At 44.0% G+C, this 70841-nt stretch overlaps 4 protein-coding genes and 1 pseudogene across 5 annotated transcripts; 3 read left to right on the top strand and 2 right to left on the bottom strand.

Annotated features, from left to right (window-relative positions):
• Positions 1-245: 245 nt before the first annotated feature.
• On the top strand, positions 246-20357 carry LOC129813367 (nucleolar protein 10-like; annotated as a pseudogene).
• A 24177-nt stretch (positions 20358-44534) lies between these two features.
• LOC129813023 (ornithine decarboxylase 1-like) lies at positions 44535-49563 on the top strand. Its single transcript, XM_055865148.1, has 10 exons — positions 44535-44798; positions 46049-46200; positions 46536-46664; positions 46794-46967; positions 47057-47229; positions 47339-47555; positions 47702-47948; positions 48063-48178; positions 48295-48509; positions 48641-49563. Exons 3-10 carry the CDS (start codon positions 46572-46574, stop codon positions 48771-48773), a joined length of 1368 nt encoding a protein of 455 aa, XP_055721123.1. The 5' UTR covers positions 44535-44798; positions 46049-46200; positions 46536-46571; the 3' UTR covers positions 48774-49563.
• A 3033-nt stretch (positions 49564-52596) lies between these two features.
• utp25 (UTP25 small subunit processor component) lies at positions 52597-58103 on the bottom strand. Its single transcript, XM_055865147.1, has 12 exons — positions 57919-58103; positions 57719-57758; positions 57457-57622; positions 57056-57301; positions 56796-56884; positions 56241-56666; positions 55845-56061; positions 55430-55632; positions 54639-54821; positions 54392-54501; positions 53252-53497; positions 52597-53125 (listed from the first exon to the last, which is right to left on the bottom strand). The coding sequence occupies exons 1-12, from the start codon at positions 58017-58019 to the stop codon at positions 52873-52875; spliced, it is 2280 nt and encodes a 759-aa protein (XP_055721122.1). The 5' UTR covers positions 58020-58103; the 3' UTR covers positions 52597-52872.
• Positions 58104-59577: 1474 nt separating this feature from the next.
• LOC129813024 (protein YIPF7-like) lies at positions 59578-62780 on the bottom strand. 2 transcript variants are annotated; one of them, XM_055865150.1, is made up of 6 exons: positions 62690-62780; positions 61235-61358; positions 60852-60988; positions 60527-60672; positions 60195-60376; positions 59578-60049 (listed from the first exon to the last, which is right to left on the bottom strand). In XM_055865150.1, exons 2-6 carry the CDS (start codon positions 61354-61356, stop codon positions 59887-59889), a joined length of 750 nt encoding a protein of 249 aa, XP_055721125.1. In that variant the 5' UTR covers positions 61357-61358; positions 62690-62780; the 3' UTR covers positions 59578-59886. The 2 variants fall into 2 exon arrangements, with proteins under 2 accessions (XP_055721125.1, XP_055721124.1); XM_055865149.1 differs by lacking the exon at positions 62690-62780 and adding an exon at positions 61888-61973.
• Positions 62781-62783: 3 nt separating this feature from the next.
• lamtor3 (late endosomal/lysosomal adaptor, MAPK and MTOR activator 3) lies at positions 62784-67652 on the top strand. The gene is made up of 7 exons (XM_055865152.1): positions 62784-62874; positions 63162-63199; positions 63322-63356; positions 63934-63992; positions 64104-64237; positions 67134-67197; positions 67298-67652. The coding sequence occupies exons 2-7, from the start codon at positions 63191-63193 to the stop codon at positions 67369-67371; spliced, it is 375 nt and encodes a 124-aa protein (XP_055721127.1). The 5' UTR covers positions 62784-62874; positions 63162-63190; the 3' UTR covers positions 67372-67652.
• The last annotated feature ends 3189 nt before the right edge of the window (positions 67653-70841 follow it).

The following is a 70841-nucleotide window of genomic DNA, read 5'->3' as shown; positions in this document are numbered from 1 at the left end:
CCTTATTCAGGGTAGCCATAGGCTCTCATTGGTTGTGGGTAATTGTCTATGTGATACGTTTGTAGTCAGTGTGTGCACATCGTTGTTTTAGCTTCACGATCGTTTTCTTGTTTTGTTTAGTGTTTAAGTGTTTTTGTTTCGTGTGCCTTCTTCGTAAATAAAAAGGAGATGGCTTATTTTCCTAAAGCTGCGTTTTGGTCCGTCAATCCTCCACACGATCGTGACAACAGTGTTGATAATTGGATATGGAGAAGGGCGAGCCGGTCAAGGATCGATTCAGACAAGGTGATAAATTGTATGACAAGCGGCAGTTTAATTATGAGTAAAGATATCTGGTACAAGCGTATACGGTCTCGTTCCTTCGGCTCATAGACAACCTCCAGAAAAAGCCCAGATAACTGATTGCATAGACATTTTATACAACACAGAAAGTAGGTTGAGTCTGGAAGTTCTGGTCCTTTGGTTGGTTCTGGACAGGTTGTTGTCTTCTCAGATTGGTCCTGATGAGCTGGGCGTCATCCTTCTGAGTCTTATAGCAAAAGTTCTTTGTTATCAAATGTTCAGCTAAACAGGAGATTTTGTGTGTGCGTAGTCAGCCCTCCGTCCTTGGGTATGTGTGTGTGTGTGTCATTATCTCGTGAAATGCGGGCCCAAGCACCCTTTTCTTATCAGTGTTTATGAAAGGTCTGTGCCAGCCATCTGTCTTTGGGTGTGTGAGAAACCCTGCTTAGAAAGAAGTTAGTTATAACAATGTAATAGCAATATGCTTGTGTTATTTTAAATGGTATTTATTACAACAGCTTTATGTAGTCCCTAACAGTTTGTGGGCACCGTTTGTCACCGTTATGTTACAATTCATGTATTGTATGGTACAGTACAGTAGAGTTTGATTATTTAGCTGGTTCGAATCCCCGAGGCGACTAGATGAAAAATCTGTTCTTGTGCCCTTGAGCAAGGAAGTTAACACGAATTGTTCCTGTAAGTTCGTCTGCTAAATGACTAGAATGTAAAATGATTATCAGGAGGATTGTATTACCATGCTTAAGTGTGTTCGTTTGCGCTATCAATATTATTAATTTGATATAACATCCAAAAACAAAACCTACAGGCTTTCTTTACAGAAATCAATGCGAACACCATCTGTTGTTTTGTGGTGTGGCGTCCACGTTTCCACACGGACCTAAAAGTACAGACCAACGCGTCCTGTTGTTTGTAGCAACGTGGGGCATGAATATTTACTAATATTCAGAATTTACAAATATTGTACATTGGTGTTATGAGTGGAAAGTGTCTTTGACAGCCTCGACAATGCAGATATCCAGTGTGAATGATGTGAAGATGTATAACTTTATAACACGGTTGCATGAATAGCTAATGTTAGCTAGCTAGTTTTCTTGTTAGTTTAGCAAGCTAACTTACAATAAAAAGCAAGCAAGTTAGCTACTGCTAATATTATTTGATCACCAATTGATAACCAATTACATTTTGTAGTTAGGTCATTTTTTCATTAGTTATTGCGCACTTGAAGCAAAGGCATGCTAAGCAACTAGCCAGTCAGGCAGCTGGTTAACGCTGCATCCAGGTCATCAAGCAGGTTTATATATTGCTGTAAAATTGTGTTTGAGGTCACAAAGTATGCAGTAGCTTCTAATAACCACAGTATGTGATAGCACACGTCTCAATATTTGTTTCCCAGTGGCTCTCAAGAAACGGGCCTTTCAAAATAAAGATGTTGGTGAGTATTCCTTTACTAACTAATGGCTTACAGGTGTTTGTGTGCTGGCAAAGTGGCCAGGCTATTATTTCACGCCTCACCTCCCTAACTGCTTTTTCTCAGACATCCAACGCAGGATTGAGCTCATCCAGGACTTTGAAATGCCCACAGTGTGCACCTCTATCAAAGTGTCAAGGGATGGGCAGTTCATTCTAGCAGCAGGTGAGCATTTGGCTTGCTGTCACGTTCAGATTAAATTTGGCATATATCACTAGAGTAGACAGTATTATAAGTAATTACTGTTATGTATGGATTTGTCAACTTCTTTTAAAATCCTTTCAGGCACATACAAAACCCAGAATCCGATGCTATGACATGTATCAGTTGTCCTTGAAGTTTGAGCGCTGTCTGGATTCAGACGGTAAGTGATAGACCCACTAGCTGCATTTAAAAAAATATATTTTTTTCTTTTATGGTCCTCTGGAACTTCGATGTGCTATGGGAATCCCTGCAAGTATCCGTCCCTCCTTTTGTTGTGAAGTGAGTGGCTGGTCCATAAGAAGAGGATCCAGCTATCTCAGTGATGGTGTCTGTTAGGATTTATGTTTATGCACTATAGGCTGTTAGCATATTTGTTGAAGATGAATATTGTTTTGTTACACACACACACAAACAATACAGAGGGGGGTGTGTGTGTAGGTGTAAGGACTGACCAACACAGGCCATAAAAGCTGTGGACAGTCTGGAGAGGGGAGGGGTGCATCTCTAGACCAACCAGGAGGTTAGAATACTGAACAATACCATATTAGGAACTGTTTCAGTGTAGAATCGACAGACACAAGACGGATCTAATCTACTCAGCAACCAGATGTGGACAAAAGGAACGCGCCAAGGGGCTTGGACAAATCCGAGGCCCAGCAAAGGCGGGGCAAAGTCTAAACCACGCCCTGCCTCTACTGTGATAGGCCAACAGACGCGTTGAAACTACGTCATCACGGTATAAGAACAGCTGTTTACGTACTTCCTGCTAGTTCCCTGTTAACCCTGCGCGGTGATACAGCGAACCCGTATATACGAAAATTGCATTTGCCATTCATTGTTTGCGGTAATTAAACATAATTAAAGAAAGTTAGCAGACCTTGCTTTTTATTTATCCTGACACCGGATGTGTTACACGCAGCGTTCACATGTCTCACATTTAATATTTAACTAGGGTACAGTCAGGCACATATTCTCAGTAAACACACACCCAACAATTGCCATGCCATGATGGACACCAATAAATACAGCTTTTGCATTGTGCAGCAGTCTTTGCCGATGTTGTAGATGTTATTTTTTTCTTGTAGCTAGTTCTCAGTGTTTTTTTCCCCTTCAAAGTTGTGGCCTTTGATATTTTGTCTGACAACTACTCGAAGGTAAGACAGATTTCCTTGGTTGTTTCCTGCAGTGTGGGTTACCTTAACTTTTATTTTTTCAATAAATAAATGTGACCTGATATTGTGTGTGTGTGTAGCTGGTGTTTCTCCACTGTAACCGGTACGTGGAGTTCCACTTGCAGCATGGACACTGCTACAAGACTCGCATTCCCAAGTTTGGTAGGGACTTTGCTTACCACTACCCCTCCTGCGACCTGTACTTTGTTGGGGGCAAGGTAAGGGTTAAAAGGCAAAAGAAGCTGGATCATTCACTGTCTTGATTTCCTATGTATCATTAGACTTGGCTTCAACTTGACAAGTTGGAGTTGTGTTACTGTTGACACTACAGTAAGACGGACCTTTTTCGTGTCTCAGCTCAGAGATATTCAGACTCAATCTGGAGCAAGGCAGGTTCCTCAACTCCCTTTAGACAGATGCTGTGTAAGTATACATGTACAATACTTTATTTGTGAATGCAGCTGTACATTAAAATACAATACTGTAAACACAGTCATTACAAGACTCGGCAGTATGCATGTAGTGTGATCATGTCTTGTTTTGCCCTTTCTATGACTGACAGGGAGCACAATGTGTGTGACATCAACCCTGTCCATCAAGTGTTGGCCTCAGGAACCGCGGAGGTGGGTGGAGCCTATGTGCCGCAAAGAGTTAATGGATTGAACATTTTGAGTGTGTGTGCCTGTGTGTGTCTAATTGTGTTCCCTGTGTTGTCGGTGGTTAAGGAAAGTGGAATGCTGGGACCCTCGTGTACGAAGTCGGGTGGGATGCTAGACTGTGCCCTGAGCAGTGTCACAGAGGGAACAAAGGAAGTACACCACTAGAACATGAACAGTTAGATGCATCTAGAAAAACACCATTGTTCTAATCCATGATGTGAATGTGTTTGTCTTTAGAGTGGAGGGCTTGCCCTCGGTCAGCGCACTCACGTTTAACGGCTCTCACCATGGCTGTGGGAACCAGCACTGGTCAGGTATGAACTTTTACAATGATGGTGTCGTAATAGCTGGGATATTGCGGAAAACTCTGGAATAGATGTTGAATTTGACTTATTGCCTAACTGTAGTCCTCCCCACAAGTTTCCCTATTGAAGATCGGTCTGCCGGGTACTGTAGGTCCTCCTCTACGACCTGCGCGCCAGTCACCCCCTGCTGGTTAAATACCATTACTACGGCCTTCCTATCAAGTCTGTCAACTTTCAGGACCACCTAGACCTGCTTCTGACCACAGACTCCAAGATCATCAAGATCTGGAACAAAGACATAGTAAATGTTTATGAATGTTGCAAAAAATATGTGATTGTTTTTTAAAAACTAGACATTTTGACATATTGGACATTTGAAAACCTAAGTGTTTTTATTGTTTGGATGTTCCAAAAACAGCAAAGATGATTTATGCTGGTTTAGAAAGTATTGCCAACTGCGCTATTCCAAACTCACTTTGAATTAAATGTGCAATATGCAGAAATCCCACCTGCATTTCCTGGTATGCTAAAATTCTAATGGTCGCCTAATTTCAGTTTGTGACAAACAAGAAATGTATAGTGTAGAGAATCATTGTACAGTCTAAACCGCTGTGATATATATATTTTCCATAACCAAACATGATTTATTTTCCGAGGTTTGAAACTGGTGTACAAAACCGAAAATAAAAGGCACAAAAATAAACGTAAAAATGGCGCACATAAAACAGATCTACTGCTTCTTAGACTTTCTTAGAAGGATCTATAACTCAAATTTCTATGTGAATTTGGTCAGGTTGCCCAAAAAGTGTTACATTCCAGCTTTAAGTATTTACAATAAATGTTGTGGTAATATTGGGGAAATAGCTTTGCATTTTTGATAGTAAAAATGTGTTTGTCATTGGACAGTTAATTAGTGGTCTGTCCTTCATGAACTATCACAGTGCTAGAATTGATATTCTAACCATACCTCTGGTCTGTTTCACCCTAGGGGAAAGTGTTCTCCTCCATTGAGCCCCAGACAAACATCAATGATGTGTGCATCTACCCTGATTCTGGTGAGATCACCAGATACATTCTATTAGCAATGAGCTAGATACATTAAACATTGCTTCTGTACCAAGTTTATCTCTGAGGGTTGGCCAACAGACACTCTTGTTATTTTCTTGGGTAGTCATTTACCAGTATGCTCAACTACCACTAGATGGTGCCCATTGACCTCATCAACAAGTCCTTAACACTCCTGCAGGGTCGGCAACAGAAACGGCCCACAAGTGATTTAGTTTTATGTTACAAAAAACTGTAAAATCACCATGAATTCGGGAAAAATTTGGAAATCTGTTTCCAGGTGTGTGTGTCCCAAGCCCCCCTCAAAAAAAAAATACAAGTGATTGTATCTCAATGTGATCAAGTTTTGAAATGATTGTATTTGAAAAGAACAATCCCTTTTTGGGCTTAGTTATGGTCAATTTGCAGTGTACTAATTTTTTTTAGTACCCCCAACCATTCACTCCAACAAAAATCGTCATACGGCGGAATTTAGTTGCTTTCCCCTGTGCTACTGTAAAGAGGGCTTGGACTGTGCTTTTTAAGTAAGACTGCCACACTGTCCACTGACAGCTTCTCTACCAGCAATTATGTCTAATTACATCAATCTTTACTGAGCACTTGAGTTAAACTGTTTAAGACGCTCATTCAAGTTCATGTTTTATTGTCACAAGTATAGTGAAATGCTTAACTTGCATGCTCTACCCAGCAGTGAATAATCAATATCAAAATAGTATCACTAATAAAAGATGTATGTGTATATATAATAAAGAAAACACGAAAAATTAGATGGGAAACTATATACAGGGTCAGTGACAATAACAAATGTGCAAGGATACTGGAGTATTTGAGGTAGAGATGTACATATAGGCGGGTATTAGGAGAAAGTGACTGGTAGCAGGATAAATAGTCAACAGTATGGCAGCAGCATAAGTGGTGGGTGTGTGTGAGAGTGTAGGTGTGATATACATGTAAACAGGGCTGGAAAGTGACTGGTAGCAGGAATATATCAATATTTATTGTATATATTACCACTAGTGTGTACAAAACATTAGGAACATCTGCTCTTTCCATGACATAGACTGACTAGGTGAATCCAGGTAAAGTTTATGATCCCTTATTCAGCCCCAATTTATTACAATCCTGCTTCAGTTATTTTTGGCATGTACATTCTCTCTATGCGTGACTTCATCACAGAGATCACACACACACCTCATCTCTTTGGTATTTTCGTTGCAGACACACATGCCATTTAAGTTTTGTCTACGCCCGTGCCTCTTTCCCAACCATCCCATGATGGGCACGCATTGTCTCCAATTCAGGTGCTCCTGGCATGAGATGTTTGTGTGAAATTACCAAATATTTACCCCACCCTCTTGCTCTAAACAGTCTCTGAAGTTCCAGTGTTATTCATTTGGGGAGGAGTGTGTCAATGGGGTGTTACAACTATTCATTCATTGGGAAAGGGAACGAATAGGAATGGAGGATGTTCCACTAATTAGTCACACAAAACGTGAAACGTGTTGTTGGGGGTTGGCGCGGCTACCAAAAGGAAACTTGAAGCGTCCGGAGTACTCTGCCAGTTACTACTCAACTTGAGGCACCTAGCGCTTCCCATGTGTTTTCTCACTCATAACTGGCCATGAAGGAGAGGAAAGGAGGCCATTTTAGGCTATTGGCGTCTAGGCCATCTCTTCCCACTATACTGTCCTACCTACCTCCCTCTTCTTTCCAGTAACCCTCCCTCCCCCAGGGCTATGCACATGTACAGACATCTGTTTGATTCAGTGTGTGACCTACACTGAGTGTACAAAACATTAGGAACACCTGCTCTTTTCATGACTGACCAGGTGAAAGCTATGATCCTTTTTGTTGTCACTTGTTAAATCCACTTCAATCAGGTAGATGAAGGGGAGGAGACAGGTTAAATAAGGATTTTTAAGCCTTGTGACAATTGAGACATGGATTGTGTATGTGTGCCATTGAGGGTGAATGAGCAAGACAAAAGATTGAAGTGCCTTTGAATTTGGTATGGTCGTAGGTGCCAGGCGCACCGGTTTGTGTCAAGAACTGCAACGCCGCTGAGTTTTTCACGCTCAACAGTTTCATGTGTATATCAAGAATGGTCCACAACCCAAAGGACATCCAGCCGACTTGGCACAATTGGGGGAAGCATTGGAGTCAACATGGGCCAGCATCCCTGTGGAATGCTTTCGTCACCTTGTAGAGTCAATGCCCCAAAGAATTGAGGCTGTTCTGATGGCAAAAGGGGGTGCAACTCAATATTAGGAAGCTGTTCCTAATATCTTGTACACTCAGTAATAGTAACCAGTAGCAGGATAAATAGATACTAATGGTAATCAGTAAACAGCAGCGTAGTGGGAGTAATCAATAATAGTTTTAGCAGAAGTGTTGGTGTGAGACGGTGTAGTAGTTGTTAGCGATTTTTATGGCCAGGGGATAGAAGCTGTTTAGGAGTCTGTTGGTCTAAGCCTTGATTCACCGGTACTGTCTGTCGGACTGGAGCATGGAGAACCCTCCATGTATCGGGTGACTGGAGTCTTTGGCAATTTTTCAGGCCTTTCTCAGACACCACCTGGCATGTATGTCCTGGATGGCTGGGAGCTCACCCACAGTGATGCGCTGCGTCGTCCTCACCACCCTCTGTAGGGACTTCGGGTCGAGGGTGGTGCAGTTGCCATACCAGACGGTGATATGACCAATCAGGATGCTCTCGATGCAGCAGCTGTAAAAGTTCCTAAGGATCTGAGGTGCCATGCCAAATCGTTTCAGCCTCCTGAGGGACTGTGCTGGTGTGAGAGGACCATGATAAGTCCTCAGTGATGTGGATACAGAAGATCTTGAAGCTCTTGACTGGCTTCACTGCGGCCTTGCTGATGTTGAGAAGGTTGAAGGATGAAGTTGATGTGTGCCATGGCCAGCCTTTCAAAGCACATAATGATTACAGATGTGAGTGCTACATAGCGGTAGTCATTGTGGCAGGATGTCTTAGAGTTCTTGAGGACAGGAATGATGGAAGTCATCTTGAAACATGTTGGGATTACAGACTGGGACAATGAGAGGTTGAAAATGTCCTTGAAGACACCTGCCAGATGGTCTGCGCATGCCCTGAGTACACACCCTGGAATACCATCTGGCCCTGCGGCCTTGCAAGTGTTGGCCCGTTTAAAAACATGACTCATGTCAGCCTCAGAGAGAGAGTTCAGTCAGTCCTCTGGGTTGGCGGGGGCCCTCACGCAGGGCTCTCTTGATTTTGTTAAAGCATGCTTACATTATTTTTCACATACTAGAGTTAGCAAAGTAATAAACAAAGAATGGAGCTGCTCAAAAAGGCCCATTGTCTGCTTTATTAATTCAGGATATAATCACTGTAATTTCACATTTTTAGCAAATTCCCAGAACCATTTATGAATGATTTGTGGTCAGGTGAAGATATGGTGCAAGCCAGGCTTTTGTCAGTAATGGTAACATACATTTTAAAACCCAGCAAGACTTTTTGGTTCTTTTGCTGTTGTCTACTTGTCCCTGTCTAGTCTGCCTGCAAACGTACTACTGTCATCCTATGCTTAAGTGGGCTTTGCTTTCTGCATGTACATGCAGTTAGGGTTTTTAACTGGAGTCGAACAAAACCAGCAGACGCCTTTGTACAGTTCCACTTTCTTAGTTTATTACTTTGCTAACTTCAGTATCTGAAAATGATCTGTCTATATCGTTAGCTTATCTCACGCTTTTTTTCTTCTCTTTTAACGTCACAGGTATGCTCTTTACTGGCAATGAAGACCCCAAGATGAATACGTTCTACATCACTGTGAGTTCTACAATCCTCACACTCCCTCAGTCTAGTTTTGCATATCTCAGTGTGCCGCAGGTTTGGCTTGAAAGTCAAATCTTTCCATGAGATGGATTTACTCCAGGGTGGGAATTGAAACCAAACAGACCAAGGCAGTATAGAGAAGGCATAAAAGGACGATCTCTATTTGAGGGCTTTAGTGTTTGAGACATTCATTTGTTTGGTTTGGCTGGTTTTCTATGGTCTGCAAAAAAGCTAAACCAAGGGCACTATTCGTAGAAAGCTGCCCACCTGGTTTCACCTAGAAAGTGCCCTTGTTGGGTTGTGCATGTTCTTCAGCAACAGGTCGTCTTGTGCCTACCCCTATACCAGCTTTTCAGTTCTTCTAGGAAAAGCGTGTGTACACTTTAAAGTTGTCTCTGTTTAGGAAGATGTGTGTACTGTAAAGTAGTCTCTGTTTAGGAAGATTGTGTGTGTACTGTAAAGTAGTCTGCTTTGAAAGATGTGTCGACCCTGACACATGATTAGTTTCTAAGTACTGTCCCATTCATCAACCACTGATTAGATCACTGTGGTGTTGAGCTACAGAACAGCAAGGTCTTAACTAGCGTGTGTTTGGGCCTAAAGAGAGCTAATACTGAACTTAGGAAATATTGTGTTTATCTGTTAACAGCAAAGGCGTTATATTTTTTGCTATTGGGAGTTTTAGAATACTTCAGCGGCTGATATTAAACATTGATATAGCAGTGCTCAAACTGCCCTGAATAAATAGCTACATTTTTCACTCGGGTATGCACTCGGGTAACCCCAAATATCACACAAAGTTGTGTGCTATGAACATCAATGGTAACCAACACAAAGTTGTCAACTTGTTTGGTTTATGATTCCAGTTCCTGAGAGTTAATTTTTCCCTAGATTTTTAATTTGAGTGGTGTGCAAAGGCCTTCAACGCATGCCTCCCTAGCTGCCTATAGAACAGAAGGGAATTGTTTGGAAGTTAACATTAGCTCGTCAATGATTACACTGAGGGAACGGGGGGATACCTAGTCAGTTATTCAACTGAAATGTGTCTCGCATTTAACCCAACCCCTCTGAATCAGAGAGGTGCGGGGGGCTGCCATAATCGGCATCCATGTCTTCAGCGCCCGGGGAACAGTGTGTTAAAACTTCTTGTCAACAGGGTGGCGCTGTTTTCACTTTGGAAAAAATCGTACCCAAATTAAACGGCTTCGTACTCTATTCTAGATCGTACAATATGCATATTATTATTACTATTGGATAGAAAACACTCAAGTTTCTAAAACAGTTTGAATTATATCTGTGAGTAAAACAGAACTCATTTTGCAGCGGACTTCCAGACAGGAAGTGAAAAATCTGAAAACGAGGCTCTGTTTCAGGGCCTGCCTATTCAATTGCCTAATATTTATCGATATGCATGCACTTCATACGCCTTCCACTACATGTCAACAGGCAGTGGAAGGTGGAATGGGGTGTCTAGCTTGATCTGAGGCCGAACAAGAGCTTTTGGAGTGACAGGTCTGGAAATGTCTTTGTCTTCTCTGGTGCGCGAAGTACGTCGACATTGGCTTCTGAAAAGCGTTCGGTATACACGGCGGATAACTCCGGCTCTGATTTTATTTGATACATGTGATAATAACATCATAAAGTAGTTTTTTTCAACCGAGTTGTATCAGTTTATTCAACATTTATTGGGACTTTTGGAATTGTCTGTTCTTTGCATCAAGAGAAGATGGGCATGTTCACGCCACATGGCTAGCTAAGGTTGCTAATTCGACAGGAGAAAAGGACATTCTAAAACCAAACAACGATTTATTCTGGACCTAGGACTCCTTGTACAAGATTCTGATGGAAGCTCAGCAAAAGTAAGAACAATTTATGATGTTATTTCGTATTTCTGTGGAAAATGTTGATTCCTATTCTCTGCCATTTTGGCGGGCGCTGTCTCTCAAATAATGCAAGCTGTTTGTTATGGTAAAGTTATTTTAAAAACTCTAACACGGCGGTTGCATTAAGAACCAGTGTATCTTTCATTTGCCATACAACAAGTATTTTTATGTAAAGTTTATGATGAGTTCTTTGGTCAGATTAGGTGAATGTCCAAAATAGTTCCGGACATTCTGGTGAATCGATGCTACATATTCACAATGTATAACCACGGTTTGCAGCTCTAAATATGCACATTTTCGAACAAAACATAAGTGTATTGTATAACCTGATGTTATAAGACTGTCATCTGATGAAGTTGGTCAAGGTTAGTGATTTAATTTTATATCTTTTGCTGGTTTTTGCAAATGCTATCTATGCGGTGAATAAATGCGGTTGTGTGTTTGGCTATTGTGGTAAGCTAATATAATGCTATATTGTGTTTTCGCTGTAAAACACTTTAAAAAATTGGAAATATTGGCTGGATTCACAAGATGTTTATCTTTCATTTAATGTACACCATGTATTTTTCATAAATGTTTTATGATGAGTATTTAGGTATTTCACGTTGCTCTCTGTAATTATTCTGGCTGCTTTGGTGATATTTTTGATGGTAGCTGCAATGTAAAACTATGATTTATACCTCAAATATGCACATTTTCGAACAAAACATACATTTATTGTATAACATGTTATAAGACTCATCTGATGAAGTTGTTTTTTGGTTAGTGACTAATTATATCTCTATTTGGTCGGTTTTGTGATAGCTACCTATGCGGTAGAAACATGGTGAAAAATATGCGGTTGAGTCTTTGGCTATTGTGGTTAGCTAATATAAATACATATTGTGTTTTCGCTGTAAAACATTTTAAAAATCGTAAATGATGGCTGGATTCACAAGATGTTTATCTTTCATTTGCTGTATTGGACTTGTGATTTCATGATATTTATATGCTATTATTTACTTGTGGTGCTATGCTAGGCTATGCTAGTCAGCTTTTACTGATGAGGATGCTCCCGGATCCGGGATGGGTGTTAAGTAAAGGTTAACTGTCTTGCTCAGGGGCAGAACAACATATGTTTACCTTGTCAGCTCAGGGATTCAATCCAGCAAAGTGGACATTCCGTAGACTTTGAGCTCTGATTTTATAGACAAACAGAAGTCAGTTCGGATTGAACCCAGTAGCATTCAATTATCTTAAGTAAAGGGGTGATTCCAATCTGGTAACGCAGGCAATCCTTGTCGATTCATCCTCAGAGCCCTTAGAGGATTGGATAGGTGCAAGAAACTACACCTAGCCATAGGAACGTTGCCAACACCTACCTCCCTTACCAGCCCTCAAGAGCAGTAGAAATGTTATTGAATTAGAATTGTTCAAATGTTCCATGAATCTTGCTTGTTCTTCATTCCTTGTCCCTCCTTCACTTCATCACTTGTTCTTGTCTCTCCTTCCTCCTCTACATGTTGTCCCTGTGTAGGCACTGGGGCCTGCTCCTCGCTGAAGCTCTTTCCTGGACAACCTGACAGAGGAGCTGGAGGAGAGCCCTGAGAGTACCACCTACGATGATTACAAGTTTGTCACCCGCAAGGACCTGGAGAACCTGGGTGAGAGGGGGGTGGAGGTAGAGCTATTGGCATATTACGTATCAGCTATTATCTATTTGTTCCTCTCAAATCTACAGAAATACAAGTACCTATTACATAGAGGTTTGGGGCCTTGAATTAGAATAGAGCATTCAAGTTATTTTTGGCCTAAAGTTCCTAAGGAACCTTCCAGGGCTGTGTACACTACACTTTTCATTCAGTGGAGGCCATTTTGTATTTGTATTTAGGCAGGTTGGGGCAACACTGCTAGGTTAGGGGTATACACATTTTTGCAACTAAAACAAAAGTTTATTTAGGTCCACCCCACCATTCCATTTGCTTCCGTTTAAGAAACGTTTTGCAACAGAATCGGCATAATGAATACACTCCAGGCTTTCCCGTCCCGCCTAAAAGGGAAACACTGGCGGAATGGAGAGAGAAATTAAGAGATGGGAGGAGGGATAGGGAAAGATGAAGGGGCGGAGAACAGAGTGGGTTGAAAGAACAGAGGAATGCTTGGGTCAGCACTAAAGAGATCAAATGACATGGAGGAGAAAGGCGGTTATTGGGGAGGGAAGGAGAGATAAGGGTGGAGTAGATGGGAGGGGGGAGAGGGACCTAGAGGGGAGGGGAGTTCAGTTCACTGCAACTGTGAAATGGGTCCTTGTTATGTAACAGACCGGCAGCGGGGCATATAGAGTAAGATTTCTGGGGAAAGAGGGTTTCTATCTGGTTACCACACACACACAGTCCTTCTGTGCCACAACTACCACACATTCCTGAACTAAAGTGATCTTACAGGGACCAAAAAGCCTCATGGCAGTCACTAACAAGTTTATTCAGTGCTGAAGGAATGGTGTCTGGAGACTGATGTTACACAACTTTATCTAAACTCTCAAAAGGTTTCTTACCAAATAGCTATGTTAGCAGAAAGGCCTATTTTAACAGAAAAATTTAACAAGCTATCACTACGGTCCTGTTGAAAGACGTGAGCTTGGACAAAGCAGTTAAAATTAAAATCTGTTATATGAAGTTAAAGCTTAAGATTTTAATTGCCACTTATAGGCCTACCCTCTGTTCCCCACTGTCCTGAATGTGTCAGTTTAAATGGGAGCAACCAGCCTTGATGTCACACAGCCTCAGGGCAAAAAATAGTTGTCTACAGTCATGTCATTTTCTTCCAGCACATTCAAACAGGCTGTTTCACAAAGTTAATTACTCAGCCTTACTGTCCTTGGCATGTCAGCCAATTTGAAAGAGTACAAATATTTTTATGAATTTCATTCAGGAAATATGTATGATTAATGTCACTACAATCTATAATGCTACCTGCCCTTTGTTCAACTATAGGTCTGTCTGACCTGGTGGGATCTTCTCTACTGCGGGCCTACATGCATGGCTTCTTCATGGACATCAGACTGTACCATAAGGTAGGGTGTGTGTTTGTCTTCTTATTTGTGTGTGTATAACTGCATATTCTTAGTTGATTGTCGATGTTAGAGTTGTGTGTCTAAATACGTTTTGTGTGGCTTGTCCAGGTGAAGACCATGGCCAATCCATTTGCCTACGATGAGTACCGCAAGGACAAGATTCGCCAAAAGATAGGAGTCCAGGGCGCAGAGAATACAAATCAAGGTGGGATATCATACTCTGTCACTGTTAAAAATATAATACATTCAGACAGACAAGGATGTAAAAAGGCCTTTCTAAAATACATGACATCACCAAAAGTATGTGGACACCCCTTCAAATGAGTGCATTTGTCTATTTCAGCCACACCCGTTGCTGATAGTTGTGTAAAATTGAGCTCACAGCAATGCAATCTCCATAGACAAACATTGGCCGTACTGAAGAGCTCAGTGACTTTCAACGTAGCACCGTCATAGGATGCCCCTTTTCCAACAAATCAGTTTGTCAAATTTCTGCCCTGCTAGAGCTACCACGCTCAACTGTAAGTGCTGTTATTGTGAAGTGGAAACGTCTAGGAACAACAACGGCTCAGCCGCGAAGTGGTAGGCCACACAAGCTCACAGAACGAGACCGTCTGTCCTCGGTTGCAACACTCACTACAGAGTTCCAAACTGCCTCTGGAAGCAACGTCAGCACAATAACTGTTCATTGGGAGCTCCATGAAATGGGTTTCCATGACCGAGCAGCTGCACACAAGCCTAAGATCACCAATGCGCAATGCCAAGTGTCGGTTGGAGTGGTGTAAAGCTCGCCGCCATTGGACTATGGAGTAGTGCAAACACGTTCTTTGGAGTGATGAATCACGCTTTGGTGCAACAATTTGGGGAGGGCCCTTTCCTGTTTCAGCATAAGAATTCCCCTGTGCACAAAGTGAGGCCCATACAGAAATGGTTTGTCGAGATCAGTGTGGAAGAACTTGACTGGTCTGCACAGAGCCCTGACCTCAACCCCATCAAACACCTTTGGGATGAATTGGAATGCCGACTGCGAGCCAGGCCTAATCGCTCAACCTCACTAATGCTCTTGTGGCTGAATGGAACCATGTACCCGCAGCAATGTTCCAACATCTAGTGGAATCCTTTCCAGAAGAGTGGAGGCTGTTACAGTACATTCGGAAAGTATTCATACGCTACAAGCTTGGCACACCTATATTTGGGGCCTTTTTCCCATTCTCCTCTGCAGATCCTCTCAAGCGCTATCAGGTTTGATGGCGAGTGTCGCTGAACAGCTTTTTTCAGGTCTCCAAAGATGTTAGATCGGGTTCAAGTCCGGGCTCTGGCTGGGACACTCAAGGACATTCAGAGACTTGTCCTGAAGCTACTCCTGAGTTTTCTTGGTTGTGTGCTTAGGGTCGTTGTCCTGTTGGAAGGTGAACCTTCACCCCAGTCTGAGCACTCCTGAGCACTTTTCATCAAGGATCTCTCTGTACCTTACTCCGTTCATCTTTCCCTCTATCCTGACTAGTCTCCCAGTCCCTGCCGCTGAAGAAATCCCCACAGCAGGATGTTGCCACCACCATGCTTCACGTAGGGACAGTGCCAGGTTTTCTCTCGATGTGACGCTTGGCATTCAGGTCAAAGAGTTCAATCTTGGTTTCATCAGAACAGAGAATCTTGTTTCTCATGGTCTGAGACTCCAAGCAGGCAGTCATGTGCCTTTTACTGAGGAGTGGCTTCCATTTGGCCACTCTACCGTAAAGGCCTGATTGGTGGAGTGCTGCAGAGATGAATGTCCTTCTGGAAGGTTCTCATCTCCACAGAAGAAATCTAGATCTCTGTCAGAGTGACCATCATGTTCATTATGAAGTGTTGTGTTTAGATTGATGAGGGGGAAAAAACAATTGAATCAATTTTAGAATAATAGCAGCAAAGGGGGGACCAACTCCATAATAATGGCCATGATTTTGGAATGAGATGTTCACATAGTAATTTTCATGTAGTGCACATTTTATTGATTAATTGAAGGACATGGTGATACAGACGATGTTATCTAGTGTATATAGCTAATATATTGTGTGTTGTGTTGTATGAATGCTCTGTGTTGCTGAGACAGAAGCTGCCCAAGGTGAACAAAGAGCTGGCTCTCAAACTGATGGAGGAGGGAGACAACGAGGAGGAACTGTCTGCCAGGAAGAAGGTAGGAGCAAATACACCTGCACACACACTCGGGTTTCACATGCTACTGGTCTAGGGCTGACCCCATTTAGTCGACTGGTCGATTGTTTGGTCGATAGGTTGTTGGTCGACCAATATTTTTCTTTGTCGAGCAGTTACAAATATGTGGATATTCTTTTATGGCACACAAGATGCCTGTCTGATTCACTCCTGTTTCAGTGGACTAATTCATTGTGGAGGCTACGGGGACGGCACACCAGTAGTATCACCATTTACTGTTAATTCCCATAATTTCTAATCTACAATGTTTGCTAGGTTATGGTAATTTCTGTTGTTTCATTCAATATATTTATTACAGTCTTTTACTGTTCTTATTGTCGGAGTAGACACGTTGTTTGCGGGCTACACTTGTGAGGAACAAGTTATTTTTTTCTCGTTTAAAAAAAATATAAATCTCCTGTCAATGTTGAGTAAGGACGCACACCTGATTATACATAGAAGTAGGCCTAGGCTACCTTGCCTGCATGCAAATGTAGGCATTTAAATATGCCCATTTGGGGATCTGATAGTATTTCTGATTGTCTTAACTCACGAGAACTGTGGCGCTTCTCAAAAGTAATATTTTCTACACTTCAAACAGCAAGTTAATAACTAAATCCATTGAGAATGACAATAGTTCCTCAACATAGCCTATTTAAAAAAAAAAAACTTTACAGCTCTCTTTCAATAACCACTTGACGTGAAAGGTGAAAAAAATGTCATGCTCTGATACGGTGGAAACGTAATAAAATAAGCCTACCTGATTACTACTTATCCCTTGCACATTTGTGGCCTGCTGGAGGTCATTTTGCAGGTCTCTGGCAGTGCACCTCCTTGCACAAAGGCGGAGGTAGCGGTCCTGCTGCTGGGTTGTTGCCCTCCTACGGCCTCCTCCACGTCTCCTGATGTACTGGCCTGTCTCCTGGTAGCGCCTCCATGCTCTGGACACTACGCTGACAGACACAACAAACCTTTTTGCCACAGCTCGCATTGATGTGCCATCCTGGATGAACTGCACTACCTGAGCCACTTGTGTGGCTTGTAGACTCCGTCTCATGCTACCACTAGAGTGAGAGCACCGCCAGCATTCAAAAGTGACCAAAACATCAGCCAGGAAGCATAGGAACTGAGAAGTTGTGTGTGGTCACCACCTGCAGAACCATTCCTTTTTTGGGGGTGTCTTACTAATTGCCTATAATTTCCACCTTTTGTCTATTCCATTTGCACAACAGCATGTGAAATGTATTGTCAATCAGTGTTACTTCCTAAGTGGACAGTTTGATTTCACAGAAGTGTGATTGACTTGGAGTTACATTGTGTTGTTTAAGTGTTCCCTTTATTTTTTTGAGCAGTGTATTTTAGGTTCTAAGGTAATGTAGAGGGAACTGTCATGTTCATGTAACTGCCAAAATAAAGGAAACACCAACATAAAGTGTCTTAATAGGGTGTTAAGCACCAGAACAGCCTCAATGTATCTTGGCATAGATTCTACAGGTGTCTGGAACTCTATTGGAGGGATGTGACACCATTCTTTCACAAGAAATTCCATGATTTGGTCTTTTGTTGATGGTGCTGGAAAACTCAGTCTCAAGTGCCGCTTTAGAATCTCCTGTAAGTGTTCAATTTGGTTGAGATCTGGTGACTGAGATGGCCATGGCGTAAGGTTTACATCGTTTTCATGCTCCTCAAACTGAGTGACCACTCGGGCCTGGGACCATTGTCATCTTATGGGGGCATAGCCATGGTATCCAAAATAATGGCCTGCCCAGCATTTTTATACATGACTCTAAACATGATGGGATGTTAATTGCTTAATTTTCTCAGGAACCATTCCTGTGTGAAAGCACCTGCTTTCAATATACTTTGTATCCCATATTTACTTGTGTTTCCATTATTTTGTCAGTTACATATCTCAAATATGATCATCTAGCGAATGTCAGCTGCCTAAGCTGTAAATCAAATCCTCTCTCTGCCAGGCTCTACCCAGCATCCTTAGCAACGAGCGTTTCCAGGTGATGTTTGAGAACCCAGAATCCAGTGAGCTTCTGGCAATGCTCTAGTCTCTAGGAACTTTCTCTGAACCATAACATTTTGAATAGATGCCACGGAACGTCACAGCACACAATCCAAAGCAAGCATGGAGTAGTACTACAGTGATTGCATCAAATGCCAAGCATTTTCACATTGTTACTGTCAATCAGCACAAATAATCAACCCTCACATGGACATGGTATATAGAGTCAGTTATTTTTTGCCATTTCAATGATTAGCAGGGAAACACGTGACTGTGTCTTAAGGTGTCTGACTGTGCTGTGTTCTCTGCAGCAGACAGAAACGTATGGCCTGCCTTGGTCACAGCCTGAGAGAGGCTGTCACATCCATCACTGTATTGACAGGTGGACACATGCAGCAGGACAAATGAGGACACGTGTCAAATATAGGAAGGGAAGGGTGTCCCAAGGGTTACCTCCCATTATGTAAAACACCCTCTACTTGGTTCTCGTGCTTCAAACTCATTAAAAAGCAAATATTTTAGAGTGAAGTAAGACTAAATGGTAAATAGTAGAACAGTAGTTGTAGTGTACCCCACTCTCAACACTTACAATTTGCAAAGATTTCAGGGCAATTACAAAAATTGTTGGCATAAATTGTTGTTGGCATTATTGTTGGCATAAATGCCTTTTATTTATTTTTACTTTATCCACTCTACCCCTCTTTGACCTTTGATCCTCTAATGAACAAAAATACGAATGCAACATCCAACAATTTCAAAGATTTTTACTGAGTTAGTTCATATAAGGAAATCAGTCAATTGAAAGAAATTCATTAGGCCCTAATCTATGGGTTTCACATGACTGGGCAGGGGCGCAGCCATGGGTTGGCCTGGGAGAGCATAGGCCCACCCACTGGGGAGCCAGGGACACCCACTGGGGAGCCAGGGACACCCACAATTCAGGCAATGGTCTGTGTAGCCATGGGCTGCACTGACCAGTAACATAATTCAACTCAAAATATGCTATTAAATTCTTTAAAAAAATGTATTGTATTAGTCTTATGTTTCTTAGGACCTGCATTAACTAATTAATAATGTATTTCTTTGTCTAGCCAGCTCATATACTTAGCCTACCAGAACATATCTGACAAAGTTTTGAGTATCCAAATACAAGTAGGCAAACTGCTAACTTATGGCCTAAACTCACCAAAGGCAAGCATGCGAGGCATGTGCGTGATTTATTTTAGAATGCATCGTTTTTAATTATAATGACCCAACTGAAGCCGGGCTGGCGGGTTAACCTCTTTGACGCATTTTGGCTCTTTTGAATTGGAAGAGGTAGCTAAGGGTTGAAGCTTTACCATACATCCTAAATTAGACCAATTCCTCCACTTATGGAAACCCATCGCTATCAGCAAAGATGATTGGAGATATGGACTGTCATGCAAGCATACAGTCACTGCTCTGCCTGTTCCGTCCTTTCCACCCACCTTGCTCTGCTTTCTCCGGCCGCCCGCTCTACTGTTGTGAGTGTGAAGAAATTAAAGCAGTGGAGGGTCTGAATTTAAACTGACTACAACAACCAGGTCAAAGTTTAATGTCTCTTGCTCCTTCCCGGCAATGGCTATATAAAAAGGGAATACCGACAAGAAAGAAGTAAAATAGGGCTGTTTGAAAAAAACATTGCCCAATTTATTTACAGGCAGAATACCGGGAATCCTATGTGAAAGCAGTATAGGAAACAGGCTTTCTAGGTACTGCATTTCAACACAATGTGTGATTTGCATGCCTCAAATGCTGCATTCACAGTCCTGTCTTGTCAAATGGAGCAGTCTCTTTTATCCAGAGTCCTTTTCATTTTCTTCTCACTTGTAGTCCATTCAGTCAGAATGATTCATGAAGAACGTGAGTGTGTGGGTGACTGTGGGTTGGTGAGGTTAACTTTCCATTTGACTACTGACTACTAATCTGGATTTCTGCTGATCCTGGGTTCAGTAACAGTAACAAATAGAGCTTGTCATTGACATTTTACCTCCATCAGTCTGTTCTCCCAAACGTAGATGTTTACACAAAATACGAAAGTACCGGTTAAAGTTGACACTGCAGTGTAGTCACTGTGTATAATCTGTAATGGTGCATGCAGAATAGGACCAATGTCACAGGAAATGCTGTGTTTTGATCATGATCATTTTTGACTGTTTAGGCTTTGTGTTATAACCCCAGATAAAGGTTGAGCTCCCAAATCAGTCAGTGACTCACTCTTGTGTCTTGTATTTCTATCTTGTATCAGCACCCTTTGAAACATGCTTCAATTATCAATAAATTGCATGGATATTGCAGTTTTAAAAAACAATACCATTGGTTTTGCACGGGACACTGATGGTGCAAGGCCAAGCTAGGTTTGGGTAAGGCTCCCGCACGTGCAGAAAGACTGATGAGGGTCTGTTGGGTAAATCCCCTGGACTACAGCGTGAGCTGGAGGAAGCAGTGCCAAGGTCAATGTTGATTACAGATTTGACAATAGAAAAGCTATAATTTTTTTGCACAAGGTCGCCTAATCATGCTCCAATGAAAAGTATCTCTTTCTCTGCCTTCCTCTCTTCCTGTCCTTTCTCAATGATCTCCTTCAGTCGGAGCAGCAACAGCGGCAGCAGCAGGCAGAGCGTGATCACCACGAGGAGAGGAAGAAGCTGAGGAGGTCCGCAGGACACCTGTAGAGGGGGATTTAGAGGCAGAGGTGGGAGTAGAGGTGGATTTAGAGGGGGGGGGGAGTAGAGGCAGGGGCACTACTGAGGTAGAGGCAAAGGTAGTGGAACTACTCTGTGACACTACTGAGATTAAGAATCCCAAAGTCAAATGATTCAGTCTGTTTGAATCATGTCTTTTGTGCAGCTGCTCACAGCCATTTCTCAACTTAATTTGTGGCAGAATGACACTTTGTTACCGTCTGGGAGTCGAGAGGGTGTGATGCAAAAGTGAGCTGATCGATTGTGACCTGTCCTGTAACACAGTTATGAAGATATATTGGTGGAGCTGCTATGAAAGGATACAATGTGTATTATCTATTGATTGCAAAATGTTTTGATTGTGTGGTGTATGCAGTTTGTGCATCCACGTATGTGCACTTTTGTGTGTGCCTTCAGAAAGTATTCATACCCCTTGACTTATTCCACAATTTGTTACAGCCTGAATTCAACATTTATTCAATTGTGTTTTCTTCTCACCCATCTATACACACACTACCCCATAATGACAAAGTAAAAACATGTTTTTTGACGTGTGTGTCCGTGAGAAGCTCCTGACATTCACTGTGTTCTTTTTTACTTCACAATCCTAATTTTCCTGTAGTGCAGACTGAACATGTCTGTATTATGCTCCGTGCTTGACACAAAGATTTGTACTAAACGTATAGCTCCCTGGTCTGTGCTATGTTCTTATAGTGGCCTTATGATATCTGGGGTTGCAGTTCTATGTTGGAAAAAGCTATTCACAAATAAGTCCAACAGTTGGACACAAGGTCTCAGTTGTATGGGAAAAGTTGTATATTATTAACTGACGTACCATTTATAATGATTAGCATCCGAAAATACATGTCCATCCACTGGCATGTCCAACAACTCTAAATGGCTTCACAAATATATTTTACTTCCTTGGTATGACATAACACTTTTTGTGGATATTAAACCACCACTATTTCATTCTAGTCCCGACAGATTAAAAAAGAAAGGAGGGAAGAGGAAAAAAAGGTGAAGACAAGTCCTGAGAACATGGAGCCCCAATTCTTGGAAGCAGCTTTCTCCGTTTGACCTCTCATCCCCCTGGTTCACACATGGCTGGCCCTGCTGTCTCCTTCCCTGGCCCTTTTGAAATGGGAGGAGGTGCTGTGAAATTCACCCCCACCCCCCCTTAAATAACTGCTGCCTGGGGCCTCAAACCATGAGGCTTTAGGCACTGTCTGCCTCCCTTGCTCTTCCTTCCCGCCTGTTTGGTGCTTGACCCTCTACCCTCACTAGTCCCACCTAGAATTGTTAAACTCATTTTACTTTGCCCAGCTCATCGTGAGTGGAGTATGACATACAAATGTAATCCAAATATTAGATGTCTAAAGAAAGTTTAAGCTATGCCTTCTAGTCTCCATTGTTGGTTGCTGTAGAGTGAGATGTATAACAGGCGAAACAAAGGATAACCGTTCAACTCATGTAATGCAAAATACAATGAATTATCTACTATGACAAATCAACTCCCTAACTCTTAAATGGCTGCAAATCTCATTGACGTCAATGCATTTACTCAAACGTCCAAGTTATGCAAGCATATCTCAAGATTCAATGGTATCATTCAAAAGGAAGGCCTTGACCATATAGTCATGTGTATAGTAAAGCTGAAAAAATTGAGTGCAGTCAGATACAGAAATAATGAGGGATATTGAGTGTCTTTGAGGAGTTGAGGCTTGTGGTCTTCATACAATAATGACATACATTTCAGTTGGTGAAGAACAGGGGACTCTTTCTTCATGGCACAGTTGTGTGGGGTGGTGGTTAGGGGTGCATGGGCAGTGGGTAGATGATGTAGATCTGAACAATGGAGATGCAGTAGCTTCCCTAGCCTTTTGTATCTTAACCACTGTTGTGTGCTGTCAGGGGGTCACATAGCTGATCGCCCCGGCCTACTTTTTCTTATTGTTTGGCAAGAAAAGAGGGAAAGAAAGTGAGAGGGTGACTGCGTGTCACCACCAATCATACTTGCGTAAGAGGCGCATTCAAGCTGTCAACTGAGATATTAAAAAGTGAACTTTGGAGAAATTGATTTCATTCAGGCCTGAGGCCATGTTTGTCGTTTGATAACTTATCATCAGACAGCTAACTGATTGATGTGGGAATGGTTAGTTTATCTTTCTCAGGTCTGGACAGCGGGTCACGCTTGTTGTTTTCTTTGGCAGGATCCTCTTTTTCGCTCAACAAAACCATCACCATGGATATGCCAAATCTAGGCCACCGGAAGTGGGTCAAGCTCAGGAAGTGGGTCAAGCACTTCCTGTAGCACATCACTCTTTTTCCAAGATATTACAAAGAAAGGAAAATACATAAATAACCAATAGGATGCGTTTCTGTTTAGGCTGTCTAAAATCAGCTCAGAGCAGTGTATTAATCTGTTACATCTGACCTTTTTTGGCAGTGGTAGGCCTACTGCTTACTTGAATTGTATTTTGTGTTATTTTGAATACTCCATCTGCCAATTAACTGAGCTGCTTAACTAACTCATGCTTTATTTAACCTAAGATGACAGTTTGAAAACTTGGGATGTGTCTCCTTTGAAAACATTCAAAAGAGCTTCCAAAAAATGTGTGAAATATTGTTTCACCACAATCACATCATTAATTTATTGGAATAGTATTTGATCGAATCACCAAATCATGGTATTTATTGGGGCGGCAGGTAGCCTAGTGGTTAGAGCGTTGGGCCAGTAACCGAAAGGTTGCTGCATCGAATTCCTGAGCTGACAAGGTAAAAATCTGTTGTTCTGCCCCTGAACCCACATAGTTAACCCATGTCATTTTAAATAAGAATTTGTTCTTAACTGACTTGCCTAGTTAAATAAAGGTTAAATAATATATATATATCTACTGCCACACTGACTCATTCACAGCAAGACGAGCAGTAACTTCCTCAGACCCTTCAGCTTTCCCATTTTGCATTGAGGCAACCAAAATGGGCATTTTTACCAGTGTGCACTGCTTCAGCGGGCCAAAGCCGTCCAGACAAAAGAAGCCGAGGTGGGGCTGCTTTCACAGAGTAATCCCCTCACTGTGTGCTTGAATGGGCCTCCCTGAGAAGCGACCTCACACACGTCACCATCTGAGCTCTGATGTTGGCTTACATGGTGTGTAAAGGGAAGAGCGGGGGCCAGGGGAGAGAGGGTGATTTTTAGGAAAAACATAACATTTTTACATCTGACTGCTTTTTGACCCTGGGTAGTTTTTTCATCATCACTTGACCATTCTTTGTCAGCGCTTTCAAAGATTGGTCCTCTGAGCATATGGAGAATTTTATTGGTTTAATGAGCAATCCAGGGTTCAAATGACAAGGGTGCTCTGGTGTTCCTTTCTTGGCACTACGTAAACTTCAGCCCGTGCCCTAGTAATTAGCAGTGACATTGTGTGGGAATGTTAGAAATGCTGAAGAATGAACTGTGTAGCCTACTTATGCTTTACGGTGTGTGGACAAATCCCCATGCAGCCGATTCAAACGTAGGACATTTTACACCTTTCCTAGGGCATGGTTCCCTTGCGCACACTAAATAAATTGAATTTAACCCCAGAAAACACACATAATGGGTGGCCTTTATTAGCAGGGAGTTTTTATTAAATTCGTTTTTTCTGTTCATTTCTCTAAAGCAATCCCTTTAAATATGGTGTACCTTTTTCATTTGAATGTGACAAGACTTGAATGTAGACTAGAGAATCCTTTCAGAATATAGAGGGAGAGCCATGAAACATGCATATTTGTCTCCATTTCAGATCTCATGGTTGATTGAAAAAGAGGCCGATTTTACGTTTAGGGAATAATCATGAATCCCACTTCATGGAAAAATAGAGCCTTTACGCACAAACGAAAGAAAGGTGGTTTGATTAATTTAGAAAATTGCCACATGTAGTTTGTTGGAAGTAGTATAGCCTACAATATAATTATAATATGAAGAATAGTATACAATAGTATGACAAATATACCTTAATAACCCTCACTGATGTGCCAAGTCTTGCACCGTGGGCCAAGTTTAAAGTAATGGTTTGAGCTCCATAATGATTTACCAAACCTGCATTTTTACTTCAATTTGTATTTGGCCTTCATTAAACAGTATACACTATTACTTGACCCTGAGCCACAACCACAAGGACGTGACAGCATTTACAGAGAGAACAAAAGTTAGGCTAAATAAAACAATGGAATGATACCAATGTAGAGAAGGGAACAAAAACTAAATTGGCAGTAAAATATACATAGTTATTACTTATGGTCGCTACCGATAGTGGCTAATAATATTTAACATAAGCTATAGCCTAGACATTTAAGGAAACAGGAACAGTCGAGGTATATTATTCAAACATTCTAGAGAGCTCAAATTTTACTCTTTGCCTTGTCATCCAATTTGGCTAATGTATCTAAAATGTATCGCTGCAAGTTGTAAAGCCATACAATTCAAATGCTGCATAATGGTCTGAATTTTCCCCAATGTCAATAAGGTCTTCCAAGACTATAAAACATGTAGTAATTCATAAAGCGAGGGAGAGAGCTTTTTTGGAGGGAAACACTTTTGTCTCTTCATCTCTCTCTCTCTCTCTGATCCCTCTTTTGTCTCAACTCCTCCTCTTCCAGAAGGATGTGTGGAGCGAAATGTGCTGATGGGGGGCATTTTTCCCAACTTTCCAGCATGGCATTTGGCTGGAGAGAATGATCTTACTGCCGTCTGGGCATCTCTCCTACCTCCGCCGCTGCCCTCCATCGCCACTAGAGAACCCAAACTGCTCGACCCCTACGCACCGATAAGTAGTCATAAAATATATCCCATGAAAAAAGTAGCTTTTCCGCTCTGTCTGCCATACCGCAAATCTAACTTTGGATGACTCTGACTTGAAAGGCCCAGGGAGGGACGGCTCAGAGATGAAAGCATTGTGACTGTCAACCAGGGCAGGGAGACATGCTGAGTTGGCAGAAAAGGCCTGCACAAGGATTCCTTATGCAACTCATGGCCCACTACAGTGGACTGAGTGGCATGGATTGGTAGTAAAGGTTGAATATGTCCAGTCAAGTGTCACAAAATCCAACCTGACTGTTTTCACTGTGACCTGGTTTTAACCATTGACTGAATAGCCTCCTTGCAGCAAAGCAAATTCATAAATTACCCTCAAAATAAAACTTGAGTTCAACAAGGATGAACCACAAGCGTGTCAAGAAGTGAAATTAGATTGAGCTCCCCTCCACTCTTTTAAACAGTCGTTTTCTACCTTCGACTGAGTTACTGGTGCAGCTCTGTAAATTTGAGTATGCGTACATGCTATTGAGCATTGAGCAAATGTGCATTACTGCGCTTTCAAAATGAATGTTGGTGTGTGAGGCTGCTTTCTAGGAGTTGTTGGTTGGTGAATAGTCTTCATCGATCCCCGAAGGTGAAATCTATCACTTGGTATTCGTGACAGTCTGTCTAGATACATATACTTTAGCTGGTATCCTTGGTAGCACAGATGGCATTCTGAACTATAGTCAGTGCAGTGTCGTGAGCATCTTTGACTGTCACCCCATTGGTTCTCATGTCCTGGCATGACCCCAATGGGATGTGGGACAAGCGTTCAGGCAATGATCATGGGGATAAACATTCCGCTTTACACACACAGCTGGACTTGAGAAACATTAAGGTTTTTCAGCCCAACACACGCTTAGTTAGTGTGTATATACACTGAGTATACAAAACATTAGGAACATCTTCCTAATATTGAGTTGCACCCCCATTTGCCCTCAGAACATCCTCAGTTTGTTGGTGCATGGAATCTACAAGGTGTCGAAAGAGTTCCACAGGGATGCTGGCCCATGTTGATTCCAATGCTTCCCACAGTTGTGCCAAGTTGGCTGGCTGTCCTTTGGGTGGTGGACCGTTCTTGATACACATGGAAAACTGTTGAGCATGAAAAACCCAGCAGCGTTGCAGTTCTTGAAACACTCAAACTGGTGTATCTGACACTTACTACCATACTCCGTTTAAAGTCACTTCAAACTTTTGTCTTGCCCGTTCGCCCTCTGAATGGCACATATACACTGAGTATACCAAACGTTAGGAACATCTTCCTAATATTGAGTTGCACCCCACCCTTTTGCCCTTAGAACTCCCTCAATTTGTTGGGGGATGGACTCCATAAAGTGTCAAGTGATCCACAGGGATGCTGGCCCATGTTGACTCCAATGCTTCCCACAGTTGTAAAGTTGATGTCTTTTGGGTGGTGGACCATTCTTGTTTCACACGGGAAACTGTTGAGCGTGAAAAACCCAGCAGCATTGCAGTTCTTGACACAAACCGGTGTGCCTGGCACCTACTACCATACCCCGTTCAGTTAAATATTGTGTGTTGCCCATTAACCCTCTGAATGGCACACGTACACAATCCGTGTCTCAAGGCTTAAAAATCCTTCTTTACCCTGTCTCCTCCCCTTCATCGACACTTATTGAAGTGGATTTAACAAGTGACATCAATAAGGGATCATAGACTGAAAGTTATGTCATGGAAAGAGCAGGCGTTCCTAATGTTTTGTACACTGTAGGTCACACACTGAATAGTGAATCAAACATAGCCCTGGGGGAGGAAGGATTACTGGAAGAGGAGGAGGGAGGTTGTACGGTATAGTGGGAGAAGATGGCCTAGATGCCAATAGCCTAAAATGGCCTCCTTTCCTCCTTCATGGCCAGTTATGAGTAAAAACACATGGGAAGCGCTAGGTGCCTCAAGTTGAGTAGTAACTGGCAGAGCACTCCGGACCCTTCAAGTTTACTTTTGGTAGCCGCGCCAACCCCCAACAACACGTCTCACATTTTGTGTGGCTGGGGGGCTAGTTAGTGGAACATCCTCCATTCCTATTTGTTCCATTTCCCAATTAATGAATAGTTGTAACATCCCATTGACACACTTCCACACCCCGCTACACACTCGTCCCAAAATGAATAACACTGGAACTTCAGAGATTGTTTAGACCAAGAGAGTGGGGTTAACAACATTAATATTTGGTAATTTCACACTAACATCTCATGCCAGGAGCACCTGAATTGGAGACAATGCGTGCTCATCATGGGATGGTTGGGAAATAGGGGTTCGGGCGTAGTATGATCTCTGTGATGAAGTCACGCATGGAGAGAATATACATGCCAAAAAGAACTGAAGCAGGATTGTAATAAATTTAATTCGGGCTGAATTCCTACAGCAGATGTGTTTGTCCAGAGGCATACTCATTGTTGAGGGGTAATAAAGGGTTGTGTTGTCTTTAGAGGGGATCAAATTCTAAACCCTACAGTATGAATATAATGTATATAAAACTCTGGCCAGTTTATTAGGTACACCACCCCATTCACAAATGTCGTGCTCCTTCAAACAGTGAGTCAGGTGGCCATGGCTTGCTATATAAAGCGTGCTCATCATGGGATGGTTGGGAAATAGGGGCTTGTTGCTGTATAAAGCAAGCAGACAGGCATCAAGGAATTAAATTACTGTTTGATTGAACATCAAATTGGCAAAACAATTGACCTAAACGACTTTGAGTGTGGTATGATCGTCGGTGCCAGGCGTGCCGGTTCCAGTATCTGAGAAACGTCTGGCTGTCACAATACAGAGGCGGATGCAAGATGCAAGCAACGATGGTTTAATGAAAATAGTTTACAGTATCCACAGGACAGACAGAATATACTCAGACAGAATCCAACCCAGGGCCTAGGGCACATCCTCTGATGATAGCGTGCTGAGAAATCCAAGGGAGTGAGTCCGGCTGGGTAGGAAGGAGCACAGCAGATAATCCCCACAAGGGCTGAGAGAGAATGAGCACTGACACACGACACAACCTCAGGGAAGAAACAACGATCTGACAACAAGAAACACAGGTTACAGAACATATAAAGGGGAAGATAATTAATTCCAGCTGGCGCAGACAATCAGGCCAAGATTGGGAACCACGCCCACACAAACACAGGAGAGAGAGAGAGAGAGAGAGAGAGAGAGAGAGAGAGAGAGAGAGAGAGAGAGAGAGAGAGAGAGAGAGAGAGAGAGAGAGAGAGAGAGAGAGAGAGAGAGAGAGAGAGAGAGAGAGAGAGAGGAGAGAGAGAGAGAGAGAGAGAGAGAGAGAGAGAGAGAGAGAGAGAGAGAGAGAGAGAGAGAGAGAGAGAGAGAGAGAGAGAGAGAGAGAGAGAGAGAGAGAGAGAGAGAGAATGAGGCAGTGGATTCATGAACCGTGACATTACCCCCCCCCCCTAGGAACGCCTCTTGGCGTTCCCAGACAAATTTACCTGTCGATTGAAATCATCGATAAGGGAGTGATCCAGAATGTCCCTAGCGGGTACCCAACTTCTCTCCTCCGGACCGTAACCCTCCCAGTCTACCAGGTACTGGAATCCGCGTCCCCTCCTTCTCGAGTTCAAAATCCGATTGACAGAAAAGGTGGTCTCCCCATCAACAAGTCGTGGCGGCGGGGGAACCGGGACCGGCGGGTTAATGCGTGCCTGAAACACCGGTTTTATCTTGGACACATGGAAGGTAGGATGAATTCTCCTATACGCCGGAGGAAGCTTGAGCCGGACCGCCACCGGACTAATGATCCTGGTGACCCTGAACATTTACATACATTTACATTTAAGTCATTTAGTCATTTAGCAGACGCTCTTATCCAGAGCGACTTACAAATTGGTGCATTCACCTTATGACATCCATTGGAACAGCCACTTTACAATAGTGCATCTAGATCTTTTAAGGGGGGGGGGGGGGGGGGGGGCAGAAGGATTGCTTTATCCTAGGTATTCCTTGAAGAGGTGGGGTTTCAGGTGTCTCCGGAAGGTGGTGATTGACTCCGCTGTCCTGGCGTCGTGAGGGAGTTTGTTCCACCATTGGGGTGCCAGAGCAGCGAACAGTTTTGACTGGGCTGAGCGGGAACTGTACTTCCTCAGTGGTAGGGAGGCGAGCAGGCCAGAGGTGGAGGTGTTTGGGTGTAGGGCCTGATCAGAGCCTGAAGGTACTGAGGTGCCGTTCCCCTCACAGCTCCGTAGGCAAGCACCATGGTCTTGTAGCGGATGCGAGCTTCAACTGGAAGCCAGTGGAGAGAGCGGAGGAGCGGGGTGACGTGAGAGAACTTGGGAAGGTTGAACACCAGACGGGCTGCGGCGTTCTGGATGAGTTGTAGGGGTTTAATGGCACAGGCAGGGAGCCCAGCCAACAGCGAGTTGCAGTAATCCAGACGGGAGATGACAAGTGCCTGGATTAGGACCTGCGCCGCTTCCTGTGTGAGGCAGGGTCGTACTCTGCGGATGTTGTAGAGCATGAACCTACAGGAACGGGCCACCGCCTTGATGTTGGTGGAGAACGACAGGGTGTTGTCCAGGATCACGCCAAGGTTCTTAGCGCTCTGGGAGGAGGACACAATGGAGTTGTCAACCGTGATGGCGAGATCATGGAACGGACAGTCCTTCCCCGGGAGGAAGAGCAGCTCCGTCTTGCCGAGGTTCAGCTTGAGGTGGTGATCCGTCATCCACACTGATATGTCTGCCAGACATGCAGAGATGCGATTCGCCACCTGGTCATCAGAAGGGGGAAAGGAGAAGATTAATTGTGTGTCGTCTGCATAGCAATGATAGGAGAGACCATGTGAGGTTATGACAGAGCCAAGTGACTTGGTGTATAGCGAGAATAGGAGAGGGCCTAGAACAGAGCCCTGGGGGACACCAGTGGTGAGAGCGCGTGGTGAGGAGACAGATTCTCGCCACGCCACCTGGTAGGAGCGACCTGTCAGGTAGGACGCAATCCAAGCGTGGGCCGCGCCGGAGATGCCCAACTCGGAGAGGGTGGAGAGGAGGATCTGATGGTTCACAGTATCGAAGGCAGCCGATAGGTCTAGAAGGATGAGAGCAGAGGAGAGAGAGTTAGCTTTAGCAGTGCGGAGCGCCTCCGTGATACAGAGAAGAGCAGTCTCAGTTGAGTGACTAGTCTTGAAACCTGACTGATTTGGATCAAGAAGGTCATTCTGAGAGAGATAGCAGGAGAGCTGGCCAAGGACGGCACGTTCAAGAGTTTTGGAGAGAAAAGAAAGAAGGGATACTGGTCTGTAGTTGTTGACATCGGAGGGATCGAGTGTAGGTTTTTTCAGAAGGGGTGCAACTCTCGCTCTCTTGAAGACGGAAGGGACGTAGCCAGCGGTCAAGGATGAGTTGATGAGCGAGGTGAGGTAAGGTAGAAGGTCTCCGGAAATGGTCTGGAGAAGAGAGGAGGGGATAGGGTCAAGCGGGCAGGTTGTTGGGCGGCCGGCCGTCACAAGACGCGAGATTTCATCTGGAGAGAGAGGGGAGAAAGAGGTCAAAGCACAGGGTTGGGCAGTGTGAGCAGAACCAGCGGTGTCGTTTGACTTAGCAAACGAGGATCGGATGTCGTCGACCTTCTTTTCAAAATGGTTGACGAAGTCGTCTGCAGAGAGGGAGGAGGGGGGGGGAGGGGGAGGAGGATTCAGGAGGGAGGAGAAGGTGGCAAAGAGCTTCCTAGGGTTAGAGGCAGATGCTTGGAATTTAGAGTGGTAGAAAGTGGCTTTAGCAGCAGAGACAGAAGAGGAAAATGTAGAGAGGAGGGAGTGAAAGGATGCCAGGTCCGCAGGGAGGCGAGTTTTCCTCCATTTCCGCTCGGCTGCCCGGAGCCCTGTTCTGTGAGCTCGCAATGAGTCGTCGAGCCACGGAGCGGGAGGGGAGGACCGAGCCGGCCTGGAGGATAGGGGACATAGAGAGTCAAAGGATGCAGAAAGGGAGGAGAGGAGGGTTGAGGAGGCAGAATCAGGAGATAGGTTGGAGAAGGTTTGGGCAGAGGGAAGAGATGATAGGATGGAAGAGGAGAGAGTAGCGGGGGAGAGAGAGCGGAGGTTGGGACGGCGCGATACCATCCGAGTAGGGGCAGTGTGGGAAGTGTTGGATGAGAGCGAGAGGGAAAAGGATACAAGGTAGTGGTCGGAGACTTGGAGGGGAGTTGCAATGAGGTTAGTGGAAGAACAGCATCTAGTAAAGATGAGGTCAAGCGTATTGCCTGCCTTGTGAGTAGGGGGGGAAGGTGAGAGGGTGAGGTCAAAAGAGGAGAGGAGTGGAAAGAAGGAGGCAGAGAGGAATGAGTCAAAGGTAGACATGGGGAGGTTAAAGTCACCCAGAACTGTGAGAGGTGAGCCGTCCTCAGGAAAGGAGCTTATCAAGGCATCAAGCTCATTGATGAACTCTCCAAGGGAACCTGGAGGGCGATAAATGATAAGGATGTTAAGCTTGAAAGGGCTGGTAACTGTGACAGCATGGAATTCAAAGGAGGCGATAGACAGATGGGTAAGGGGAGAAAGAGAGAATGACCACTGAACGGACCGATAAATTTGGGGGCAAGCTTGTTAGAAACGGATCGGAGTGGAATGTTCTTCGTGGAAAGCCACACTCTTTGTCCAACAACGTATACCGGAGGCTTCGACTGTTGGCGATCGGCCTTAGCCTTGGTGCGCGCCCCCACCCGGAGGAGAGTCTCACGGGCTCTGCTCCATACGTGACGGCACCTCTGGATGAAAGCGTGAGCGGAGGGAACAGTGACCTCGGACTCTGTACTGGGAAAGATAGGTGGCTGGTAACCTAAACTACACTCAAACGGAGAGAGACCCGTGGCTGCCACTGGCAACGAATTGTGAGCGTACTCAACCATAGAGAGTTGTTGACTCCAGGAAGAGGGGTTCTTAGAAACCAAACATCGCAACACTCTCTCCAAATCTTGGTTGGCCCTCTCCGTTTGACCGTTGCTCTGGGGATGAAACCCTGAAGAAAGACTGACACTTGCTCCCAGTAACCTACAAAACTCCTGCCAAAACTTGGACACAAATTGGGGCCCACGGTCAGAAACTACGTCCATCGGCAGGCCATGTAAGCGAAAGACATGATCCACGACCGTTACCGCTGTTTCCTTGGCAGATGGTAATTTAGGCAAGGGAATAAAATGAGCCGCCTTCGAGAACCGGTCCACCACAGTCAAAACAACCGTCTTGCCCTGGGAGGGCGGGAGACCGGTAACAAAATCTAGCGCGATGTGGGACCAGGGTCTCGAAGGGACCGACAGCGGTTGGAGTAACCCATCTGGGGGTCGATTAGAACTCTTCCCAGTGGCACAAACCGAGCAAGCCAAGACAAAACTGTGAATGTCACGAGCCATCAGCGGCCACCAAAAGCGTTGCTTCACTAAAAAGCTAGTACGGCTGACTCCTGGATGACACGCTACGTTGGAGCAATGCCCCCATCGAATAACATCGGACCGACACCCCTCCGGCACAAACAACCGATTAGGCGGACAACCGGGCGGAGGCGTTACCCCTTCTAAGGCCGTTCTGACCCTCGATTCAACCTCCCATATAAGTGTGGAGACCACTAGGGTCCTGGGTAGGATGCACTCGGGAGTGGATGGGCGTTCGGAATGGTCAAAAATACGAGAAAGGGAATCGGGTTTGACATTCTTGGAACCCGGGCGATACGAGAGAGAGAAGTCAAAACGTCCGAAAAAGAGTGCCCACCGCGCCTGCCTGGAGTTGAGTCTCTTGGCTGTTCTGATATATTCCAAATTCTTGTGATCGGTCCAAACTATAAAAGGTACCCCCGAACCCTCTAACCAATGGCGCCACTCCTCCAATGCTAACTTTACTGCCAACAACTCTCTGATGCCAATGTCGTAGTTGCGTTCCGCAGGTGATAACCGATGGGAAAGGAACGCGCAAGGGTGCATCTTGTTGTCAGATGCGGCACGTTGGGAAAGTACCGCACCTACCCCCACCTCTGAAGCGTCCACCTCCACCACGAGCTGACGCGAGGGATCGGGAGCTATGAGGATGGGGGCCGAAACAAAGCGGCTCTTGAGTTTGACGAATGCAGCCTCGGCTGTATCGGTCCACCTGAACGTCACTCTGGGGGAGGTTAAGGCGGTAAGGGAAGCGACTATCTGGCTAAAGTTGCGAACAAAACGCCGGTAGAAATTGGCGAATCCCAGAAACCTCTGTAGGGCCTTACGGGAATCTGGGCTTGGCCACTCCACCACAGCCTTAATCTTGTCAGGATCCATACCTTCAGTCGAGACGATGTAACCTAGGAATGGAACGGATTGTGCATGAAAAATGCATTTCTCCGCCTTGACAAAAAGTCCATTCTCCAACAACCTCTGGAGCACTCTTCTGACGTGCTGAACGTGTTCCTGGAGAGAAGAAGAAAAAATCAGTATGTCATCCAGGTAAACATATATGAACTGATCAATCATATCTCTCAGCACGTCATTGACGAGTGCCTGGAAAACCGCTGGGGAGTTGGATAGCCCAAAAGGCATGACCAAATATTCAAAGTGCCCTCTGGGGGTGTTAAACGCGGTCTTCCATTCGTCCCCCCTCCTTATGCGAACCAAATGATATGCATTACGTAAATCCAACTTAGTGAACACGGATGCTCCCTGTAACCTTTCAAAGGCTGAGGACATCAACGGTAAGGGATAGGTATTCTTCACTGTGATGTTATTCAACCCACGGTAATCAATGCAAGGACGCAGAGATCCGTCCTTCTTCCCCACAAAGAAGAACCCCGCCCCCGCTGGAGAAGAGGAAGGACGAATGAATCCAGATGCCAGAGAATCAGAGATGTATCTCTCCATAGCCTCCCTCTCAGGAACAGAGAGTGAATATAACTTGCCTTTAGGCGGAGACTCACCTGGCAATAATTCTATTGCACAGTCATAGGGACGATGCGGAGGAAGAGAAGCAGCACGGGACTTACTGAACACCTCCTTCAGGTCGAGGTATTCAACGGGCACGTTAGACAAATCCACTGCCTCCTCTAGAAACACAGAATCAGACACAGATGAACAAGCAGACACTAAACAGGACTCAAGACACTTGTTACTCCACATGGATATAGAGTTATGACCCCAGTCAACTCTGGGGTTGTGTTGGGTGAGCCAAGGGTGGCCGAGAACTAATGGTGCAAGGGGTGAGTCCATGAGTAGAAATGATAGTGTCTCAGTGTGATTGCCAGAAGTGATGAGTGTGATAGGTTCAGTGGTGTGAGATATGTTGGGGAGTTCTTGACCATTGAGAGCGTTGACGGATATCTTGTGCGTGAGTGAGGTGATAGGAATCTGGAGCTTGTGAGCGAGCTTGAAGTCCATGAAATTACCCTCTGCTCCTGAGTCCAGTAAAGCTTGGGTGTCGTGCGTGTGGGTGGCCCATCTTAGTCTTACCGGGAGGAGAGTAGATGAGGTCTTCTCTGTGGTGACACCACCCGATAGTAGCCTCATACTTACTACCGGGCCTGATCTTTTACCGGGCAGGAGTGGATAAAGTGGCCCGCTCTACCACAGTAGAGACAGAGTCCTTGTGATCTCCGCCTCTCCCTCTCCTCCCGGGAGAGGCGAGCTCTCCCCAGCTGCATGGGTTCGTGAGCGGAGGCTGAACTGACCGTGTTCCCGCCGCTGGTATGCCAGCCCTCCGTGTCGTTATACGATCTGTTAGGGCATGCTCGGCGGCCAATACGACTCAGACGAGCATCGACCCTCAAGGCTAGTTCCACTAGTCCATTTAAACTCCTGGGAAGGTCCAGAACATAGATCTCCTTCTGGATCCGGTCCCCCAGCCCATGCAGGAACATGTCCCACTGCGCCTCCTCGTTCCACTGACACTCTGCGGCCAGAGTGCGGAATTGGATGGAGTATTCCGATACTGAACGGTCTCCTTGGCGAAGGTCAGCGAGTAGTCTGGCCGCCTCCCTACCCGCCACGGCCCGATCGAAGACCGTTCTCATCTCCTCGGATAGTGTCTGGAAAGAGGTGCAGCATGGGTCCTGGTTCGCCCACACCGCCGTTCCCCAAAGAGCTGCTTTGCCTGATAGCAGTGTGAGTACGAATGCTACCTTAGACTGTTCACGGTTGAAGGTCCGTGGCTGCAACGAAAAATGCATTGAACATCTCGTAAGAAAAGCTCTACAATAGTCCGGATCACCTGAATAACCCTCTGGTGTCGGTAGTCGTGGCTCTAGCTGAGAATCCAGCTCTGGCGGGGCGTGTGGAACTGCTGGTGTAGGTGTCGCAGCGAGACCCTTCAGATGTTGTAATTGTTGGGTCAGCTGGGATACCTGCGTCGCCATGGCTTGTACTGCCCGACCTGTGCTGGAGATGTTCTCCTCTTGTTGGTCCATTCTCGTGATACTGCGGGAAATTAATTCGATCAGACTCGTTGAACTCGCTGCATCCATGATATGGTCAGATCGTTCTGTCACAATACAGAGGCGGATGCAAGATGCAAGCAACGATGGTTTAATGAAAATAGTTTACAGTATCCACAGGACAGACAGAATATACTCAGACAGAATCCAACCCAGGGCCTAGGGCACATCCTCTGATGATAGCGTGCTGAGAAATCCAAGGGAGTGAGTCCGGCTGGGTAGGAAGGAGCACAGCAGATAATCCCCACAAGGGCTGAGAGAGAATGAGCACTGACACACGACACAACCTCAGGGAAGAAACAACGATCTGACAACAAGAAACACAGGTTACAGAACATATAAAGGGGAAGATAATTAATTCCAGCTGGCGCAGACAATCAGGCCAAGATTGGGAACCACGCCCACACAAACACAGGAGAGAGAGAGAGAGAGAGAGAGAGAGAGCGAGAGAGAGAGAGAGAGAGAGAGAGAGAGAGAGAGAGAGAGAGAGAGAGAGAGAGAGAGAGAATGAGGCAGTGGATTCATGAACCGTGACACTGGCCTCCTGGGCTTTTCATGCACCACAGTGTCTAGGGTTTACTGAGAAGGTTGCGACAAACAAAAAACCTCCAGTCAGCGGCAGTCCTCTGGGCAAAAACAGCTCATTCATGAGAGGTCAAAGGAGAATGGCAAGAATCGTGCAAGCTAACAGGCGTGCCACAAACAGAAAAATAACAGCGCAGTATAACAGTGGTGTGCAGAACAGCATCTCGGAACGCACAACTCGTCAGTCCTTGTCATTGATGGGCTATTGCAGTAGACAGCACCGGGTTGCGCTTTTGTGCGTATGAAAAATTGCTGGATTATTTTATTTCAGTTCATGAAACATGGGACCTACATGTTTATATTTTTGTTCGGTATAGATGGGTGTATGTGCGGTCTGGGTCAGTGTACCCTTGTGGATGTTTGTGTCTATGTGCGTGTCCCTGTGTTTATGCATGGATGTGTGTGTTTTGTACAATCATTTCACGGAATCTCTTTCAAGGAATCTCAAATAAATTTTAATTAAACTTTATTCTTTACCAATTAACATTGTAGACAACAACAAACAACATGATAAAAGCACTTTCACCGGGTGAAATCCTGGTGACCAGGCAGAAAAAGTGACTCACCACTGTTGGATAAGTACCGCCGCCCTGCGTCATCCATTGACTTATGCGGTACATGTGATTGTGTGTACACACAATGATTCCTGCTCGGGTTTCATAAGCAATCGCAACTTGGAGCAGAGGAAAATTGCCGGGTGGAAAATCCAACCCTAACAGTTTTAGGTCAAAGCTTTTGTGTTGCGTGAAATCATCTGTCTCTCTCTCTTTAAATGGGCTGTGTTTATTTTCATGCCTTATTTTATTATATAGTCACCAGAGCAATAGGAACGACCTACATCCGCTACCCACCCAGATCTGTGTGTGTGTGTATGAGAGAGAGAGAGCGAGAGAGAATGATAAAAGCAAGTAGTATCTAACCAAACTGCAACTGAGGGTATTCCATTAGCAAAGGGGAAAGGTTAAATGATTGTCTAACACTTTGTACAACTAATGCAGGGCTGATAATAGTTGGTCATTCAAACAACTAATTCTACTTCGGCTCAAGATAATCACGTTGGGTAGAAGTTTCTGCCAAATTATCATATTCTAAGACGTTTATTACAAGGGGCTATGAACTAGTGACGCAGTGTCAGAGCTAATATGTTACTAGAGCATGATGTGCACACATGAGGCTGAGAGTTATTGAGTGCAAAGATGGGAATACTGCTGTATCAGTCCACACTCAGCAATAGTCAAACACACCTCATCACTGCCAAATGGTCATTAGGTCAGACTGCATTAATTGGCTCACCTCATAAGATCTCATCTTACTTGCCTGAGATAAGACTTAATTATTTGATCAAATCAGGCAATTGCTTTGTAAATGTATAGTCATTTCATAATGTAGCCTAACAATTATTATTTTAGTGTACCTTTATTTAACTAGGCAAGTGAGTTAAGAACAAATTCTTATTTACAATGATGGCCTACCGGGGAACAGTGGGTTAACTGCCTTGTTCAGGGGCAGAACAACAGTTACCTTGTCAGCTCTGGGATTTTATCCAGCAACCTTTCGGTTACTTGCCCAACGCTCTAACCACTGTGCTACCTGCCGCTCCATGGCTGTATCCATGTTGTCTTGATCTGGCTCTGATGTTAAGACTTGTGAAAGAGTTCATGCCTCTTTTCCATTGCAGTCAATGTGTATGCTATTATTGTTGTAGTCCCAGTTCAGACTAATCTTGTTTTGTTCAACAGAGCTCTACTACTTAGTGGGAAGAGAGAGATAGATAAAGAGACAAAAAATAAGGAAATGTGGGTCAAATTTAGAGCGTTGTGACCTTGTGTCAGTATGTGTGACACGTAGGCAAACTGTTTACACCACAGACTCACAGGAGATATACACAATGTATTAGGTACACCCATCTAGTACTGGGTTGGACCCCCTTTTCCTCTAGAACAGCCTGAAACCTCTGGGGCATGGAAATGTTTCTCAATTGGTATCAAGGGACCTAATGTGTGCCAGGAAAAACATTCTCCACCAGCCTGTACCAGGCAGCATGGAGCCATGGACTTATTCTGCTTATACCAAATCCTGACTCTGCTATCAGCATGACGTAACAGACACCAGGATTCGTCAGAGCAGGCAATGTTTTCCCACTCCTTAATTGTCCAGTGTTGGTGATCGCGTGTCCACTGGAGCCACTTCTTCTTGTTTTTAGCTGATAGGAGTGGAACCCGGTGTGGTCGTCTGCTGCTATAGCCCATCCGTGACAAAAAACGACGAGTTATGTGTTTTGAGATGCCGTTCTGCACACCACTGTTGAACTGCGCCGTTATTTGCCTGTTTGTGGCCCTCCTGTTAGCCTTCCTGATTCTTGCCATTCTCCTTCGGCCTCTCATTAAAAAGCTGTTTTTGCCCACAGGACTGCCACTGACTGGATGTTTTTTGTTTGTCGCACCATTCTCGGTAAACCCTAGACACTGTTGTGCATTGAAAGCCTAGGAGGTCGGACGTTTCTGAGGTACTGGAACTGGCGTGCTTGGCACCGATGATCATACCATGCTCAAAGTCTCTTATGTCACTTATGCCCATTCTAATGTTGTAACGCTCGTCTTCCTCCTTGTCTGAGGAGCAAGGATCGGACCAAAGCGTAGCGTAGTGTGAATACATATTGATTTATTTAAGAAAGACGAACACGAAGAACACTTGACAAAATACAAAATAACAAAACGACGTGAACAGACCTGAACTTGAGAACATAAAACATGAACACACGAACAGGAAGGAAGGAAGGAACGAACGAACGAAACGAAACGAAACAGTACTGTGTGGCGAACAGACACAGCAACAATCCCCCACAAACAAACAGTGAGAACAGCGTACCTTAATATGGTTCTCAATCAGAGGAAACGTAAAACACCTGCCCCTGATTGAGAACCATATCAGGCTAGTTGACAATGAACCCAACATAGAAACACATAACATAGAATGCCCACCCAGCTCACGTCCTGACCAACTAAACAATACAGAACAAAGGAAATAAGGTCAGGAACGTGACAAATGTTCAATCGGACAGTAACTGAATTCCTTGATGCCTGTCTGCCTGCTTTATATAGCAATCCACGTGACTCACTGTATGTAGGAGCAAAACATTTTTGTGAACCTAATAAACTGGCTCTTGGCATGGCCAATACAACACTAAACATGCAACGCAGACCTCCAGCCAGGATAGTTATTCAAAGCACAAGGCACAATAACAGTGTGTGTTCTTTAACTGGTAGTTTGGGTTTACTGTTAATGTGAGATGAGGATGCATTTTGTGAAATAGGAACAACATTCACAAGTAATTGGAAGGTCAAGTTAACATTCAAATGCTAAATACTCCCTTAGGAAAAAGATTGCAGTCAAAGTTCAGTATAAAAGTCAAGTTTTTCCACACTGATTTCAACGAGCCATTTCGGTATGGACCTTGCTTTGTGAACGGGGGCAATGTCAGGCTGAAACAGGAAAGGGCCTTCCCAAACTGTTGCCACAAAGTTGGAAGCACAGAATCGTCTAGAATGTCATTGTACGCTGTAGTGTTAAGCTTTCCCTTCACTGTGCCGAGCATGGAGACAGTGACACTGAAGCATGCATGAAAGCACCAGCTGTTCCAGACGACTGTGTGATCACACTCTCCGTAGCCAAGGTGAGTAAGACCTTTTTAACAGGTCAACAATCAGACAAATTACCAGGACATGATCAGCGCATGCTCTGAGTACAACTGGCAAGTGTCTTCACTGATATGTTCAACCTCTCCCTGACTGAGTCTGTAATGCCTACATGTTTCAAGCAGACCGCCATACATAGTCCCTGTGCACAAGAACGCCAAGGTAACCTGCTTAAATGACTACCACCCCGTAGCACTCAGGCCTGTAGCCATGAAGTGCTTTGAAAGGTTGGTCATGACACATCAACACCATCATCCCAGAAACCCTAGACCCACTACAATTAGCATACCGCCCCAACAGATCCACAGATGACACAATCTCCATTGCACTCCACACTGCCCTTTCCCACTTGAACAAATGGTACACCTATGTGAGAATGCTGTTTGTTGACTACAGCTCAGCGTTCAACATCATAGTGCCCTTCAAGCTCATCACTAAGCTAAGGACCCTTGGAATAAACACCTCCCTGCAACTGGATCCTGGACCTCCTGACGGGCCGCCCCCAGGTGGGTAGTGGGTAAGGGTAGGCAACAACACATCTGCCATGCTGATCCTCAACACGAGGGCCCCTCAGGGGTGCGAGCTAATTCCCATCCTATAGCCCCTGTTCACCCATGACTCCAACACCATCATTACGTTTGCGGGGGGCATTTGAGGGGGGCATTCCTTTCCCTCAACTCAGGGTCACTATGGCTGTACACTCCGTATCCCATGAACCTGCCATTCTAAACAAGCAAATAAATGTCTGGTAAATAAATTAGCCCTCAACCTGAGGCCTACTTCCTTCTCAGGAATGTATGCTTCTCAGGGTAGGTGGATGTCCATCCACCAGAACAAGATGAGAAGCAAGGGTAGGGGCGGCGACGGGGCTTCTCGCCACTGGAGCATAGCAGATTGTGTTCCCTTCCATTCCCCCACCCCTTCTTTGTCTTTTCAACTTTTGTATTCCATTGAGAAAAACAGTACGCCTTTTGGTTTTGAGGCCTAGTTTAAAGAATGACTTCATATGCTAGCAGGCGGTAAATGTGGAAGTCTGAATGGAAACCAACTCATGGTCATGAAAAGAGAAGATGCCAATTTGATTGTTGCCCTTTTTTATCTGGAGAATGCATTTCACAAAACCGCAGATACTCGATGTAGTCTTCATGATCCATTAACTTTCCTATGAGAGGCTTTGAACTGAAACCCATATGACCAGCCTCTTATAAGTGTAATGGAAAAAGTACCTAACTCTCATGCTTGAGTAAAAGTAAAGATACTATCAGGTATGAAGGTAAGACCCAGATGCAGGCACGTCGGATTAACAATGGTTTAATAATCCAACAGGGGCAGGCAATAGACAGGTCAAGGCAGGCAGGGGTCAGTAAACAAGAGGTGGGGCAACGGTACAGGTCGGCAGGCAGGCTCAGGGGCAGGTAGAGTGGTCAGGCAGGCGGGCTCAGAGTCAGGACAGGCAAGGGTCAAACCCAGGAAGGCGAGAAAAAGAGGTCTGATAGGCTTAACACTCGAAGTGTTCCAAAAACACGTTTTCATGTGATCACGTGATCTTAGTAAATTATCTTATTTGAAGTAAATGTGATAATGTGTGATTACATGTAAAGCAATGTGATAACATGAAACTACATGTGATAACATTCCAAAAACACATGTTACTACGTGAATTCCTGTGTTTTTCCTGTACTGGTAGTTTTCAGTGGGACCTTTTGTCACTGCGGGCATCAGATGGTCACAGATCACCAACGGGGCCAGACAACTAAGCATCAAGGGCACTGTCTACATGTGACCCCGCCAACATGTGTAGCCTACTGTATCAGCATGTCTGTATCAGCATGTCTGTGGGATTTTTTGTGAGAGGCTATCTGTACTCTGCAATTACAATTACAGAGTAGTGCACCTATTTTGGTTGTCCATTTCGGCTCTCCCCTTATTGCTCAATAGCAGTGCCTGGGTAAGCCTATGCGGGTCTCAGTGACCTCTAGAGATAAATCCAGAGAGGCCTGTCAGACACAGATAAGGTTCTACAGCAGACAGATTATGCATTTTTCTGTAGCCTGGGCTGCTATTACATGTCATCTAAGTCTGTGATAACAGTACCAAGTTAGTCACTGAATGATTGATCAAGACCGGGTCATTCAGGATGCTGGTACTCTGGGCACCCTCACCAGCTTAAATATACAGTAGGCTATGCTTCAGTAAATTTGCTTTGTAAATATTCTTTTATTGGAAAAAAATCCTGAATTGTTCTTATAGTAAGTCAACCAGTATCAGAAACCAGCTCATGTCTTAACAAACTTTGTCATGTCACTTTGACACTGAATGCTGTCCAGATATGCCAAATGTGACCCACTTTCAAATGAAAGAGCAAAATGACCATTAGAGAGGTGTGAGGACAAATAAAGGTGGTCAGAAAAATACAAATTCCTGAGAAAATGCACTGAGTGTGGAAGGAACACTTTTTCCATGACATAGACTGACCAGGTGAATCCAGGTGAAAGCTATGATCCCTTACTGATGTCACTTCTTAAATCCACTTCAATCAGTGGAGCTAAAGGCACAATTTCAGACTATTATTTTCTATTCAGAATTGTTTTAAGTTGTAAAACTTATGTTAAACATGTTGGTCTGCACTGCAAAGTAGGCTATAATTTGGTTGTCATTATGAAAGACATTTACAAGGCATGAGCCGGGGTAATGAAGAGATGGGGTGGCAAATATGGATGATGAGGAAGAGATCTGGGTGACAACTGTGGCACGTTTTGGGAGCATGAAGAGGCCAGAGATAGCTAGACTACTAAATTGTGCTAAGGAACAGATGGTGGGTATTGGAGAAAGGCCATCAGTGCGTGTTCTGCAAGCAGTACAATGGATGAAGGTGCGGCGTGAGCATGGTGAATGGATAGATGTGGTTATGGACTGTGAGGAAGAAGTAGAAGAGCCGAATGCAATGGGAAGATGTGTGTTGAAGAAGAATAGCGCCAAGTACAAATCATATTCGGCTGTCTCTGATAGCTCAGAAATTGAACCTGACGAGAGTGAGCATGAATTACTTGTGGTGGCAGGTGTGGTGAAGACCTCCGAGTCCGAGCCTCACCCTGATGCTCATGGAAAGGATGATTTGGGCCCAGTGGGAGTGACATTTTTGGAGAAAGTGGATCGCTGCCTTTTGGCTGATCCATATGTATTCTCAGCCTGGGTAGAAAATAAATTGGGTATTGTGAAATCGGGGAAGATAGCTCAAAGTGGACTTGTGATGATTTTCTGTGTTTCTTCTGTCTAGAGGGAGCGGGCACTTCACGTCACGTGACTAGGGACAAGACCTGTGACTTGCTTTGCTCTCCGGAGCCCGGCGCCTTTGAAAACAATGATTACTGTGGTGGAGTTGAAGTGTTGAGGTGGAGCAAATGAACTTGAAGATTCCTATACCACGGGTATATCAGACCATATACCACGAGTATGACAAAACATTTAGTTTTACTGCTCTAATTAAGTTCGTAACCAGTTTATAATATAAATAAGGCTCATCTGGGTTTGTGATATATGGCCAATATACCACGGCTAAGGACTGTGTCCAGACACTCCGCGTGCAAAAGAACAGCCCTTAGCCGTGGTATATTGGCCATGTACCTCACCCCCTCGTGCATCGTTGCTTAATTAGTGCAGTATAACTCCAGTATGCTGCAAATACTGCCAAAAGAACACTATTTTTTTACTGCAGTAATTTTGCAATGTAACTGCAGACTGCAGTGCAGTACACTGAATTTATTCGGCAATTACTGAGTCCAAAATGCCACAGTTGACTGCAGTTACTGCATTTTTACTGCAGTTTCAAAACTGCTTTGTTTTCTTGTAAGGGTTACTGCAGAATAGATACAAGGTGTGTTTAAAGAAAGACTCCTGTCCTCCCAGGCCTTCGGCCTGGTGTAGGATCAGTTAGGGTCAAAGTAGTGGAATGGAGTGATGATTTAAAAAAAATATTAAATAGTGGTATATAGGTGTAGGGTTAGTTGGTGGTGCAACTTTTTTCCTTTTACAAAATTAAAAAAGTAACGTGATTGACCACACACTACCACACAGTAGGTGGCGGCATGCACAAACAAAATGTGCGAATGCCATGATACCAAAGAAGAAGAACGAAGAGACGCTCTCTAGCTACCGCGTCTTACTTCCTCCTAGAGCACATGGAGCCGGTGACAAGACTAAACCGGTTCCTAAGTCTACAGAAGGCTGGTTTCAGCTGGTGTGTTGCCTTGGAGACAGCACCTCTATAAATACGGTCGTATCGAAACGTTAGCTTCAACTTTCCAGTTGTAATTCAGTTAGAGCGCGCTACACAGTTTCGTGACAGACTCGACTGACGAGGAAAAACCGAGTCATATTTTCCAGGATTCTGGTCTAATGGACACACTCTTTGTAAATGCTTTTTAAGGTAAGCCTTCAATAATTTATCCTACATTTTCACAAATGTATTTATTTTAAACAGGTTAGCTAGGTAGGCTATCGTATTCATCCATGTATTGCGATATCCACGTTGGCTTAGTCAGATTGTGTCAAATTGTGTTTAGCTAAAGTAATATTATGATAATGCCACATTTAGCCTCTTCGCTCACGGAGACCTGTAACGTTACATTGATCTGTGTAACAGTACAGGTCTCCCAGAGCGAAAAGGATATGCCACCTCGTGCAACGTTAGTTAGCGTTACGTATCTCTATCTTCTAATACGTTTTTGGTTTAATGGAAGTGATGGGTTTGGAGCAGCCCCAAGGGACGCCGTGTATACCTTGTCGAACCTGGGGTTGGGTTTGAAGTATGGTTTGGACCGCGGGAATGAGATTTTTTGTTACATTCGTCAACTCCCAGTCCCCACACAATGTCTTTAACTAGCTTGCTAAAATGTAATTTATAATGAAGTGTATACCGGTAACATTAGGCTACATTGACGAAGCTTGTGTGGCCATGCTGGCATGGCGTTAATGAATGAATTAAGAATTTTGGACCGTGTTCGAGAGCATCAAAACCGTGATGTATCATGGGTAAATTGTGACAGACTAACACATCTAGAAGTTATGTTGAGGAGTAATTGTTTATGAAGCAGGGTGATTTGGAGATCGGTCAGTCTCGACTCGCCTTTAATGTCGGCTGCAATGTCAAATGCGCCCATTATAATGGCGCGCCAAGCGGATAAAATACTGATTGGTTCAGCCAAGAAGCGTTTGTTTTTCGTCAGTCTTTCCTGATTGGTTCCTTTTCATGTCACTTAACGATTTAGCCACTGTCTCCCTGCTATTTGGATACTTTAGCAGTGTCCTTGTCATAGAGGCGGTTTCTCCCTTACTGGTTAGTAGAGACTTGTCGAGTGACGTTGTATCCTTTTGAGAACCGGATAAAAGATTGCCCTGTAGTCGGCCTTCTCGAGGGTGTGGTTGTTCAACAAAAAATCCTTCAGATTGTCCGATAATGTAAAAAAGCAAGTATATTGGCCATTAATACTCTCTGATAACACTTGCGATGCCAACAGTAACTGCTTCTCAGTCATACTAGGCTATATGATTATCTAAACTGCTAACGGGCTGGTTGAATGAATTATGGAAATATTCATTGAAGACACTAACGCAGCATAGACACTGTCCTGTTTTAATGCTACTGTATTTTCACACATTTGAGCTTTCTGTTTGCAGAATACTCGCTTTAGGAAAGCGCACACTGGCTACTCTGCAGGCCCCGGCCTAGAGTCTTACCTGAAAGGCTTCAACTTCACTGGTGAACCACCTTGGCTGCTCTGCACCTGATTAAACTACGTTGCCAAATTCCATCTCTTTTTCTTGTCCAAGTAAGGGTTGCTTTCCATTCCACTGTCATTTCCAACATACATGTCACAATATCTTCTGGAATAGATGTTACAGTACAGGCCTATGAGCAGCTGGGGTTGGTTGTAATTGGTGTACTGTCTTTGGGAGTAATGCTACTAATTTAGGCATGTTCCAGATGACAATGTACAAACATTTTACTATCAGGGAATTGCCCTTGTAAAGTGTGCAGGTCACTGAGTCAACATTGATAGGCTATTCCTTGAACAACTAGCCCACTGATAAACTAGCTAACATTGGGAAACAATGTTTTTGGGTCTGTGCTATGATTTTTAACTCTGATCTCCTTTTTCCACAGTTCTTTTGTGACAGTCTTTAAATATCTTCTTCGACCATGAACACTTTTGCTCCTGATTTTGTCTTCCTGGAGGAGGGTTTCTGTGCCCGTGACATTGTTGAGCAGAAAATCAACGAGACATCCATGTCTGTAAGAACCACTTCCTGTTGTCTCAGATTTTGCTGCATTTGGTGTGAGAAGTGTGATTTGATGTCGAGGCATTTGTCAGTGTAAGATGTATTTCTTAATTCGCTTGCATCCATGTCTTTGCCCCTCCAGGATGATAAGGATGCCTTCTACGTGTGCGACTTGGGTGACGTGCTGAAGAAGCACATGCGATGGGCGCGTGCCATGCCTCGCATCACGCCCTTCTATGCTGTCAAATGCAACGACAGTCGGGCTGTTGTCACGACCCTGGCTTCCTTGAACGCTGGCTTTGACTGTGCAAGCAAGGTTTGTCTCTTTCTAAAGCGCTCCTGACAAACCCTGCTGCCTTGTGAATGTGTTTCCTGTACTGACCCAGTCTGTCTTTGTCCCATCAGACTGAGATCCAGATCGTTCAGTCTCTGGGTGTGGATGCTAACAGGATCATCTACGCCAACCCCTGCAAGCAGGTGTCCCAGATCAAGTATGCCTCTGCCCACGGAGTGCAGATGATGACCTTCGACAGTGATGTGGAGCTCATGAAGGTTGCTCGGTACCACGACGATGCAAAGTAAGAGACCTCCACCCCCATTCTTTAGCCACACTGAAAACACTTGGATTGTCAGGAACTTATTTGGCTACTCTAGAGAAGTACACCTTACTTATCTCTCCTTGTCCAGACTGGTACTGCGCATTGCCACAGATGATTCCAAGGCAGTGTGCCGGCTGAGTGTGAAGTTTGGTGCCACCCTGAAGGCCTGCCGGGGTCTCCTGGAGCGGGCTAAGGAGCTGGGCCTGGATGTTATTGGGGTCAGCTTCCACGTGGGCAGCGGCTGCACTGACCCAGACACCTTCAGCCAGGCCATCTCTGACGCACGCTGTGTCTTCGACATGGGGGTGAGTTGCTTTTTCTGCTTTAACTTATCACTTGAATTGATACATTTAAAAAATGGACCCTTTACCTGGTAAATTTGGTTCGTTTCCAGTGAAGGGACGCAGTTGGCCCGCAGCGGTAGGCCTAACTCTTTTGTTTGTTTCTTCAGGCTGAGGTGGGATTCAACATGACCCTCCTGGACATTGGTGGCGGTTTTCCTGGGTCTGAGGACACCAAGCTCAAGTTTGAAGAGATCACAGCAGTTATCAACCCAGCGCTGGACAAGTATTTTCCTGCCGACTCTGGGATCCGGATCATAGCCGAACCAGGCCGCTACTACGTGGCCTCTGCCTACACCCTAGCTGTTAACATCATTGCCAAGAAGGTTATCATGAACGAGCAGTCTGCCTCTGACGGTAAGAGCAAACTCTACTCAATCCGCTAACTTGTGGCTACTGCCTGATGTGCGAAATAACATTGCATCACGTAACTTAAAGTTAGCAAAGTTTCATTAATCTCTGCCCCTACAGAGGATGACGATTGGACTAGTGACCGGACTCTGATGTACTATGTGAACGATGGGGTCTACGGCTCCTTCAACTGTATTCTATATGACCATGCTCACCCCCTGCCTACCCTGCACAAGGTACGTTGATTTCAACCAAACACCTCATTTCAACCAAACTCACACAAAAGCACATTTTATAAAACCAGTAAAGTAAGTTTGATTGTTTAATCCCTGCTCTCTTCATCCTCCTACAGAAGCCAAAACCAGATGAGCGTATGTACCCCTGCAGCATCTGGGGACCAACCTGCGATGGCCTGGACCGCATCGCTGAGATGTGCACCTTGCCTGACATGCAGGTGGGAGAGTGGCTGCTGTTTGAGAACATGGGTGCCTACACTGTGGCTGCCTCCTCTACCTTCAACGGCTTCCAGAAGCCAGACATCTATTATACTATGTCCCGCACAGCTTGGTAAGTTATTGGAAATGTAGTATAATTATATGGACACCAATTGAATGTGACTGGCTGAATGTTTCCATACAGTGGTGTCTCATCAATCCTCAACCTTCATTCTGATTCTAAATCGCTCTTGTCCTGTGTAGGCAGTGCATGCAGCAGATCTGTGCCCAGGGGATGCCCACTCCTTTGGAGGATATGTCCTGTGTGACATCCAGCTGTGGCCATGAGAGCAGCCTGGAGCTGCCCACCAAGCCTTGCCAGACCCGTGTGCTCTAAACACAACACCAACATAATCTCATACATACCCACCACCACACTGCCACTCTATGGGGCCAGTAGCCTGTGTTAATTTCCTATTCATTTTTTTTTTACTCGTACCATTGAAAGGCCAGTTACTTGACTGGAGAATGAGGGGCATGTTGGTGCACATTTCTTTCTTTTCTGTATGAAAGACGGGTCTAATCCTGAGCTGAGGCTGAATCTCTCAATATCTCAGAGGGTTGTAGTCCTATTGTTACAGGGGTCTGATTGGCTAATGCCTATAACACCAAGGTTGAATGTTCATTTATTGTAGGGGCCACAGGATGCCTTCATTTGCACTGAGCTAAGTCGCTCTAAATGAGAGCACTTGTAACATTAACATTGTCATTTTACATGGCGGTGTCATGGGTGGTTTTTCTCTCCAACTCCTAGAAGGGTCCATTTCAGTTGACTCCACTACCACATCTCATGACTCTAAAAGGGCTGTTTGAGTGCTGATTACTTTGCCAGGTAATGGCTGCTACAGATGTTTAATTTTCTCTGAATCCTCTTTCACACCGACCCCTTTCAGTGTAGGGACTCAACATGCAGACTGTCCCTTCTCCTTTTCTGTATTTAATGTTTTTTTGTTTGTTGCTGGGTAGTACATCAGTTAATGATAATTATTCATGTTTAAGATGCATTTTTTTTTTAATGGATACGAAAGAGATGGGATTGCACATTTGTATTGCTTTCCTATGGAAACTTTCAATTTTGTAATTTAACAAAAATAATTTAAATAAAACGTAGGTGCAGAGCTGAATAATGTTGGTCCTTTCTGGGGGAAAAGGCAGTGTCTGTTGGGTGGATAGGATACTGGATAACGCACCTTGAGGATACTCGCTAACTATACTGAACAAAAATATAAATGTAACAATTTCACAGTTACAGTTCCTATAAGGAAATCAGTCAATTGAAATACTTTAAATTAGGCCCTAATCTATGGATTTCACATGACTGGGAATAGATATGCATCTGTTGGTCACACAACTTTAAAAAAGGGATGTATGTGGATTAGAAAACCAGTCAGTATCTGTTGTGACCATTTACCTCATGCAGCACATCTCCTTCTCATGGAGTTACTCAGGCTGTTTGTGGAATGTTGTCCCACTCTTCAATGGCTGTGCAGTTGTTGGATATTGGCCGGAACTGCAACACGCTGTCGATTCAGAGCATGCTCAACGGGTGACGTCTGAGTATGCAGGCCATGGGGGAAGAAATGGGACATGTTCAGCTTCCAAGAATTGTGTACAGATCCTTGCGCCATGGGCCTGTGCATTATGGCGGCGGATGAATTGCACAATGGGCCTCGATTACGGTATGTGTGCAATCAAATTACCATAAATAAAATGCAATTGTGTGTGTAGCTTATGCCTGCCCATACCATAACACTGTTGGCACTCTGTTCACAATGTTGACTTCAGCAAAACGCTCCCCCACACGCCATACATGGGGTCTGCGGTTGTGAGGCCGGTTGGACGTACTGCCAAATTCTCTAAAACAACGTTGGAGCAGCTTATGGTAGAAATTTACATTCAGTTCTCTGGCAACAGCTCTGGTTGACATTCCTATTACACACTCCCTCAACTTGAGATGTTTTAGTGACCATTTGCCCCCAGCACAAGGTGCAATGATCATGCTCTTTAATCGGCTTCTTGATATACCACACCTGTCAGGTGGATGGATTATCTCAGCAAAGGAGAAATGCTCACTAACGGGGATGCACCTAATTTGAGACAAGCTTTTTGTGCGTATGGAACATTTCTGGGATCTTTTATTTTAGCTCATTAAACATGGGACCAATACTTTACACACTGAACAAAAGTATAACGTATATAAAATTCTGAACTTATGAGGGGCAGCAGTTGCTCGCAGGTGTAGTATCCATATCCACACATGCAGCCAGTCAACTGATTTGTGGAATCAATCCATGTAGTTATGCTAAACTCTTAATGCACTATGAAGAAATAACTCAGCGTTTACCTGGTCGCTAAAATTATAATAGTTCGCCTAATTTCAGTTTGTGACAAAGCAGAGAATTATTGTGTAGAGAATTATTGAACCATCTAAACCGTTCTGAAATATATTTTCCATATTGTATTTTCAGCTGTTTGAAGCAGGTGTACAAAACTGAAAGAAGATGCAACTTAAGAATGGGAAGCATAGAAATAGCACACACATAGAATAGATCTAATACTTCTTAGAATTTCTTGATGAATCGAATTTATTTATATAGCCCTTCTTACATCAGCCGATATCTCAAAGTGCTGTACAGAAACCCAGCCTAAAACCCCAAACAGCAAGCAATGCAGGTGTAGAAGCACGGCGGCTAGGAAAAACTCCCTAGAAAGGCCAAAACCTAGGAAGAAACCTAGAGAGGAACCAGGCTATGAGGGGTGGCCAGTCCTCTTCTGGCTGTGCCGGGTGGAGATTATAACAGAACATGGCCAAGATGTTCAAATGTTCATAAATGACCAGCATGGTCAAATAATAATAATCACAGTAGTTGTCGAGGGTGCAACAAGTCAGAACCTCAGGAGTAAATGTCAGTTGGCTTTTCATAGCCAATCACAGAGTATCTCTACCGCTCCTGCTGTCTCTAGAGAGTTGAAAACAGCAGGTCTGGGACAGGTAGCACGTCCGGTGAACAGGTCAGGGTTCCATAGCCGCAGGCAGAACAGTTGAAACTGGGGCAGCAGCCCGGCCAGGTGGACTGGGGACAGCAAGGAGCCATCATGCCAGGTAGTCCCGAGGCATGGTCCTAGGGCTCAGGTTCTCCGAGAGAAAGAGAATTAGAGAGAGCATACTTAAATTCACACAAGACACCGGAAAGACAGGAGTACTCCAGATATAACAGACTGACCCTAACCCCCCGACACGTAAACTACTGCAGCATAAATACTGGAGGCTGAGACCGGAGGGGTCAGGAGACACTGTGGCCCCATCCGATGATACACCCGGACAGGGCCAAACAGGCAGGATATAACCCCACCCACTTTGCCAAAGCACAGCCCCCACACCAGAGGGATATCTTCAACCACCAACTTACCATCCTGAGACAAGGCCGAGTATAGCCCACAAAGATCTCCGCCACAGCACAACCCAAGGGAGGGGGGAGGGGGGGGGGGGGGGGGGGGGGCGCCAAACCAAACAGAATGAAAGATTAACTAATTTGTGAATTGGGTTAGGTAACCCAAAAAGTTACATTTTAAATACATTATTACTAGTAGCCGGCCCTTGTCTTTTGGGGCACCTAGCCGGCAAAACATTTTACTGGCCCCATCTTGACAGCAAAGAATGTTGTTTTGGTAGTGTTAAAGCAAATTTCTTACAATTCGACACATTTTGCAGTGACTTGCGCCATGTAAATATGATATCTGAGTGAGCATGACTAACAAAATCAATGTGGGCCCCCTGGAGGCCTGGGCACATGCCCTGCGTGCCCAGTCGGTAAATTTAGATAGTCTAGCCAGCTAACTACCAATAAAAATTGTTAGCAGATATGGCTAATTGAGTGAACCGGTGACTAAAATAAGTGAAAAACTGTTGATGCACGAGCAATTTTTTTAATTATATCTTGTGTATTCTATTTTTACTCTCAACATTAAGTTGATTACCAGACTGAGATCATAGAAAAATTAAGACAAGTAAATTATCAAAGCAAAGGTGCACATCCGTATCACTTAAAGTATTTAAAAGCAATATGCTAAAATGACAAATAACAAAACATTTGAATGCTGGTAATAGACTCACAATTTCATAGACTCGTTTGGGTAAAAAATGTTGAAGACACTTAAAATCTCAAGTAACATCGCTTTAATACCAGTGATACTTGAAACACTACTGACAGAAACTTTGGGTGTATTCATATAGAAAATCACTGTTCAATGACATTCAAAGAGACAAAGTTGGTATCATTAGAAAGCAGAGAGTCTTTTCAACAGCATGTCTGACTAAAGTCAATACATTTCCATGATCGGCATCATTGATGACCTGTGTCGTAAAACCAAAGTGGCTGTTGAAAGATAAGTTCCCTCTTCCTACCTACAGATATCAGTCACTTTCCATCTGTGTGTTAGGGGCCCTTCTCCTCTCCCGTGACGAACAGGTGTACAGGCTTCTGGGACTGCAGCATCTGAGCGGCCCTCTGGGCCCCGGTAATGGCAGCGAGGCGCTGGGCGTCATAGCGTGAGTAGAGGGCTGTGCAAGTCCAGCTAGCCTCCTCTCCTTGGCCCCCTGCCTGCAGCATGTTGCACACCTCATTGTAGAAGTGAGGGTAGGAGGGCAGCCCATAGAAGATCAGGTTCTGGATTCCCTTGATGGTGTATCTGATAGGGGGTTGACAATTATTCAATGGGAAAGTTCAATGCAACACTATTATACACAGCTGGACAACTTCCTGTTTACAGACAACAAAAATTGCCTGACATTTAAAAACGGAGCACCACTTTTACCTCTTGTAGAAGTGGAAGCGTTCGGTGAAGAGAATAAACTGTTTATCTCCCTTCTGGAAAAAGTGCCTGGCACGGGACACCTCTGACTTTGTCGAGTACTCGCATATGCTGGCAAAGTTGATCTCCTCCTTCTTCATGTAGTTGCGCAGTCGGACGTAGTCGAAGTATGAGGGAACATAGATGAGCGTGTGGGACATGACTGAGTCCCTGTACTGGGGCAGGACCTTGTCCACAAAGAATTGGAACCTGCCAGGGAAAATGGGGTTAAATTAAGAAAAGGTTTATTCATTGATTGATTTTAAGATGTCAGTATAACATTTAAACACAATAGGAGGTAGTCAACCTATTGTTTACAATGAAACTTCACTATAATAAATAAACCATGAATTTCCCTCTGTAGTCCGATCTGATCTTGTGGTATTCAAATTTGCCACTTACAGAGTAGGGTTGATCTTGACGTGGAATGTACTAGTGCAGTGCGCCCTCTAGTATTCGCTGTGTCTTACACCGGGGCTGTCTGTTGCAAATCGGAGACTTCACTTTTTCTTTATTTACTGTAGGGTTGGGCTGAGTAGACCTCTAAAATACAGTATGCTACTCCAAATATCGCGATATCCAATATAATCTGTTTGCGCCATTAATGACTAGATAATTCCAGACGGTGCATTTTTTGTTCTTATTTACAATATCATAGTTGCATTCTCATTTTAAAAAATTTGTGTGGTGAAAAAACAAGGCTTAATTAATTTAGATTTCATTTTCAACATATTGATATAGCCTAACTGAAGTTCAAACAGACTATAGTCTTTTCAAAATTTATTTTACCTTTATTTAACTAGGCAAGTCAGTTAAGAACAAATTCTTATTTTCAATGACGGCCTAGGAACAGTGGGTTAACTGCCTTGTTCAGGGGCAGAACGACAGATTTGTACCTTGTCAGCTCGGGGATTCGAACTTGCAACCTTTCGGTTACTAGTCCAATGCTCTAACCACTAGGCTACCATCTTGCACATCACAATATATTGTCCAAGTAAAATATCACAGTATTCAATTTAAACATACATCAGCCCAGCCCTAATTTCCTGCCCAGATTATATACCATCGTAGGATACTGCTGAAGAGTACATTGTGTGTCTTTACCTTGCATCCTGGTCCATGAAGCTGTTAGAGTTGATCATCTGGAAGACATGAGGGAGCTGAACCAGAACCTGGCAGATAGAGCCTGTTATAGGCATATTCTTGGTGGCAACCTGGAAAAAGAATGTGGAAAACATGACTTTCATAATACTCAATTAACAATGTTTCTAATGGCATGGCATATACCTCATTAGTTGAAATCATACAGACGGTGGATTGAAGAGGCCACACAGGCCAAGTGCACACTGACCTGGCCGCGGTAGTTGAAGCAGTGCTTAGAGATGATGTTGTTGATCTGTGGGTCTTGGATAGAGCTGAACATCAGTGTCTGGCGATAGTACTTGGCCCAGTTGTTCAGGTTCCACATGCGCACCCTGGAGAAGTCCACCCCATGGGGGTCCAAGGGCTGCAGGTTCAGATGCTTCATCACATGCTGGAAGAAAGCACAGCAGGGATTGTGGTTAAAGCAACACTGAAAAGTTCTGTGGTGTAGAAGGTCCCTTTACACAGGAAGGTAATTCACCAAAATACCAGAAGGGCAGCCTGCATAATGCCATAGTGATCCTTCCCTGAATTATACACATTATTTACAATAGTAGAACTGGATATTTTTGGCTTGGGTTAACATTGTCCTTATAGCAGAACTTGATGAAATATGGAGGCAACTTAAAAAAAAAATATATATATTTTATTTTACCTTTAACTAGGCAAGTCAGTTAAGAACAAATTCTTATTTTCAATGATGGCCTAGGAACAGTGGGTTAACTACCTTGTTCAGGGGCAGAGCGACAGTTTTTTACCTTGTCAGCTCGGGGATTCGATCTTGCAACCTTTCGGTTACAAGTCCAACGCTCTAACCACTAGGCTACCTGCCGCGCCCAACTTAATCTAGGCTACTGTTTATCAATCCAGCCTAACCCTGCCAGTAGGTAACCCTAACACTATAGGTAACCCTAACACTATAGGTAACCCTAACACTATAGGTAACCCTACCTAACCACACTAGCAGGTAACCCGAACACTGTAGCTAGGTAACCCTACCAGTAGGTGCTCCCAGTTCTGCATGAGGAAGACGTCGGCCTGGTCCACCACAAGTATCTCGATGGAGGACAAGAAGTCGTAGTCCCGCTTGGCCTCGCCCTCCACCCCCAGCACCGTACGCAGGCCCAGCGGAGACGCTATGATGATGTCAGAGGAGTAGAAGGGTGCATAGAGCCGAATGCTTCTCCTCAAGATGGAAACTCCTGGTTTGAAGAGGGTGGGGTCAAAGGTCGATAATGGTTAGAGATAGGAGGCAATGAGCCAAATGTGGAGGAAAAAATGGAGTGCAATCTATTGTGAATGAATGTCTTACGTTTTGTGTAAATGTACTGAAAAAATTGTATTTTAGGGAAATATAAACACGACAACAAACATTCTCATTGAGTTTGCCTGCACATCCTATTTGCTTGCTGACCTATCCTGAAGTGATCGTCGATGTTGCCAGAGAAAATGGCGGTGTAGTCGTCTGGTCTGAAGAGGTTGGGTGGCGTGTCCACTGGCTCCTCTCCAAATTCGTCCTTGAACCTCTTCTTGTTGCTGACATCCATCTTCCTGTCCTTGGTCTCCAGGAGGTTGATGAGGGTCTGGACCACCCGCAGCGCTCCATCTCGGAACGGCACCAGGATCAGAACCTGTACACAGATGCATGAGGGAACTGATTAAAATATCTTGATGGTGAAAAGGGGTAGATTAACCGGATGTGTAAACAACATTCAGTCTCTTCAACCGAGCTGGACTACTAATCAGCACACATTGGTGCTACTCTGGATAGGGACTTAGGACAAAGTACACAAGTAAACAGGTGCCTTACCTTGGGTCGGGTCAGGCCTTGGTCCCGGGGCTCATCCTGTGGTTCAAATTTGGCCTTGTTCCCTCCGGCCTTGTCCGCGGCTTGGTTCTCCCTCATCTGGGCATTATGACCCAGAACGCCGGAGTTGGCCTTCAGCACGTGGTTGAGTGCGTGGAGGCAGTAGGCACTGCGGACCTGCCGGCCCTCGGTGAGTGGTGAGCTCTCTGGGAAGTACACGTCCTTGTAGGAACCCATGAGAGACAGCAGCTCCAGCTGCAGTGGACTGACCTCCTCCACGGCCACCTTAGGGTTGGAGTTCTGGTTCAGAGACGTCCAGTTAGTTTCCAGGACTTTGTGGAGCGCCAGAGGCCCTTTGTCTTTCTCCTGGCCGGCGGGACCAAACTTCTCCAGGGGGGAGGAGCAGAGGAGGGTGCCCAGTCTTGGCCACTGTGTATGATTTGTGTGGGGAAGGGGGTGGTGAAGGTGGACATGAGAGGTTACACAATGTTGGCCGTAAAACTTGAATAAACAAGAACACATAAAAATGTCATTAAGCTCAGACGAATGTGGGCGTACCTTGACCTGAGCCTTGGCCTTAGTGCCAGCAGTGATCCATTTTACATCCTCCTCACTAATCTCCGTGTCAAGGTGCAGCTTAAAGGAGTCTAAAAAAGATGGGAAACACACTGAAGCATTGCCTTTTCACTCCAAACTCACCTTCAGGAGTTGGTTGCTGCACAGAGCTATGAATAATTCCAGAGCTGGATAGTGGATACAAAACCAGAATGAAGGAAGATTAAATTAGTAGGACTAATTTTCTCTCAATGTTTGCTTACCTTCCTTATCCTCTTGTTTAGCAGTGCTCTCTGCACCCTCCTGTTCTCCTTCTCCAGAGAAGTTGTTCTCCAGACAGAACTGAGACTCATGTTCCTTGTCCTCAAACTCCACTCCTCCTGCTGTTTCATCCTCCATAGCATCCTCACACCCTTCATTTGGTCCTGCTTCCCCCTCATCTGCCTCTTCTGGTGTCACAGTCAAATTATTTCCTGCTTCTTGATATTCCTCATCTCCATCACTTCCTTCTAAAATCAAGGAGCATAGACAAATCTAAATTCCGATCTGATTTGCAATGTCACTCCATGACTGTTCTAAAGACAACCATGACATATATTGTGTATTGGTTATCTGCAAGCAAAACTATGCTTCAATCAGTGTGCACTTTGACACTTTCACTTGCCTTCACTAAGATGCTCTTTTACCTCTTCTTCATCATCTACACTCTCATCTTCGCTTTCGTGGTCTGCAGGACTGCTGAGAGTAGACAACAACTTTTGGTATGCTGACTTGTGCTCTGGTTCGTCGTCCTCGTCACTTTCAGCACTGGACTGTACTGGGCTGTCTGGCTGTAGAAAAGAGAAAACACATTTACAAAAAACGCTAACTAGCAATTGAAAGTCAGATTAGCTAGTTAGTCGACGAGACAATAACGTTAGACTTACCAGATCCAATATTTGTGTTTTCTCTGCCTTTTCTGTGACTCTAGAATAAATAATTTAAAACATCTGATTTATAAACGTGTACTTTATTCTATGCAGGGTCAAGTGATTAGCATGGTTAGCTGTTTGCTAGCTAGTTACGTTAGCTATAGTATAGCTAATTGAGGAATTACAAGTCACAGTGAATTTCAATTGCTGCGTACATATCATGGAATGGATGCTCCTCCCCAAATTCTTTCAGATGTTTCTTCTGCTTTTTTGATAAATTATTGAAGATCTGATTCTTCTGTTTTCTCTTCCCCATTGTTGACGGTTCAGTCACTAGATAGCTAGATAACTTTAGCTTGGTCGGGACACACGTGTGTTTGGTTTTTTTCGCAGATCAATAGCGTCACTTCCGGTATTCAAATTAAAGTGACATTCCACTGCAGTCAAATCAAATTGTATTGGTCACATACACATGATTAGCAGATGTTATTGCGAGTGTAGCAAAATGCTTATGCCTCTAGATCTGACAGTGCAGCAGTATGTAACAGGTAATATCTAACAGTTCCACAACAAAACCTAATATCTAACAAATTCCACAACAAAACCTAATAGACACAATCTAGTAAAGGAATGGGATGAGAATATATACATATAAAATATATGCATGAGCAGTGACAGAGCGGCTAAGATGCAATAGATAGTAAAGAATAGATAGTGAGGGATGCAGTATACAGTATATACACATGAGATGAGTAATGCAAGATATGTAAACATTCTTAAAGTGGAATTATTAAAGTGACTAGTGTTCCATTTATTAAAGTGGCCAATGATATCAAGTCTGTAGGTATTCAGCCACCTTTCTGTGCTAGTGGTGGCTGTTTAACAATCTGATGGCCTTGAGATAGAAGCTGTTTTTTAATCTATCTGTCCCAGCTTTTATGCACCTGTACTGACCTCGCCTTCTGGATGGAAGCAGGGTGAACAGGTAGTGGCTCGGGTGGTTATTGTCCTTGATTATCTTTTTGCCTTCCTGTGACATCGTGTGTTGTAAGTGTCCTGGAGGGCAGGTAGTTTGCCCCCGGTGATAAGTTGTGCCACCCCCTGAGAGCCCTGCGGTTGTGGGCGGTGCAGATGCCGTATCTGGCGGTGATACAGCCCGACAGGATGCTCTGTGATTGTATGTTGATGGCAGCAAAGTTTTATATGCCAGGAGAACGCTACCTGCCCGAATGGCAGTGCCAACTGTAAAGTTTGTTGGAGGAGGAATAATGGTCTGGGGCTGTTTTTCATGGTTCAAGCTAGGCCCCTTAGTTCCAGTGAAGAGAAATCTTAATGCTACAATGCCATTTTCTTAGGTTGGCATACAATGACATTCTTGATGATTATGTGCTTTCAACTTTGAGGCCCTTTCCTGTTTCAGCATGACAATGTCCCTGTGCACAAAGCGAGGTCCATATGGAAATGGTTTGTCGAGATCAGTGTGGAAAAACTTGACTGGCCTGCACAAAACCCTGACCTCAAACACCTTTGGGATGAATTGGAACGCTGACTGCGAGCCAGGCCCAATCACCCAATGTCAGTGCCCAACCACACTAATGCTCTTGTGTCTGAATGGAAGCAAGTCCCAGCAGAAATGTTCTAACATTCTCGTGGAAAGCCTTCCCAGAAGAGTGGAGGCTGTTATAGCAGCAAATGGGCGACCGACTACCGACTCCATATTAATGCCCATGATTTTGAAATTAGATGTTCAGCTAGCAGGTGTTCACATACATTGAGTAAAACACACTTTTGGTTGTGTAGTGTTTTTCTTTTTTAAACACTGGATTACTGTAAAAAAAAAAGATTAAATAAAGTTGAATAGCTTGTAAACATGGTCTTTGTTGGTTCCATAATTCAAATTTAAGTCAGTATTGCCTTTTGACACAATGTAACATTTCAAATTACATTTCTTGGCACATTCCAATGCACAAATGTCAACCAATCACACACCCAGATTACATTTTTCACAATGTAAAGTAACCCCCAAGAAGAAACCAGGACCCATTTCAAAAAAGAAAGGAATACAACTCTATATAACTATAACTCAATGTTATTTTCACACCCATATACCGCACGGATACCCATATGGGATACGTAGTGCCTCAAATGTGATCTCTGTTGACAGTCAGCGACAGTAGTGGCCTTTAGAACACTGTTAGCAAGGCAAAGACTCCATAAAGCAGGGCACAGGGGTACGCTACCAACAGCTGCTGGCCCTCCATAGCCAGGGTGGAGATGAAGATCTTGGAAGCTGAGAAACTGCACCAGCCAATCACCAGCAAGGCCAGGATAGTTCCAATGATCCCTCTGGATGGAAATCAAGTAAGATTTCAAAAAAGTTACAACAAAGGACATGACAGAAAATAAATCAAGATGAGCCAATCTTAGTTGTTTTACACAATATTATTTAGGCAACCTTTTTATTTTTCCTGGACTGGATAGGCCTACTCACTGTAGGGAAAAGATGACTGCGAATGCAGATAGTGCCACCATGGGTAGGAGGCAGTAGCCCAGAACGCTGGCTACACAGCCATAGGACACAGTCAGGGAACTCAGCAGGGTCAACAGGGTGTACATCGCCATGCAGCCGATGGCACTGATCCCATAGACATAGCTAAAGTGGGATTTGCCTGCCTACATAAAATAGTAAATGTTTTCAGTACAGTACATGCACATTTACATAGCTACAAATGCTTTTTATTTGAATAGTGTCACATGATGACTTGGGCTGTGAAAACGTGCCGCACACACACACGGACATGAGCTGCTCCGGTGGTTCCTCACCATAAGTAAAGTGGCACCCAGAGCGATACAGAACAGAATAGGGCCCGTCAGGTCGGTCTCATTCATGATGCTGCCATCTGCTGGCATCATAGGGTTCAGCACTGTCAACGTCTTCTGCCATATGTGTTCAAAATTAATGCCAAGCTCTACACAAATACAAAACAGAGGAATAAAACAGATGTGCATATGAGAAGACTCATATACACTTTCACATTGAAATATGTTACTTATTTAATTTGATTGCTGTTAAAGATTTAATCCGGAGATAAAACAATGTGTTGAATAAACCAGCAGTTTAGAGCAGTACTAGTGACTCAGGTCTTACCCTCCAGCAACGGAGGCTCCTCTTCAAATGATCCGTCTGTTCCAGCTGTGTATTGATATGTCCCAGCAGGCTTTGAAGGCTGGAAGGCCTGGCCCGTAGAGGGGGTGAACACACCAGGCATGGACACATCTATGCCACTAATAACAAAACAAAAATCTTACTGGCTAAATGTATCTACTTTCCTTTCAAAAAAGTAGGGGAAGATGTGAGGGATGTGCCCCCATTGTACATCTCCCTTTCTATCATGACATAATGTAATTGACCTTAAGAGAACAACATTATATATTATGAGTTAGACTTATTGACACATTCAAATCTTCCCAATCCCAGTTCAAAAGTTGAATGAAGAGTTTAGGAATGTAGAGTTTACCCCATATACTTACTCATCCTCATACTCTGGGTTATGGTCATAGCCATTGCCATAGTCGTAGGCCACCTGTCCCTGGTCATCGATGTAATACCCTGACTGGTAGAAGCCCTGTTCAAATTGCTGAAAGTCCCCCATTGCTATAGAGTAGGCAGAGATGATTAGATAAAGATCATGACTGTAACAGTAGAATGAAGTGAGGGGCTAGCCTTTTGAGGAGTGGTGCTCAGTTTGAGTCTCACATATCACAAAACTAGTTGTCAACCAAATCACAATTACATAAACTACAAATGATAATACAAATAGCTATTGCGCTTTATCCTTTGGTCAACAGCATACTCACACTACAGCAGAAATAGCAAGCCAGGTATCCTTAAGATTTCACTCAAACTGATAAGGCAAGATCATATTTTGTAACTGGGATTGCTTATCTCAATAGAATGAGTGCACATCAGCACATATTTGATTGGATCTGGAGGCCTGTACCAGCCCATTGAAAGTCTATTTACAGTCACAGCACCAGTGGCCTAGTAGCAACACTAAATAGACATGCATAAGAAACAGCCAACAGAAATATGTATGCCTGTAAAATCAACCAGAGTCTATTCACTTCATTAAAGTACAATCCCATCCCACACAGAGCCTTATTGCTAAATTCAGATTTCAAACCTTGAGGTAAATTCTCAGCAAGACCTCTTATTATGTTGTCAAGGGAGAGTTTGGGAAGAAAAGTTGACGCCTATGTGGGGATGTACTATAAATAGTTTACTATATTTAAACTTGGGGAATGACAAACCCTGAGAAGCAGACTAAGTAGCCCACTTTCTATTTAATCTATTTCTTAATTGCGCTCTTTTTTCTTTTTCATTCAGCTAGGTTTGGAGGTTTGGTAATGCACATTACATCCATTTGCAGAAATGCAATGGTTTTGGATACTCGCTGCTACAGAACAGAATTAACAATTTCCACTGTTGACAGGGCTCTTATTTTGAAACATTTTCGAACAGCGTAACCCGGATGTTGCTGGCTCAACATGGGTCAAGTCAAAGATGATCTATTATATTGACAAGAAAGTTGAGTGACCGCTCTAACAATGGCAATACATGTCCTCAAATATGGAGGCGTTAATGTTATCCGGAATCCTTGGGACGTACCTACCCCATTGAAGTTTACATTTAAAATAGTTAAGGTAAGGGTTATGGTTAAGGTTTGGGTAGGGGTTAAGGTTAGGTTTAGAATAGGGACGTCCCAAGGGTCGCAGATGGCACTGACTTGACCAAGATGGAAGGCAGGCGGCGAGATCAGGTGGGACCATTCTAACCAATTAGAGGGCAGATACCCGTGTCAACCACATGCACAACTAAGTTGTTTTTTATCAAATTTGCCGGAATTCAATTTGCATCCACTTATATTAGTACATTTGTAAGAACCTAAACATTACGAAACGTATATTCGATCAAATAAGCCTTACGTAATTCGGCACTCTCTCATAGACCATACAAAAAGGGCTTATCGCACGCAGTAACAATTTGGGCTGAGTAAATCCTCTCGCTTCGCCTCTTCCTAGCTGAACAAGTCAGTCATGTGATTTCATTGTGCTCAAGCGGAGTCAGAAAAACATCGAAGATTTTGTGCCAAGTAAAACAATTCAATAAGGTAACCAACACAGTGCATTTTAAAAGTATTCGATAAAGATTGTCATACCTTGTAGCTAGTGAAAATGACATTTTGTTAATAAGGTACATATTAAAAACAACCAAGTTCAGCTAGCTAACATTACGCAACCTTCCTAAACCCAGTAACGTTATCAGCTGGTTATAGCGTACTGTAGCTAGCTAACGTTAGCTGTCAACAAGTCAGGGGAAGCTTGGGAGAGCACAAAAATACCTGCTGATATTCTTTAGCGTTAGACACCCTTGCCATAATTCAGTTCTCTATTTTAGTAATTGAAGGAATAAAAGAAATTTCTACCATGGCTGATGTAAGTATCAATTCTTTGCGCACAATCACTAATTGGCTATATCCATCTAGCCAGATGAAGCTATAGCTAACTTCACTCGTGTAACAAATTGCTTTGGGCTAACACATTGGCATTTGTTGCAGGACTTGAAGAGATACTTGTACAAACAGCTACCAAGGTATGTTGGTTGTATGAATATGGTGTGTTCATTGTGATTATTCTGTTGCTGAAACCTAATGAGTTTATTTGACTTAACGAATTATGTCATGTGTAGCAGACTGAACTCCACGGTGAAGGATGTTTCTGAACTCCATCTATCGAGTGCAGCAGAGACTAGGCTTTGTGCAATTCAGCTCCAACTACATTGATTTGCCCAAGGTCAATACTTAAATAAAGAAATGCCTACCTTGTATTTATGTTTGTCCTCTGTAGTTGCCTGTCTTTCTTTGAAATCCATATTTTTCCAAAAACGATAATTAAATACAGCCACCGACTTTGCAAATGTACCAACAAGGAAACAGTAGGTTGTATTTGATGTTTTTTTAAGTATGGAGGACTAACATAGGTACAAGGTAAGTGTTTCATAATTGACGTTTTCAAGTATTGAACTTGGGCGACTCAATGTAGTCTGAACTGAATTCCATAAAGCCTGGTCTATGCTCCACTCCTTTGGAGTTAATTAGAAATGTCCCTCACCATGGACTGGCGTTAAGTCAGCTATGTCAAGTGCTGCTCTTTTTCTCCTTATCCACCAGTGTTGAGGGTCTTCATGCAATTGTAGTGACAGACAGGGATGGTGTCCCAGTTATCAAAGGTAGGTCTCCCTCACAACTGTTCTGTTCTAAAAACGAGGTAATTTAGTTGACCTCTTCTTATCCATGTTCCAATGTGTTGTGCTCAGTGTACCTGATATTTCATCCTTCAGTGGCAAACGATAATGCACCAGAATATGCGCTACGGCCAGGCTTCCTCTCCACTTTTGCATTGGCCACCGACCAGGGCAGTAAGCTAGGGCTCTCCAAAAACAAGAGCATCATCTGCTACTATAACACATACCAGGTAAGTTAAATCTAGAACTAACAATTGACATTGTTGCCTGGGGAGACTTGGTGATTAGTTGAGTCAGGTGTTAGTGCTGGGCTAGAATGAGTGTGCATTCCCTGGGGCTCCCGGGAATAGCTTGAGAAACACTGACCTACAGTGCATTTGGAAAGTATTGACCCCTTGACCTTTTCCACATTTTACATTGCAGCCTTACTCTAATGGATTCAATTGTATTTTCCCTTCAATCTACACAACCTACACTGCTCAAAAAAATAAAGGGAACAGTTAAACAACACAATGTAACTCCAAGTCAATCACACATGCTGTTGTGCAAATGGAATAGACAAAAGGTGTAAATTATAGGCAATTAGCAAGACACCCCCAATAAAGGAGTGGCTCTGCAGGTGGTGACCACAGACCACTTCTCAGTTCCTATGCTTCCTGGCTGATGTTTTGGTCACTTTTGAATGCTGGCGGTGCTTTCACTCTAGTGGTAGCATGAGACGGAGTCTACAACCCACATAAGTGGCTTAGGTAGTGCAGCTCATCCAGGATGGCACATCAATGCGAGCTGTGGCAAGAAGGTTTGCTGTGTCTGTCAGCGTAGTGTCCAGAGCATGGAGGCGCTACCAGGAGACAGGCCAGTACATCAGGAGACGTGGAGGAGGCCGTAGGAGGGCAACAACCCAGCAGCAGGACCGCTACCTCCGCCTTTGTGCAAGGAGGAGCACTGCCAGAGCCCTGCAAAATGACCTCCAGCAGGCCACATGTGCATGTGTCTGCTCAAACGGTCAGAAACAGACTCCATGAGGGTGGTATGAGGGCCCGACGTCCACAGGTCGGGGTTGTGCTTACAGCCCAACACCGTGCAGGACGTTTGGCATTTGCCAGAGAACACCAAGATTGGCAAATTCGCCACTGGCGCCCTGTGCTCTTCACAGATGAAAGCAGGTTCACACTGAGCACATGTGACAGACGTGACAGAGTCTGGAGACGCCGTGGAGAACGTTCTGCTGCCTGCAACATCCTCCAGCATGACCGGTTTGGCGGTGGGTCAGTCATGGTGTGGGGTGGCATTTCTTTGTGGGGCCGCACAGCCCTCCATGTGCTCGCCAGAGGTAGCCTGACTGCCATTAGGTACCGAAATGAGATCCTCAGAGCCCTTGTGAGACCATATGCTGACACATGAACATTTCTGGCCCGCTGGAGGTCATTTTGCAGGGCTCTGGCAGTGCTCCTCCTTGCACAAAGGCAGAGGTAGCGGTCCTGCTGCTGGGTTGTTGCCCACCTTCGGCCTCCTCCACGTCTCCTGATGTACTGGCCTGTCTCCTGGTAGCGCCTCCATGCTCTGGACACTATGCTGACAGACACAGCAAACCTTCTTGCCACAGCTCGCATTGATGTGCCATCCTGGATGAGCTGCACTACCTGAGCCACTTGTGTGGGTTGTAGACTCCGTCTCATGCTACCACTAGAGTGAGAGCACCGCCAGCATTCAAAAGTGACCAAAACATCAGCCAGGAAGCATAGGAACTGAGAAGTGGTCTGTGGTCACCACCTGCAGAATCACTCCTTTATTGGGGGTGTCTTGCTAATTGCCTAATTTCCACCTTTTGTCTATTCCATTTGCACAACAGCATGTGAAATTTATTGTCAATCAGTGTTGCTTCCTAAGTGGACAGTTTGATTTCACAGAAGTGTGATTGACTTGGAGTTACATTGTGTTGTTTAAGTGTTCCCTTTATTTTTTTGAGCAGTGTATAATGACAAAGCAAAAACAGGTTTAGACATTTTTGTAAATGTATTAAAAACTAAAATCAGATCACATTTACCCAAGTATTCAGACCCTTTACTCAGTACTTTGTTGAAGCACCTTTGGCAGCGATTACATCTTCTTGGGTATGATGCTACAAGCTTGGCACACCTGTATTTGGGGTTTTTCCCCATTCTTCTCTGCAGATCCTCAAGCTCTGTCAGGTTGGATGGAGAGCATCCCATCAAGGATATCTGTACTTCGCTCCATTCATATTTCCCTCAATCCTGATATGTCTCCCAGTCCCTGCCACTGAAAAACATCCCCACAGCTTGATGCTGCCACCACCATGCTTCACCGTAGGGATGGTGCCAGGTTTCCTCCAGATGTGACTCTCTGCATTTAGGCCAAAGAGTTCAATCTTGGTTTCATCAGACCAGAGAATCTTGTTTCTCATGGTCTGAGAGTCCTTTAGGTGCCTTTTGGCAAACTCCAAGCGGGCTGTCGTATGCCTTTTACTGAGGGGCCTCTGTCTGGCCACTACTATAAAGGCCTGATTGGTAGAGTGCTGCAGAGATGGTTGTCCTTCTGGAAGGTTCTCCCATCTCCACAGAGGAACTCTGGAGCTCTGGCAGTGACCATCAGGTTCTTTGCCACCTCCCTGTCCATGGCCCTTCTCCCCCAATCACTCAGTTTGGCCAGGTGGCCAGCTCTAGGAAGAGTCTGGATGGGCTCCAAACTACTTCATTTAAAAATGATGGGGGCCACTGTTCTTGGGGACCTTCAATGCTTGGTTTTTGCTTTAACATGCGCTGTCAACTGTGGGACCTTCTATAGACAGGTGTGCCTTTCCCAAATCACGTCCAATCAATTGAATTTACCAAAGGTGGGCTCCAATCAAATTGTAGAAACAGCTTAAGGATGATCAATGGAAACAGGATGCACCGGAGCTCAATTTTGAATCTCAAAGGGTCTGAATACTTATGTAAACTTTTTTTTTTTTACATTTAAAACATTTTTAAACCGGTTTTCACTTTGTCATTATGGGGTATATTTCATCCATTTTAGAATAAGGCTGTAATGTAACAAAATGTGGAAAGTTGGAATATTTTCCGAATGTTAAGTTGTGCCTTGTTTGATTGCCTCTCCTTTTGCCAGATTGTGCAGTTTAACCGGCTGCCGTTGGTGATCAGTTTCATCGCAAGCAGTACTGCTAACACCGGTAAGATAAAGTTCTCTCCTTATCATCTCCTCTGCATGAATGAGGATGAAAAGTACAGAATTCTGAAGGGTTATTCAAGCTTAACTGATGTTGTATGTAGGTTTGATCATCAATCTGGAGAAGGAGCTCGTACCGCTAATCGAAGAGCTACGGCAGGTAGTGGAGGTTGCTTAGGAGTGTCACCTTGACGACAAAAGGACTGTTCTATGACAGAATCACAAGTTTCTTTTTTCATGATCACAATGACATATATTTAATATCACTCATGCACACGAACTCTCACACAAGGATGGCTCTGTTGCAGAAAGACTGATACATGTTTGATAGTGTCTTGATGCTGTATTGTTTGTCATTCATGTTCTAAAACTTTAATGTTACCCCTTCCTTGCCTGTGTTTTTTGTAAGTAAACTGACTCATGTAGCCATTTTCTTAAAATAAATATTAACAGAACTCACCCTCCTACTGTGTTTATCTTGAGAAAAATTAAGATCAAGTGAATGTCAACCAGTGAAAGATAGCGGTCAATTTAGAAAAAAAAATTCTTGGAGGAACTGAAGTATCACAAAAAAGAAATATCTACAACAGGCCAGGGCAAAGGCCGGGCCGTATGCGGACCGCGACTTGATTCAATACGGCCCACTCAATCATGCGCAGATCACAGAGAATTTGCAATAGTAAAGTTTTGAAAAATTAAAAGCCCAATGAATTACAGCCTTTGTAAAGATTTAAGTCCCAACAATAACAACTGCACGGGGACAGACAGTGACTGACAGGCTGACACACGTCACAGTTACGTCGTAGCAAGCTAGAAATTGCGCAAAAATGTGTTTTTCAATGAAAGGTAAAGTAGACAATGAAGGGTTTTCCAGCAAGTGTGGACATCGAACTATTTGAGGTATCAGGGAAAGCTGTGTGCAAAGAGAGCGTCGCTGTCTTGAAGGACTACAACTTACTCCGACACTTCCAGACAAAGCATGCAGAGAAATATAGGAATATGTCTTCTGAGCGGAGTGCAAGTGCATCGAAATAGTTGCTTTCTCAGTTGCAAAAGCAGCAAGGACTTTTCACAAAATTGCATTCCGCAAACGATGGAATTGTCCAACAAAATTGCTAAACATAGCAAGCCATTCGCTAGGGGCGAATTCTTTAAAGAATGTTTAATTGACTGCAGCAATACTTTGCCCCGACAAGAAAGAGCTGTTTGAAAATGTTTACCCGTCAAGACGAACAGTGACACAGCGTGTTGAGGACATCACAGAGAATATGGAACAACTGACAGACGAGGTAAATGATTTCTCCTTGTCCCTGGATGAGAGCAGTGATGCACATGACACGGCGCAGTTGTTGATATTCTTACGAGGCATAAACACAGACTTTGACATTACAGAGGAGCTTGCTTCAGTGCAGTCAATGAAGAGCACAACCACAGGGAAATATTTATCGGAGGAGGTTAATAAGTGTGGCAAAGCTGGGACTGAGTTTTGAGAAGTTATCCAGTGGCCATTGTGTGCCCAAACTTGACAGAAACAAACGTTGGTCTTTTGAAAAGGATACAAGATCAAGTAGCTGAGCAGAACCCAGATCAGAAAAGTATTTTCCTGAATTGCATTATTCATTAGGAGGTGCTCTATAAATGTGTTCTGAAAATGAGTCATGTTGTGGATAGTCACTGAAGGGGTGAACTTCAGAAGCGCAAAATCTTAAAACTACAGGCAGTTTGTCTCACTGTTGGAAGAGACAGTCGGGTCATGCATATCTCCCCTACCACACAAACTTCAGATAGCTGAGTTAGGGGAAGATGCTTAAAAGACTGTGGAACCTGAAGTCGGAGATTGCTGAGATTTTGCAAATGAAAATATGTAGATTTCACTTTGACATCAACTGCAAGATAAAGAATGGTTGGCTTTTTTTTGCCTTCACTGTGGACATGGCCCTCATGAATGAACTGAATTCCAAACTACAAGGAAAGGGCATTATTTCACATCAGATGTACAGCCTTGTCAAAGCCATCAAGGGAAAATTACTCCTGACTCGCCAAGTAGAAGCCAACAATCTCACCCCCCTTCCCGACACTACAAGTCTTCCCTATCAGATGACCAACGAGAGAAGTATACATCGCTGCTGCGTGCTTTGAACGGTGAGTTTTCTCATCGTTTTGAGGATTTCAAAGTGTTGGAAAATGACATGCTGTTTGTTACCTCTCCTTTCACCTTCAATGTGGATAACGCTCCCACTGACATGCAATTTGAGCTTATCGATCTTCAGTCTGATGCAGTGATTGGAGAACTATTCAAAAGAATGACACTGACAAGGTTCTATGCATCTCTCGATGAACAAAACTTTCCAAAGATTGGGAGACATGCTCAGATGTTTGTACTGTTTGGGTCAACATATGTATGTGAACATACATTTTCTGTTATGAAATATAACAAGTCGAGGCACAGATCATCTCTTACTGACTCTAAGCAATCCTCCGCATAGCGACGTCAGAAACTATACCTGACCTTTGCTCTAGTTAATGCCCATCAGAGACTTCACTCCTCACACCGATTGAGTAGTTTAAATGTAATGTTGAGCACTCTCTCTCATATTTGTGTGCATACCTGCATACCTTTTGTGCAAGAGTTCTGTCCGTGGTGCTGAAGGCAGTGTACTTTTCCCTCTGTGTAGTTCATTGCATGTTTAATAATGAAAATACCTACCAAAAGAAGAACATGGATGTGGTTTATTTCTGTGCATGTTAAAAAAGTAAAATATGTAGCATATCTGGATATGATTTACAGTAGAAATATCTGTCAACAGTCATACACATGATGTATTATCTTGTAATATGATTCTGGCCTGCGATGGCAACAATATGTTCTAATGTGTCCCTCCATGGAAAATAATTGCCCAGGCCTGATTTACAACATTGTCATTGTGCATGTTCTGGAAATTGCATGGTAAAAATGGATATTGTTTAGATGTTCAGAGCCCACTTGTATTTTGTCTTAGGTTACCAGCCAGTCATTTAATCTATGTGGAGCAGAGAGGATCTCTGTGGAGTGACAAGCTACCAGTCTTGAGGTTATTCTTTCAGTTCATTGTGGAAATATGCTTATTTTGGCTGTCCACATCTGTCACAGCTCCTCCTCTGCTTTCCAATTCTCTTCTCTCATCCGCTTCATGTTGTCATCTTCCTTTTATCTGTGACTGAAAATGATAAACATTCATTTGTTAGGCTATTTTGCTCTGATTCTACCCCCATTAGTTAAGAATTTGGACTAAGAGGTAGCCAGTTCAAGCTTTGTTTCTGTTGTATACATTCTAATGGTGGAATATGGGCTCACCAATTTCAATCTGTTATCGTGATCCATTCGTCCACCTCCACACCACTCTTGTTACATAAAATACATAAAATGTCCACTTGGGGAACACCACACTGAGATATAATGATGATTATTGCACATTTTAAAATCATTAAACTTAAGTAATACAACAGCTACAAAAAGAGACCCAGCAACAAGAGAAAGTAGCTACCATCTTTCCATACGCACAAAAATATTAATTTGTGCAAATTTGTGCACAAATTAGTTTACATCCCATTCAGTGAGGATTTCTCCTTTGCCTAGATAATCCATCCACCTGACAGGTGGCATATCAA

This window comes from Salvelinus fontinalis, chromosome 16, assembly GCF_029448725.1.
Source record: "Salvelinus fontinalis isolate EN_2023a chromosome 16, ASM2944872v1, whole genome shotgun sequence".
Lineage (NCBI taxonomy): Eukaryota > Metazoa > Chordata > Actinopteri > Salmoniformes > Salmonidae > Salvelinus > Salvelinus fontinalis.
Note: the sequence above shows the minus strand (reverse complement) of the source record. Positions and strands in the feature narration are given on the sequence as shown.

Excerpts from the sequence above, each read along its gene's own strand:
- LOC129813023 (XM_055865148.1), top strand. The coding sequence starts at position 46,572 with ATGAACACTTTTGCTCCTGATTTTGTCTTCCTGGAGGAGGGTTTCTGT. Across the intron at positions 46,665-46,793 it reads TCAACGAGACATCCATGTCT|GATGATAAGGATGCCTTCTA; the intron begins GTAAGAACCACT and ends TTGCCCCTCCAG. Across the intron at positions 48,510-48,640 it reads ACTATGTCCCGCACAGCTTG|GCAGTGCATGCAGCAGATCT; the intron begins GTAAGTTATTGG and ends TGTCCTGTGTAG.
- utp25 (XM_055865147.1), bottom strand. The coding sequence starts at position 58,019 with ATGGGGAAGAGAAAACAGAAGAATCAGATCTTCAATAATTTATCAAAA. Across the intron at positions 57,759-57,918 it reads GAGCATCCATTCCATGATAT|AGTCACAGAAAAGGCAGAGA; the intron begins GTACGCAGCAAT and ends TATTTATTCTAG. Across the intron at positions 54,502-54,638 it reads GCTTCAACTACCGCGGCCAG|GTTGCCACCAAGAATATGCC; the intron begins GTCAGTGTGCAC and ends TTCTTTTTCCAG.
- LOC129813024 (XM_055865150.1), bottom strand. The coding sequence starts at position 61,356 with ATGGGGGACTTTCAGCAATTTGAACAGGGCTTCTACCAGTCAGGGTAT. Across the intron at positions 60,673-60,851 it reads GGAGCCTCCGTTGCTGGAGG|AGCTTGGCATTAATTTTGAA; the intron begins GTAAGACCTGAG and ends GTATTTGTGTAG. Across the intron at positions 60,050-60,194 it reads GCAGTCATCTTTTCCCTACA|AGGGATCATTGGAACTATCC; the intron begins GTGAGTAGGCCT and ends ATTTCCATCCAG.
- lamtor3 (XM_055865152.1), top strand. Across the intron at positions 63,993-64,103 it reads TGGTGTCCCAGTTATCAAAG|TGGCAAACGATAATGCACCA; the intron begins GTAGGTCTCCCT and ends TTCATCCTTCAG. Across the intron at positions 64,238-67,133 it reads GCTACTATAACACATACCAG|ATTGTGCAGTTTAACCGGCT; the intron begins GTAAGTTAAATC and ends TCCTTTTGCCAG.